This window comes from Scomber scombrus, chromosome 6, assembly GCF_963691925.1.
Source record: "Scomber scombrus chromosome 6, fScoSco1.1, whole genome shotgun sequence".
Lineage (NCBI taxonomy): Eukaryota > Metazoa > Chordata > Actinopteri > Scombriformes > Scombridae > Scomber > Scomber scombrus.
The window spans coordinates 33,340,287-33,412,375 of NC_084975.1; the positions used below are offsets into that span (position 1 = coordinate 33,340,287).

Here is a 72,089-nt window from a genome sequence, read left to right on the forward strand (position 1 = left end):
ATAACAAAGGTTTTATTTTGAAAAGCTTAGACCGGAAGCCACAGGAAGCCGCCGCAGCTCCGTTAGTTTGACAGAAGCTGAAACAGCGAAATGTTTTAAATGTAAATAAAAGTGCACATTTTCCAGCTTGCGTCAGACAATGCTGGGTTTACTGAATTATTAAAAACCAGGATGTGTTGTGTGAACTATCGTCATCTTAACCTGCTCAGCACTAATATCCCTGCAGTTCTGCAGTGTGTTGCGTTAAGCGGCAGATAAAAGGCTGCTGCTGGGAGAGAAAATTAATTAAGCCGAAAGGACAAGAAATTTCCAATAAATACAGCATGTTTCTAAAGTTTAAAAACAATAATCGGGATTTCAATTTTGACCCAATTAATCGTGATCATGATTTTTTCCATAATCGAGCAGCCCTATTCCAGTGTCTTTCTGAGTGCATGTGTGTGTAGCCTACGTGTGTGTCCTGCCTGTATGCGCAAAGAAATTTGATAGGTTTGCTTGTTGTACTGCGTCAAGATTGACAACAATTTTGACCAATCATGACTGACTTCAGATCTCAAAAAGCTGAGCGCGTTCTGAGGCCGACCACTCATGGATTTGTTGTGGATAACATATTTTAAGCTTCTTTGCTACTGATGCAGGTTGCAGAGAAACGCTCAAATGCATGCCAATCGAAAGCGGAGGAGCAGCTGGTGGTCACCATCCACATGGCCGTAGCTACCATTGAGAACACTGAGGTCATGTCCTCAGTATTTTTTTCTTGAAAGTTTCGTTTCATTGTGAAGTGAAAAAAGCAGACGAGACAATTATCCTTGCACCAACGGACCGTCACGTGACACGTACTTGCAGATACCGCTGCCATGTCAAAACGAAAGTATCCGGCTATAGCCAGCGGTGGAGTGAAGCCTTGAAATTGCCAGAAATAAGTTGTCTACATTTGTGAATTGGACTTGACCCGATTTTGCAAACTGTTCATTCATTGGATGAGCCATTTTTTTCCCTTTCCCAGCAGGCCGTGATCCATTCCACATTTTAAGAACAAACAAAGAAAATAATATATTGCAGTTATAATTTTTAAATATACGACCATGGAAATAGAATACTGAAATAGGAGTTGATTTAAGTTGCAAAATTGGAAATGATAAGAAAGAACTGGACCACAACAATGACCATGATGGAGAAATGCACAGCAAGAAAGCAGTATAAATACATCATGGATTACACTGAACTGTTATATAAATTGTCATCTTGTTTTTGACCTCGGTATTTGAAAAATCCTGGCTACGGCCTTGACCATCCACCCCCCCCATCACTCCCTGCAGGGTAACATCTCTCTCCTCCTCTTCCTCCTCCGAATTCGCCTGAATAGCTACTTCTCCTTCCTTACTACACTGTTGCACAAGGATGTGTGCCACTCCGACAGCCTGTGCCCTTGTCGACGGCCCTGCCCCCGCTACAGTCGAACTTGTGGTGAACATATCCGTGATTTTGGCACATTTTGTTGCGTCCACCTGTAGGCTTTTCAGCCATTTGTCTCGCAGCTTCTCTGCACCCCCTTTGCGCTTTTGTGTTTTATTAGGCCTACTATCCATTTCCACAGACTGACACTGACTTCTCTCCGTGGTCAGACTCAGCTCCAATGGCAAAATTTGATAACCTTGGGAGGGGAGGGGCGGGCCGAGGAGGGAGGGGAGGGCTGAGAGATTTCATTGGACCAGCCCAATGTCTGTTAAGAAAATCAACCAATGGGCCGCGTTTCGTGTCTCAAATTCCGTCGCGGCTGATAATTTAAAACAATTATTCAATTATGACAGCTCCGGCCCAAAAATGTGCGGTACGCCCGATTGCCTATCCATGCCTGGTGCAACCTGATGGGCTCCATGAAAGAGGACCTGCTCCCTATGAAGATAAAAAGGACTTCTTTTTAGGTGACAAAAACACAATGACTTATTTTTAGATGATTACACACTAATTAAAGCATACATATGAATATTATTTTCCATTTTATAGGTCACTCTTGTGCACAGGCAGGGCTAAAATACTAAGACAAAACAGCAGCTGAACAAGGCCTAAAATAAACAAACAAAAACACACTTCATGTTAATGTAAAAGAACACATCTAAATCATAATCTACTGCCAATTATAATAATTCTCACCTAGATGGACTGGAGATGATTAACACACATCCCTCATGGCAGCCAGGGACAGACAGCAGGCAGGCTAAAACACTTAAAAGCTAACAGAACATTAAAAATGGTTTGACACAACCCTTTAGTATACCTTAAAAATGATCACCAAACTCAGAGTCCGAGAAAAGTACCATGTGGCAACCAGCAGGCAGGAAAAGCAGAGAGAGAAAACCTTGAGGCCACACGTGTTTCAAATACCCTCAGGCTGATAAGGAGGGCTGGACCTAGATCTTTTAGGGTGCGTTCACAACTCATAGGGAGTCAAATACAAGCCTGAACAGTGCTACTACATATGGAATGTAAATCATAAACAGCAGCAATCGAACTTCGGGATGATCAATCAAGACCAGGTTTATTCTGTCAGTAGTTCAGTCCTATTTATGTGGACTGTAAATCCTTAAGATTTCCTTCTTCATAAAAAAGATTGCTGAGCAGCGATTCTTCCTGGTCTCTTGATTTTGAGCAAGAATGTGAAACCTGCTTGATCTGCCAACCGTCCTGGCTGCCATGTAGAACTGACAGTGGCTAAGCAGTAGACCCCAACACAGTGTAGTGACTGCCCACAAGACTTATTCACAGTTAAGGCAAAGCAGGTCCGTACCAGAAACTATGACAGCATGGAATGAGGAGTGTATGCCCAGCATTGGCACCAACCACAGATGTTGCAACTTACAGTTATCAATGATATACCTCAACCTGTTGCAGTGTCCATTGTGTTGGTCAGAGTTTCAAAGTAGTATAATCAGCATTCCCAATTTTACCAGACTGGCAGAGGTTATTTAGAAACTTAGGTGAGAACATGGTGACCCTCAGACCCCACTGTATCCATGCTTCCGCTGGAACCATTTTGGTCATTTACTGTTCAGCTTGTCAATTTCAGAATTGGTCAGGCACACATAGCCACTTGGGGTTGGTAATGTTACTTATACATCCTCATACACCCAACTGGCAATGAACTTATGTTATTCACCTGGAAGAGTGAGTGATTCGTTGAGCTCAATAGCCCCCAATTCACCCTCCTCTGGAACCACAGGAATGTCTTGCCTCATCAAGGTGCAGCACGAATTTGACAAAATCTGATTCATCTTATTGCTCTCCAGCAGCCTGAGTGATCCTAATTTTTTTGGTAAGATAAAGAATCTCAACATTCCTACTATCTCAGTGCGGCTACCATGGTAAATGGTAAAATAACTGTACTTATAAACTGCTTTTCTAGTCTTTAGACCACTGGAATGTCACATACACCTGTTCACACACTGAGGGCAGGGGCTACCATGCAGGGTGCCAACTTGCCGGGAATTGAACTACCAGTCTTCTGATTGGTGGACAATCGCTCTACCTCCTGAGCTACAGTTGCCACAGCTACCCAACAAATGTCAATGTTAGATTCACCTTGAAACCACATTGAAGTGACCTTTTAGACCTTGGAAACAGAAGGCCAAACTATAGGCCAGTTAAAAGGGAAAGGCAGAATCACAAAAGATCAGAGGAAAGAAGAGACAGATAGAGCATTGGAGAACCTAAAGTGTCAGAAAGAAACAGAACCAGTAATACTCATTGACTACAGCAGTGGGATGTCTCCAATAACTGAGCTGTCAACCACAACCTGGCCTATCTGGAAGTAGGGAAATTATCGTATGTTCTGTTCAAATAAAGTGGTGATCATGAGGGCAATTATGCAATTATGAATAATAATGAAGGATGTCCAAGTAGGGAGAGCAGAAGGAGTATAAAAACTTACCATTTTAGAGGAACAGCACGCACACACTTTAACTGCTTTAAGACCCTGCCACACTTCAATCAATAATGCCAATATGCCCTTCTTGCAAGCTCTGAAAGGCATCCCCTGAAGGGTAGAAGGCCTCAACAATGGAGGTGAAGCAAAGGGCATCAATCCTCTTTTAATTGTCTGCACCATCTGCAAGTGCTGAGGAGAATGCTCCAGCAGTTTCTTGGACTTTTTACTTTTCCTGCACCTGCCTTACCATCCCAACTCTAAAGAGGCTGTGAGTAGAGCTGCAAATCCGATAAGATAGGGACAGGTTCATTTGATTGTTGAAATTGTATTTTGTACTGATGACTGTTACGTTTTTACTGGTCGCTCCTGTTAGCTTTTGTTAGTGAGGTCATCGTCTGCATTTATAGTAGAAATTTCCTAGATTTATTGTTACTGGTGCAATTTGTGCAAATAACCTCTCCTCTAGTACAGAAGTATGTGTGACTAAGGCAGGTCCATGAGCTGGTCCATGAGCAATCAGTTGGTCAACACAATTATATGTATATGCATATGTAATTTCTTTTGAGCCAACATGCAAGATATTTCATTACATTATTATAGTACAAACATTAACCTGCCAGTGTAGCAGATAGTCTTCTGAGGTTTACATTTGGCACTCAGTGGGTGTTAATTTTTAGTGCTGGAAGCATTTCGCATAAATTTTGTTGCACCACTTTTTTGGTGAGTATTTATTTATGTAACTTTGATAATCCACACATAACTGCCATGTGACCTTGACAAGTTCAACAAACTCAACTAGGGTCATATGACAGAATACTTTGAATGACCCATAAAGTTTTAAATGCCAGAGACGTCTCACCTCTGCTCACTAAAAGTCAACTTTCTGGAGTGGTGTAGCAGCCTTAAGACTAAAAGCAAAAATCCACTTACATTCTATTATGTGTCCAAAGATCTAATAAAATATTCATATTGTACATTTTTTATCACATTCAGGTGCATTAGGGACAATACAGCAAATGAAAAATGTAATTATAACAATTATATCAAATATAACAAGGATTATAATTGAAATAACTTTATTATTGAAACTCTCCCAGATCACTGGAGAAGACAAATACTTTACACTTTGAAATAAGAAACACATTTATACCCAAGAAACAATCTAATGTTCACTTCCAGTTTTTCAAAAAGTTGGTTTATTGTAAAACTTCTGGACATGATAATAATAATGTATTGTTATTGTTATTATTATTATTATTTCTACTAATAATAATACTAATAACTACTATTGTTTATTATTATTAATAATACAATAATAATAATAACAATAATCATCATTTTTAAAAACAGGAATCCCCCCCCCCCCCCCCCCCCCCCCCCAGTTGCAGATCAGAATCCATGCCAGTGAGCGGTTCAAACCAAGTCATGATTTTTACAATACCAAACACATCACCATATTCTGAAGTTCTGTACATGTTGTAGGATTTTGGAATCTGCTGATGAAACACATTTACAGCAGGCAATTCACTTCAAGTTATTCCTTTTACATTTCAGTCAGTATCTTGTTTTTGCTACAAATACACCATGATGATATAAATAAGGAACTGAAAGTGGAGGTAATATGTCTTCTCACAAAATGTCCAAATGGACATGAAGTAGTTAGTTTCTGTTTGGAGTTTATTGTGAACAAAGGACAGTCCAGCTTCCAGAACTCATGAGCACAGATGATGTGGAGAGACCTTTGATCCACTTAGCTTAAGTTGTACTGGTTTATAGAAACCAGTAAATACTGTAGAAGACCCTCACTAGGAATTGTATCCAAACTCCGTCCATCTGGTTTGTCTCAAGATTTTGTTTGAAAGTTCTCTGTCAAGCAGTCATTTCACCTAATTATTTTTGCTGTGGTACAGTCTGCTTCAGTGACAATAACAGGTCCTTTTATGACATTCAATCTGTGAAGTACGCATGGGTCTTACGTTGATGACCCATACAGTCCTGCTACTGCAGTTACTCTTGATGATTACCGCAGGCAAGAACCACTGCCATGAGAGATTAAATCACTGCAGACGTGGCCAGTACTGTGACATGTCCGCTTCACTTCCTGGAACTTGCACTGGAACTGAGACACCAGGGGAAATCAGACCTTGTGAAAGAAATACAAAGAAGCCATTAGAATACAGTTTAAGACAGCTATGGCAAGACAAACATGTTTTCTTGCAAGTTTTCTAAAACATTAAGGTAAAGACACAAGGCAATGCAAGTCATTCCATACTGGAGAGTCCACAAAAGAAACTTTGCAGTTGTGATGGACAGAGCAAAAGGTTCAAGAGGATAGACGATGGGCTGCACCAACAATTAATGAATTTAACCCAGTTTAAGTGTAAGGTTTGTGAGTCCAGGCTGAATTTTATATACTGTTTTAAAGTTGTCTTTGTTTATATTTTAGTTTTAAATCTTACCAGCTCTGCCAAACCTTTCATTTTTACAACCTCATGTGGTACCTCTAAGTGTTGTCCACAGAACTTTATTTAACATTCTAGTGACAATGCATACATGTTTTGTGCTGATAACCTAAAAAGTGACAGATCCACAGAAATTCATTTTTGTTGTTGAGCTCCAGTGAATGAACAGTTTTGTTTTGTTTTGTTAGTAATTTGTCTTTCATGCTCCATTCACGGAAGGTTTGCTGCTGCTGTGATGCTGTAGATTGTAACCCCTGTTTAAATCTTACCCAGTTTAAGATTTTTGGTAGGGCTCAAGTGTTTAAGTGTTTAACCTCTTGACCTCTAATGTTCTCAGTTTCTCCTTGACAGCAGTTGCTGTGGCGTGACTATGGTGGAGAGGGTCATCCACTAATCTGAAGTTGAAGTGTCGATGGCAAGGGCGGAGCCAATGTGGAAGCCAGGAGTGGCACCGACCCCCCCCCGAACCACCAATCTTCCAATTGGTGGACGACCGCACTACATCGTGAGCCACAGCCGAAAACATTGCAGCAGATTTACAAACAGGTGTTATTTTGATAAACTGACCACATATTGGGAATCTACATAGTTACTTTCTCGCCTGAAAAAATCTAAAATCTTAACCTGGAGACTACTTGATTTCCTCTTCATCACACATATATTATAAATCCATTATAATTGTATTATCCTGGTCAATGCTGTATTTTGTAAATTGTGTTCTATTATATACACACATCTATTGTATGTATGTCCATCCTGGGAGAGTGACCCTTCCTTAGTTGCCCTTCCTGAACTGTCCTCCACTTTGTCCCTGTTAAAGGTGTTTTAGGTAGTTTTTCCTTATTTGAATCAAGGATATAAGGAGAGTGTGTGCTGTAAAGAGGTTGTTATACAGACTATAAAGCCGCCTGAAAATTGTGATTTGTGATCAAATCTGCTCATTAAAAAAATTGCCTAAATTAACACAGTTGTTACATTCTTCTAGACAGCATGTTGAAATGGCTACATCACTGATCATCATTGTGTTTGTGTGTAACAAATTACAAACTATACAAACATTTCTTACACAAATATCAGTATTAATTCCTGAAAAGAGGAGGGGTTGAAGAGTATCAAACGGTATGCAATGAACTTCCTACCTGTTGACGATGTTGCAGAGGTCATTGACTGGCTGTTGATGTGTGGTTGCATGTGTGGAGGGGTATATGTCTCATAACTTCTTCCATTTACAGTTGGGCTGGTGGGCAGCATGCAGGAATAAGAGGTCTGATTGGATGCCTGAAAATATAAATGGATACAAACCATTAAAACACACAAAAAAACATTTTTCTGAAGTCACTTTAATTGGATCAATGAAGTCAATTCACATGAATCAATGACCATTGCCATGTCCATTTTTTCCATACAGGACGGGTTGTGTAAACAATGTATATAAGGGTTAGAAGGCATTTTATTCCGATTTTTAAAACAATTTACTCAAGCTGCAACTAGCACAGCTGAGTGAAGTCAGTGAAAAATAGGTTTAATCTGCATTTCCTCAAATGGTACTGGCAACAACAAATTGTAAAGAGTGCTTTAAATCAGTCCCAAAAACTCTCTCTAAATTCAAAGTGAATATTTATCCTAAAAGACATTCAGCTCTCACTCTTTGCAATCAGCCATGCTAGTTGTCTCAGATCCTTCCAGAAATTCCCACATGTGATAATGTAGATTTTCTGGTTGCAGTTGAAAGGTTTTCAGATAAAAAATAATTCAGCAGTATAATCATACAAGGTGATGCTTTGCTATGGGCCCTTACTTACAGCTACAGGTGAGATAATAAAATACAATCCAGAAAGTTTACTGTGAAAAATATTGTACGTCTGCAAGTTTGAAAGCTTACCCGACACCAAAACACTTTGCAGCTGTTTATAATACTATGAAGTTTGATGGTACAACTGGAAAGGTATCATGTCAGGACTACTTTTATCCTCCAACATGACAATCATAAGGTAAAGAGTCAAACATGCACACATCACAAGGTAACCTATTAAGAATTTGCACTTGCTTATATTTGATTGGTCACTGCATTCCATATAGTCACACGTCTCAAAAATTGAGACAATTCTGTGTTATTTTGCAGAGCCTGTGGTGGGGCTACATGTGCCTTTTTTACTGTCAGAGGTGGTGGTTCAGGTTCCTGTGTAGCTCAAAGGGAGAAGCAAGCCACTAACACTGCCAAAGACTTTCACCTATGCCATGACAAACCTCCAAACACAAATGTTCTAAGCAACTGTAGTCTATGCACCAACGATTATTCACACATCTTTCAGCCAACCAGAGCTGGACACATGATGTCATCTCTAACCTCAGGTATTGCAGAGCTCAGTGCTGAGACAACACCCTTGTATGCATTATGTGGATTAGTTGTTTCTTGTACTGTAAAATAATCTTACTTGCATGGGCAAGCTGGCAGCCATACTGAAGCTTGGCATGGCCGGGAGGCTGTAGCTGTTAGACAGAACTGGATCTGACCTTCCCAACATGGATCCTGATGAAAAGGACACTAGAAATACAGGGATTAAGAAATGGAGAGAATTAAGAAAATTACAAATAGCTGCATTCATCCAAAGCGCATTCACCCATTCATTCACACATCGAAACACTGATGGCAGCAAGCTACCTTGCAAAGTCGTCAGGAACAATCTGGGGTTCAGTATCTTGTCCAAGGACACTGTGACATGACTACAGGAGGAGTTTGGGATTGAAACACATCTCCACCTGCCCACTTGTCCAAGTATGCTTGAACAAAATCAAATCCCCCAAATAGTATAAGTCAGCAGCTATGAGAGAAGGTTACAGATTCCTTAATCTTACTGGAATTCAGTAGTAATAGTTTGTATGAATCTATTATTAAGTGCCTCTTGGCCCTTTGGTTTCCTTTTGGATGATTGACAAAGGGAATAACTAAGCAATATACTCTTCATTATGTGTAAACATGATTTCAAACTGTCCCAAGAATGTTTCTCAGTGTCACAGACTACTTAATATGGTTTAAAGTCACCAAAATATGTTTATATTCACAGTTAACATTTGTGGATGAGACAACTTTAGCAAACAATGGCAATTGAGATGCATGTGTACTGTATTTAGCAAAATCATGGCATATTTTGGTTTTCTTGGAACATATGGAGCTTATGGCAGGGTTATAAGGCAAGACTGGTCTGAGAAGTTTCTGTTAACTTCTGTTTTTCAATGTGGAACTGGGTCACACTATTAAGGTATTGTTTGAAAAGTTCTGATACTATTGATTATGATACCTACGTGTACTGATAAACAAGATACTTTTTGATACCTGACTTTGAAAAATATAAACATATTTCTCTACAAAACCTGTTTTTCATTGAGAAAAGAAACCAAAGTTTTCAGATGTTAAACGTTGTCTATGTAGGAGCAGCCATACATTACCTTTGTGTCAAACCTTGATTTAAATTCCAAGAATCATTGAGGTTGCCCTCATTTACAATGATATTGAGTAACAAACACATTCAAATTAAGACACACACAAAAAATAGAAAGAAGAAAGAAAGAAAGGAAGGAAGGAAGGAAGGAAGGAAGGAAGGAAGGAAGGAAGGAAGGAAGGAAGGAAGGAAGAAAGAAAAAGAAAGAAAGAAAGACAGAAAGAAAGAAAGAAAGAAAGAAAGAAAGAAAGAAAGAAAGAAAGAAAGACAGAAAGAAAGAAAGAAAGAAAGAATGAAAGAAAGAAAGAAAGAAAGAAAGAAAGAAAGAAAGAAAGAAAGAAAGAAAGAAAGAAAGACAGAAAGAAAGAAAGAAAGAAAGAAAGAAAGAAAGAAAGAAAGAAAGAAAGAGAATGTAACTAAATCAGTTAAAACATTTACAGTGTGAAACAAGGAGGTCAGTGACATATGTTGGGAGGCTATTGATTTTTGTGTGTTGAAGGTCATTCCAAGAATTTGGTAACTGAAGGAAAAGGCACATTTTCCAAATTCAGTCTGTGCTTAGGGGACCTTAAGCATCAGCCAGTGTGCAAGTTTGATACATTCTGAGGTTCCAGTCAGGTCACTGTCCATCCACAGCCATTGCCAACAGGCTTTTCTCACAATGCTTGACATGTCACAGTAGGAAAAGTATATGTGCAAATAATAAAATGAAGGACTCCTGACACTTTGCTACTGTTTAGTAACACATGTGCTTTTTCTAATATGACAAGTCAAAATGTGTTTGGAGTAATAGGCCTGTTAACACATACTAAAAATGATCCTTAAAACAATACTGATGCAGCTTAATGGTCATAAAAAATGTTAGTCAAATGTGTAGTACGCTTATATGTACTTGTCGTATTTGTGTTAATCAGTACCTGGTGTAGTAGGTTGTGGTAGAGGCTGGTAAACACTGGTGTTGAAGCTGCTGCTGATGGGAATATGGTTGGATGAGTTGGACACCTGACGACGTTGATTTCTCAGCTTCTCTTCCCTTCTCCACTTTGCTCTTCTGTTTGAAAACCAAACCTACACATGCAACAGAAAAGGAAAAATATTGGTTATCGCACAGTTAAGTAAACTTAATGTTAACTGTTAATTTACAGACTCACACACACTAATCTATAAGCCCATAAATGATAGAGCCTACCTGTATCCTCGCCTCTGGTAGGTCTATTTTGTTTGCAAGGCGTTCTCGGGCAAACACATCTGGATAATGAGTCCTTTCAAATTCTGGTACCAAAACACATTGTGTCATTATATGATTTATTAATTGGGCTGTGTCTAATTCATAGTTATCAGGACACTAAGGTTAGAGTGATGTGAAGATAGTGAAGTATTGATATCCATCATCAGCAGCAATGAAGTGATGTGAATGGCTGTTACTCTTAAACAGATATTTCACAGAATAATTTCTCACTGTCAGTATTCCCATTAACTTTCTGTCTGGATAAATGCACAGCTCATGTTATGATCAAAGCAATATAAGCCTGTACTGAACTGTAATATTTGCACTCCTTTTCAAAGTGTGGCCATCTTCACAAAACCATTTCACATTATATTCTGAAAATTTTTATCTCCAAATTGTACTTTGCTGTCAGCTGTTGCAACAGATAGCAGAAGCAGTATACATGATATACCACTCATCACATACTTTTTTGTTATCTTTTTTTGCAGTACAGGTATTCCCCTGCCATGTTTATATGAATCTGAGTGTGTGCACTGTCCTTCTATGACTTTACATGATACCCTCTTGTTTTTTCAATCAATTCAGCTAATTCGGACAATAAGGAAATCTGCTGTTACAAAAGGAACTTTACAAAAACATTTTTGGGTGTTTACTGAAGGGAGGGTGGTTTGGGGGAAAGTACAAGAGGGTTTTTTATCCCAGAATTATATAGTATATCAGCCATTTTCTTATCACAATCAACTAGGTAATAGTATCAATATTTCATCAAAAGAATAAGAAACTGAGGATGCAATGAATCTTTATGGATATTTGATATGTGCTGAGAGTTAGATGAACACACCCACCCCCCCAAGTGACAATCATTCAGCCCAGTCACACCAGACCAAACCTTAAATGTTAACATGTTAAAAGCTGCAAACATCAAGTATAACAAGCAATGGATGACCGTGACAGTGAACATGAACACAATGATATACATGTGTAGTGTATGACAGTTAACTAAGCCTAAACATGCCACCACATGTATTGTATGACAGCAGAACGGGTATGATAGACAGGTCACTTCTTCACTCAGACATTACATCTACCACTCCTGATTGTATACAGTCAAATCTGTTGCTGAGCTGTCACTTGTCTTTGTGTCAGTGTGGGAGCTGTTCTGGAAATATCTAATGTTTTCCCTTTGTACATTGTAAATACATAAAAAAATAAAATACATAATAATAACTATACATCTGTCAGTGAGCACACATTGCTAACTAATTGCTAATGAGAAATACAAAATAATCTACTGATCAACACCTTTCTCCAGTGCGTCTATCTGGTCCTGTGTGAATGATGTTCTGTTTCTCTGCAGTTTCCTCTTCAGCTGAAGCCTCATCTGAGTCTCCTCTGAATCCTCACCATTGGAATTTACTGATAATGTGTTCTCCCCTCCTTCTGCCTGTGGACACTCTGGAACAAGGAAGGGAAAAATAAAAGACAGAATTAAAAATAAGATCTGCAAGACCATAAAATAGAGAATAGAGCAACACATTTCATTTTGGAAGGTTTATGAAGTGTAAATGCTCCAGTAAACTTTGCTTTAGAACAGTACTTGAGTTTATGTTTGCATTTGTTGTTGTGCATTATATGGCTTTGAGAGGGTTTGCAGGAGTGTGTGTGTGTGTGTGTGTGTGTGTGTGTGTGTGTGTGCGTGCGTGCGTGCGTGCGTGCGTGCGTGCGTGCGTGCGTGCGTGCGTGCGTGCGTGCGTGCGTGTGTGTGTGTGTGTGTGTGTGTGTGTGTGTGTTTGTAAATAATAGTGTAATTTTGACTGGGAAATTTAAATTTGATTTGACAACTTACAATTTGACAGTAACTTATCAAGCAGGCAGATCAGCAACAACAGCTCCAGCAATGATTACAGCATATACTTAAAAGCTCTGGCCTTGATCAGAGTAGGCAGTGCAAAATGTAAAACTCATATCCATGATGTTCTGCTTCATTTGCTATCAAACCATGCAGTGAAGGATGAGTAAAGGTACAGGACTCTTCAGAGAGGAGCTCTCCAACATGTGATCTCTAAACAGAGGGGAACCTGACTCCAGCTCTCTGTGGAACACATGTTATTTGTGGTGCTAGCCTAATTATTCATTATCCCCAGCAGACACAGATTGCAAACAGAATGAAGCTATTGCTCAGTGTCACACTCAGTCAGGCAGAAAGAAACACAAATGAGACCAGACGCCGCCTCTCTTCTCCCTTCCCCTGCACGCACGCAAGCACGCACACATGCACGCATGCACACACACAAACACATACACACACAGGGAGGCAGCAGCCGTTATAGAATAGCATGGCTTTGTCTCAGTGTTGTAATGCCCAGGGAGTTGCTAGACGAGCAACAGCATATGAGCCCCATCCCAGAGCAAAATGGGCCAACAGCCCACACTTTGAAGGAAAAGGGAAGGAAGATGGCAACTCTATACAGTATTTTCTCTGTGCAATATAATTATAATGATTTTTTAGTACATTTTTCTGAAGCAATCATAATTACAGTTTTTAGTATTGCAACCTTAATAGCTATTATTTGAGGCCTTCATTTTGTGCTGTGGATGCCTCTGAATGTCTGAATTGTGTGCTCAGATACTTTTTAAAAAGTTTAAAATGTGTAAAATCTTTGAAGGCAGGAACAGGAAAAGTGACACTAATATACCTGTGGGACACGCAACATGAGGGTGATCGTGCACTGCAATGAATAGGCACCACTAAATAGGTATTGGGAAACTGCGTGCAGTGCATTAGTATCATCATAATCCATGGCCTTCAAAAAAAGGTGCCTCTGATACCATCAATTTCAGTTTGTTTGGAGTTCACAACAGAAGAGGTTCAATTCATATTATACTGTCCAATAGTTTCAGTCATGAAAACACCTTTCACCAAACAACTGGATGTGGCTATTTTCTTCTCAGAAAATGTCTTTTTTTTCTTTCAACATCAGATTGTGGGTATAAGAAAAAAAATAAAACTAAAAATTTAAATTAAAAATGAACTGAATGTCCATCAGTGGATGGATTTGGCTTAGTTATCATCCTGAGACCCCAATGTTGCGTCATATCATAAAAGTTTTTTGCATGGTCTACGATGGTGATCACAATCGAGCCAACTCATGTGCAATTGTGCCTTATCTAATGCCTAATCTTATAAAAAAAAGGGGACCCTTAAGGCCCTGTTTTCTTGAAATGAGATATAGGTGTAGACGCAAGTCTTAGTTCCTGGTGCATGGTGCATATGGGTGTGACCAACACATCTTTGCAGCTTTTCTAACCATTAGGGTTGGCACAAACCCAGTGCAGTAAGACACAACTTAAAGGAGAGAATGAATACATTATTAGTGGGAGGAATACAGAATCAGAAGGTGGAGTCGGGGCAAGCCTCAGTAATGACCAATCAAATGAGAACCTCTCATCCGCTTTAAATGCAGTAACAGGTGAAAAGGGAGAGAGAGGCTGGGCTCTCCAGTTCTAAAACAAAAATTCCATATACATCCATTCAAATATGCTGACAATGGTAGAAAAATAAAAAAGCTGATATGCTGCTGCATTTTTTGTGCAAAAAATTGATATAACTATAATTTAACATATGTAAACTCCACAGTTCTACTCCACTGCATATTTGAAAGTCCTCATCTATACTTTTAAGTCAAGTAAAAATAAAGTCCAAAGTCAAAATATCAGTCCTTATTTATCCTACAGGAAAAAAACAGCCCTGATACAGTATGCCAAACAAATATGAAATTGGGATTGAAAACTTGCTGGTTAGTGTTTGTTCTATTACGCACTACATCCATGCTCTGCCAACTGTGCATACGGTAAACAGGATTTTTGGAGGTGTGTGTGATCCTCTACCTCCAAGTTGGGTGGATTATGAGAAAACAAAAGGGACAAAAATCTGTATAAAATATGTGTGGTACTTCTGCCTCTACAATCTCTCAACATTTTAGTCATTTAATTAATTTATTGTGCGCTGTCACAATATCTCATACACCAAACCTTTGCCAGTACTTCCCAGTAGCAACCTTGAGCTTGTATTGGCAGAACATGGAACATTATTACTGTCAATTCCTGACAAATCTAGCATTAATTATGTTAATGCTGTTGCCACGTGCGTAAATGTGCACAGCCTCTCTCTCAGTTTGGAGACACACTTATAATTTCAGCTGCTGCATGATGCTGCAGCCTGGTGTGACACACAGCCAGCTGTGGACAACAAACAGAAGATCTATACTGATGTGTCTATGAAAACACAGATACATTCAGTGACAACTGAACAATAATATTGTAAGATTATGGTCCCCATCCTGTGGTCGGCTCACAGTGGATGGCGGGTGTGGTGCACGTGTCTTTGTTAGTTTCCCCCGGCGCAGTTGTCATTTTCTCTCCCTGCACCCACGTTGTCTAAAAAGCAAATGCACTTGCACCAGTCTGTGCGCCTATGGGCGTGTTGATCTCAAAATGAGGTGTGGTCAGGCACATTGGTGGTGCGTTGCTATTTTGAGGCAGAGGAAAGTGATTGCACTACTGACCAAAAAAACCCAGGTCTGAAGTCACTGGAGCATATTTCACTGTTATTAAAGGTGCATCATCAAGAGTCCAATATGATCCTAGATAGGCGGGACACTGTGCAGCAGCACACAAACATGCAAAACATCACAAATAAAAGGACCACAATGTGAATTCATATTATGATGTACATCAACATATTAAAAAAAAAGTCCCAATGACGTGCCACTATGTGGCAGTAATGATCAATGAAACTGTCAATGTAGACATGTGACCGATCCTGGTAAATCAGCCATCAAACTACAGTAACAATCCGGCAAAGTGACAGCACGCCTGGACATTAAAGGGAATGGGAGATGACACTTTGATTGGTTTACCGCCTGTTATGCCCAAAACACGCCTATGATTAATGAGGGGACTTAAGTCCGACCATTTTAAACCGTGCGCCTGGCGCGGTAACAATTTTTCTGCCGTTAAAATAGCAAAAGTGGATTTGGACACGCCCCAAAGGCACTTGCGCCACGCGCTTCACGCCATGCGCTATAGATCGTTAAAATAGGGCCCTATACATTTCAGACCTGCGTGAGTCACATTAATAGCTGTATTTTGACATTTCAGTAGAGTATGCTATAGTAAAAGAAGCAAAGTTTGTTTGTGATTGTGCGCTGTGTGTCCATCTCTGCCAATTAAACACATGTGATTTCATTGTAGACCAATATGTGTGCTGAAATGTGGAAAAAAGCCTGAAACACTGGAAACTGCTCCACTTACAGACACAAAACAAGGAGAAATTGCAGTCAGCTGCAGATCTTTATGGGCATGTTTGCGTCAGCATATCATTAGCACAAAATCTTTTGTGGATAGGACTTTAGAACAGAGCAGATGACCTTAAAATAGCAAATGCTGTGCAATTCATGGTCCTATTAGCAGGCACAATCCAGAGCCTTAGATGCACCTCTTCTCTCACATAGGCACAGGTGCCAGGAAATGAACACACACAAATAACAGATTTGTGCCTAATGAAGATTGCAAGACTGCATTGTGCCAGTAGTGTCTTACCAATGGTAGTGAGAGTTGCCCTAGTATTGTGGTAGTAGTAAAGTAGCAATGGTACTATTGTTCTTTGTAGTACGAGTTAGTATCTTACCAGTGGTAGTGAGTGTAGTCCCAGCATACCACCCTGAACGTCCTCCCCAGCTAGTTTGTCCATTGAGCATCTTGAGTTTGTCAAACATCCCTTCAGGTCCCACTGTGCCCATTTGCTGTTTGTCACTGGCCAAATTCCTGAGCACTCGATTTATTGATGAAACCTGGTAACGAACACAGCAACATGATTATTAAACAAACCACAACTATTTTGTTAGATATAGATATTTGCTAGACAGGACTTGAGGAACCAAGCAGTATCAAATAGGAAAGCACTGATGGCCCTCTTAACCTTCAGCCAACCTCATTGGGTCCATTAAAGGAAACACTAGAGAGATTTAATGAAATCTGTTATTTCCACATCATTGGGTAATGTTAAAGGTTTTGTGTACTGTAGAAGTTACACCTATCATGTCTAGTGTCTCAGCAATTCCATTTCTACGCGACATAATTCATTTTACATTACACTATTATTCAGAAGAGCCTACAATGAGTTAACACAATTACCTCTAACACATGGATCAGCTGTAGTTCAAAACTTCATTGACCTTTTAAACTGGGCTCATATAATCATCTAAGTATTTGATGTAGTAGATTTAACTCAGTTAAAAATGCAGTGGATGAAAACATTTATCAACCACCAGATTTCAGCCATAAGCATATTTCCAACAATATCCTGCTGTGGAGGTTGAAGTAGTCTTTGCTTTTGATCAAAGAGTCTCAGATGGTGAGACTGTTGTGAGGCATGTTTGATGCAGTTTGTTTTACTGTTTTTCTTTTTTGATGTATCCATGTATTCATTTATGTAGCTAGTACAGTTAAGATTTGTGTCATGTTTCACAGTCCTTTTGCATTCACTAAGCCTGACAGTTGTATCTGTGCTGTCACTCCAATCACTACATGGCCCAGGACACAATTTAAAAAGGTCCCCACATATGCACATATACAGTAGTGTTATATCTGAACGTCAAATGCATACAGTGCTCCTTGAAAGTATGTGAACCCCTTGAGCAGTTTAGAGTTTTCTGTTGTTTGTCATGATTTTCTTATTTTATCAACAGTTTTTATTTATATATGTGATGTCAGGTTTATGTTTATCAATTGCATGCACTAGTTTACAGGGAATTGTGTGAGTGGCCAAAAGAAATCATGAAACATGGAATTAGTCTATGTGTAAAAGTAAGTGAACCCCCAGCAGCATTGGTGAAGTCAAGTAGGAAATAGATTCAGGTGAAACACATTGGGGTGCTAACTTAACCAGTTAAGCAGACCAATCAAATGAGACATCCTTTGGAAAGGGTTTGTCAGCACTGCTTAAAAGAGAGAGGAAACCAACCAAACCCCTGTAGTGCCAAGGCATACTGACACAGATCAACAATGGCGAGAGGAAAAGAGCTATCTGAGGATGTAAGGAAGAGAGTAGTGACAGGCCATCAGTGTGGGGAAAGCTACAAGACCCTCTCTAAAAGATTCCAGCCCCATCCGTCAACAGTAAGACTAATTATTTACAAATGGAGGGCATTTAACATCACCGCAACATAGCCTAGAAGTGGATGCCCATCAAAATGATCAACAAGAAGAACCAGAAGAATAATAAATCAGGTACAGGCCAACCCACACATCACATCTAGAGAGTTGCAGACCTCTCTGGCAGCATCTGGGGTAAAGGTACATGCGTCTACAATCAGACCTCAGTGGAACAGAAATGGCATTCATGGGAGGTTTGCTAGAAAGAAGCCTCTGCTCTCAAGAAAAAACTAAATTGCCCGTTTGAACTTTGCTAGAGAGCACTTGGACAAACCAGAGGCCTCCTGGAAGCCCATTCTCTGGACAGATGAGTCCAAAGTAGAATTATTTGGTCACAATCAAAACCGCCATGTTTGGAGGAAAGTCAACACTGCATATCAAGAAATGAACCTCCTCTCAGCAGTGAAGCATGGGGGGGTGGAAATGTGAAGGTGTGGGCTTTACTTATCTGCTTCTGGACCTGAACGGCTTCATTTCATCCAGGGACCCATGAATTCTCAGGCCTATCAACAAATACTTGATCAGAACTTAATGCCATCAGTCAGGGAGTCAAAGCTGGGTCGAAAATGGATTATGCAACAGGACAACCCCAAAGCATTCAAGCAAAACTACAAAGGAATGGCTTAACAGAAAGCGGATTCGTAGTCTGGACTGGCCGAGTCAAAGTCTGGACCTAAATCCAAAAGAAATGTTGTGGCAAGACCTGAAGCAGGCAGTACATGCCAGATGTCCGTCCAGCCTCTCTTAACTGGCTGAGTTCTGCAAGGAGGAGTGGGCAAAAATCCCCAAAACCAGATGTGAGAGACTAGTTAGTGGTTACAGAAGACGTTGGGTAAGTAATGGCTGCAAAGGGAGGTTCCACGAGCTATTAACTGAAAGGGTTCACATACTTTTGCACATGAGAACCATTTTTGTTGAATAGATAATTAAAATATATCTATTTATTTTGTTTGTGTCTATTATTTGGAATGTCACTTTCACTGATTTTGGGTTTTGATGTATAATTAATAAGGTTATTTTTTTATTATTTATTTTATTTTTAGACTTCTTTTCTCACTGACAAATAGAAAGCTGCTCTTCTCCAGAAAGACAATCTTAAGCAGCATTACTGCACAGAGCGGCAAGAGTTTTTTGACAAGTGTGAAATAAATAATTTATATGGCAGTTACCTCAGAAGAATTGTACTGTGTATAAGTGGTGTCCATTCAACTGTATCCATTAGCCTTAGTTTTAACATTACATTTGTACTTTTATAGCAGCAATCACTATTTTGGTTTGACCAGCTGCAACCTGCAAAAAATAATTATTAGCCCAACTAATATTTGTGAAGACTTCTAACTGAAATGAACAACAGAAGATGTGAAAAAACCTTACACTGGGTATGTTGTCATTGGTGCAGACTCCCTCTGCCAGCAGTCGGTCTCTGATCTCCCAGGCAAAGATGGACGGACACTCTCTCTTGTAGTGAGCGATCTTGCCGACCACATCTGGAGTAGCAACCCTGGGTTTACTTCCTCCAATTGCACGAGGACGGATCGAACCTGTCTCGTAATACCGGCCCAAGATCTTACTCACACAGCCATTAGACACCTGGACACAAAAACAGCACACGCATTATTTATAACTGGGGTTGGGTAGATGTTATTGAAATCTAGGGGACAATGGTGGCAATGGTTTAAAGAGCAATTAGTTGACTAATGGTAAGAACCAGCAATGGTCTCCCATGTCAAAGTAGCTTTGTCAATCCAATCACCCACCCTGACCTTCTGGGAGTGGATGACATAGTGGCTTTCTATAAATGTCACACCAATTTCTCATTTGTTCCTGACAGACAGTCATAATTTAAACCAGAGTTTGACAGTTAAATGTAAACATATGTCACATTTAGGCATTTGAGCAAATAGCTGATGTCAAATGTTTTCTTCTGTTCAGACAGTCTTGATGTACAGTGACTTACTCAGGGTAAGTGGATGCAGAACACCTAACCCCTAATTCTGTCCAGGAAAAACTGTGTGTATTTCTATGTGACCTACAGTATGACACATAGAAGTGGTTCTGCAACCAGCTGATCATAACGGACATACAGTATCCACAACCACTGTTGGTGAAGTGCAAAGAGTTTATGAGTTTACCTGTAGTATTCTGGATATGTCACAGGGTCGAGCTCCACTGTGTGCCAGCTCCACTATCTTCTGCCTGGTCGTGTCAGGTAAAGGTCTGCCATTCACAAACACACCTCCCAGCTGGTTTACTCCACTGTGACCTACGCACAGACGCACGCACGCACACACACACACACAAAGCAAAACAAAAAAAGATTTTCAGGTTGGTTTACCTCTGATTTAGAAATGATTGCACTCACAGCAGGGATATGTGAGTGGTAATGAAGACAAAAGTCTAACTACAATGAGCTGATTAGCTACAGTGATCAGGCACATGCATTAGAAGAGGAGTGAGGACAGTAAGAAACAGTATAATGAAGAGAACAAAGGATAAAAACATGTTGTCGCGTGTTTTATGGAAGAATTTTTGTGTCTTTATGCACAAGACTTTAGAATCTTAACATGTTATATTCTGGCTTGTTAAGATGTCAAGAGTGTGTTATAGTAATATAATACACTGGTTTTACAACAATGTTGACTGATGCTTTGATGCCATTGACTCACATCCTTTAAATGTAAGTACAGATGTTTCTGACTACACTGAAGTCTACAAGCATATATACATAGTATCTTTACTCAAATAAAGCAATGATCTACGTTTTCATTTGTATACATACAGGATGTATATACCTAAAAACTCATTACTCAAGTAATGTCAACCTCACACATAGTGAAGCTCTCTTTTTCAGATGACAGATTATTATGTTAATTCATTACCACAACTGAAAAACACAGCACTGAATCAATAGTTGTTTTGTTTTATTTTTTGCTGTAATATATAGTTTGTATTGTATTGAACTAATATTGTTTTGGAATAATCAGGAAATTACAGATCCACACCACAGATATTATAATTACATACACTCATACAGCCCCCAACATGATCCACCCATCAAACAGTTGTCATCAGAAGTGCAACAGTGTTGGTAGTATTGTCAGTCATACCTGAGGAGTTTAGGGATTTGTGCACAGCCTGAGAGGAAGTGTGACCTGAGAGACCTAACTAGGGCCAAAACACTCCAAAGCCTGGTGACATCAGATGAGTGGGTTTAAATAATAATTTCAGTGCATTTGGTCATCTAAACTTTTGGAAGCTGAGCAGTGAAGAGCACACTGTTCAGTTTAAGCACTTAAGCCAAACTCCAGCTTTGACAGGGAGGGGGACAAAAGCTGTAAATGGAAAGGATCAAGCTGCAGACAAGCACTTCTGTAGGTTTTTGTATGAGGCTTAAAATTCTCTGTCTGTTGATCAACATGTTGCAGATCTAACAAGTTCCCCTCAGGAGCAGCGGTCTCTGCTGTGACACCGTGCAGGTTAAGTAGGGATTTACACACTGAATCAATTGTCTATTGTCTGTTAATGGCTCTGCGGGGGAAAGCATATTGCAGATTTATAAACCTCTCAACGGGGCATTAATAAATCATACAACAAGCCAACACACACACACACACACAGAGGAGGTTGGAGAAAGAGGTTTCATTAGATGCTCCATTCAGCAGAAGGATTAATTGCAATGTTTCTTGCACAGTAAATGTATAGGCAGGGTGGCAAACACACTGCAAACAATCCTATTTTATTCAAGAGACTTAAGAGTCTTAAAAATCTGTTTCAAATAGACACTAGTATTTTCTAGGGATGAATGTTTCTCAAGACACTGTGCTAGAATCCAAAACAAAATGAATGTCATTAAATTCAAGTACTCAAGCAGGGGATACTCATTTTACTTATTATTCTTATTACTTATTATTATTGTTCACTTGTTTTACAAAAATAAGGCTTTATTACATATGGGAATTACTTGAGAAGAAGTAAGTTTTGTAGTGTAAGCAGTGGTGAAACAAGAGATGGGTGGTATACATTAGGAGGATCTCTGCCCCATACAGCCACTGTTTGCACCAGTTCATGTACACTCTCATGTGTATATTACCTTCAATAAAGGTTTAAACCTATCAAATGTTTATTCTGTAGTCAATTAAATAACCTGCACTTCTGATGCTGGTGCTGCCGACAATCATACTGGAGTTGAGGTGAAACCTCGTTGGGCAGAAGTTGGAGTGGATGGTGGCATCAACAAAGTGTGTGATGGACATAGGTTTCCTATTTTCCATCAAAGGTCAACATTGGTTTCTTTTAAGCAAGACCATGATGGTTCCCTAACATAGTTAAGCATAGTTAAACCCTAAATCTGTGCTCAAAAAAGGTGGACCGTGGTCAATCCTGGTCCCAGATGCTGTCCTGTCCAGACCTGGACTTACAATCAATAAATATATAGAGAAATATTTCACTTCTATTTCAACTGGTACAGCTTCTCCAACCTTTCTACCATTGGTAACCAGCATAATTAACTAACAGACCAATTGCATATGCCCCATGAACAGAAAAATAGATAGTGAAAACAGAGCTTGTAGTCAAGAATGGACACAATTAGATACTCATTCTTCCCACAGGCAGTTCAAAACCGGTATATCTCATATGTTCTGAAACTGTGGCAAGAATCTTAAAACATTTCAGATTTAAAATCCTGGCAGGACAATCTAAAGCTCACGTCTCTCTGAACAAGAAAAAGTACTACGACGACACTTCAAAGAACTAGCCTACTTCAATATGGCACTGAATCATAATGCATGTGAGACATTAAGTTGTTCTTGACCTTTACTTGAGGACATTTCCTTTAACTGGACCTCTTTAAATTGGAATTAATTACCCCTGGCCTAAACCATAGAGACAGCATATTGAAAACTGCCATGGAAATCACATTTTGCAGCAGCCAATAGGATTAATTCATTTTGCAAACCTTTTTTATCTTAAGCATGATACAATCCATTTTTACTGAGAACTGACAAGGATTTGAACCCTTGATGTAAAAAAGAAAAAAAATGACATAGCAATAAATATATAAATAAATAAATACACGTATAAATATATAAATGCATAAATAAATAAATAAATAAGAAAAGGCTAATTGTACATTTCTACGTGTATTTAGTATTTATATATTTTCTACATGTATTTATTTATATATTTATTTATTTTTACATTTATTTATTTATATATTTATTTATTTCTACATTTATTTATGTCTACATTTATTTATTTATTTATGTCTACATTTATTTATTTATTCATTTCTGTATTTCTACATTTATTTATTTCTTCCTACATTTCTGTCTGTATTTCTACATTTCCACATTTATTTATTTCTGTATTTCTGTCTCTGTATGTTAATGAGGTGGGCGGTTCTAACATTAGTGAATCAGACAAAAGCAAACGATTCCTCCAGACTGCCCAACACTACCGGGTTGTTGTTACACTTGGTGTCGGTCCGGGGAAGGGGTGCCAACGGTATGGGTCCCGGGGGGGTGCGATCAGTGTTGGTCTAATAAGCAGCAACACAGAGCTATAAGGACGCTTTGCTCTCACACGCGCTGCATTTATAGTCACACAAACACACGCGCGCGCAGACACTCTATAGTGTGCGCTCTGCTCGCTCACTCCAGATTTCGGGAGATTACGTCTCATTTGCGGGCGTCAGGGAGCCGCTATCAATATGCGAGAGACTCCCGGAACTTCCGGCAGAGTTGGGATGTCTGCATTTAGGTCTACAGTGAAAAGTTTTGTGTAGCTATCACTCCAGTCCAGGCAGTAGTAGTAGATAATATCACACACACCATTCAAACCAATCGTGCTTAAGACTGATGTTAGAACCGCCCACCTCATTAACATAAGGAGACCGAAATACAGAAATAAATACATGTGGAAATGTAGAAATACAGAAATAAATGTAGGAAGAAATAAATAAATGTAGAAATAAATAAATGAATAAATAAAAAAATAAATGTAGAAATAAATAAATACACAAATAAATAAATAAATACATATAGAAATGTAAAATTAGCCTTTTTCACGACTAAAAAAATGTGTATTTATTTATTTATGCATTTATATATTTATATGTGTATTTATTTATTTATTGTTATGTCATTTTTTTGTCCTTCATAGTATGGAGTCTAAAGCGGTTAGTACGTATGTAATGTGTAGTAACCAGTTTAGCCATGTGTGGCACTGTTGAGTTACTTACTTGCTGAAAGACATGTACCTGAAGAAGAAGCTTGAGTAAACAAGTGAGCTAGAAACACACAACCTAGTCTGTCTCCGTTCATATAAACTTCCACATACATCGACGTTTTAGAGGCTGTGATCTGTATGTGTTGTCATAATGGTGAATGTACTCATTTGTGTGTTTCATTTAATTCTACTGTTTTTCATCAAAAGCTACATAAGTTGTCAAAGTGTTGACAAAAGACTCAGACAATAGAGGACATATTCTGAAAATATATAAAGAAAAGAAGTGAACATAGTACAGTAACAAAGAGAATGTTCATACACAAAAGTAGACACTTGGCAGCATTAGCAGCAGTAATATAACAGCAGTGAAATGGAGCTTAAGGTAAATGGTAAATTATTTTATGCCTAATCTTATCTTTAATTAGTGATTAATGAAATAATTAGTTATTCAATTAATAAAATAAGACAGACCTGTTCTGGGTCTCCTTTTCTTTCAATTGTATGCATAGAGAGGACAGAAGGTGAGGGGCTGACTATGCCTCTATCCCCCTCCCCCTTTACAGTGGAACTACTCCCCTGGAAAAACCAATGGATGACCTGGACAACAGAGGGTTTACCTTCCAATATGCCTCACACTGTAAGGGCTTTGAACTTTTCTTCTGGTTAATTACATTTTAGAAAACTCATTCTGGCCCCTGAAGAAACTGCTGTTGACTGTCAGTGTGACAGTGGATTATTTCACCCTCTAACGCTCCTTCATGATGCCTCCCATCATGTTCACTTTGTGTTTTAGGCTCAATCATTTTGCTGTACAAAATGTTCATCACAGTGTCATTTCCCAGAGGAGAACACCCGGGTTTTCCTCTGCTGACACACAATTAATAGAGAGACATATGGAGTCAATTTGGCTGTGGTCTCTCTGCAACACACACACGCACACACACACACACACACACACACACGCGCACACACACACACATGTATGCACAAAGAGAGAGAGAGAAACAGCATAAGAGCCCCAGGGAGCAGCTCAGTAGCTTTCATGTTAAATCAGCGCATTCAAACTGAACTTGACTTAAATTAATTTTCACCTCAATTTCCTTCAACCATGTAGTCTACTATTATACTGTACCACATTTGATATTATTATAGATATTCATTATATTTATATAAATATTATGTATATATGTCCAGTTTAAATCACACAATTAGCTAACAACACTTAACCCTGAAATTAAATATAATATTAAATTATCTTAGTTTTGTCCAGTGATATAATTTTAATTATGCAACTTTTGGAACATTTAAACTATATTTACTAACCGCTTTAGACTCCTAACCACACTGACTCCACAACTGATGCTGCTGTTGCTAATCAACGATGTGTAGTTACTGCTTGAAGTTGATCATCAGGTCGAGCATCCTCCATACCCTGCTCTTTCACTCTTTATCATAATAGTGCACTTTTTTGCAGAAAATACACAAACCTGGCAACTCTGCAGAGATCTTATCGTTAACATTACGTGGAGTTAAAGGGGATAGATTGTTTGGTATCTGTAAAAAATATTGGTTAGGACAATGTAGCAACACCTTGATACTGGCAGAAACATGTCCCTACTGCTCATACCAAAATCTAGGCCCATTGAAGTTTGTAACAAAGGACTTTCTTCCTGTTGCCACTAAACGGTGCTGGGTTATTGTTGAAGCAATACATTTACTGGAGGTCACCTGACATGTAGAAATCTTCAAGCCTGGGCTCTTATCAAACATGTCATGTTTACTGCATATTGGGTAACATTACGAATCATCTTACTGTTTATAATGTGTTCACTGCACCATGTTATTTTCATGTAAATCGAGTATGTTTGGGTTGACTTCATGATGTCAGTGTGTGGCAGTAGGACTATGACCCCATATGGGCCTGAACTCTTATCCAGCAAGTGAAATTTGCTTCAGATTGGACAATGTAAAGTCCGGTTTCCTCTTGATCACAAAAAAATCCAAGTCTTCGGCATTGCCTCAACAACAGTGTTCCATGAAACCTCAAAAGCTTCACAAGGCATTGTGAAGGTCCTGATATTTGGCAGTATATTCTTGCATTATTCATGGTTTCTGGTGCATGCTCCCAAGTTTTTTGATTTTTTTTGAACACACGGAAAACATGCAAAAACAGCTTACTGTTTTACAGTGAATAATGAGTTGCCATGGCAATAGTGTTTGATGAATTCATCATCAAGGTTTTACAACTTAGCTGACCAAATTGCTGGTTAACCTGCTTCAAGTGGTTTGGTAATAGTATAGGGCCTGTAACTTCCTGTTGCCTGTAGATGGTGAATGTAAATGATTCAGTGCTGACCTGTACATGTCTTCAGAATGGAACTCTTATGATACGTGAAATCTGTTATAGATATGACAATGTGGAGTCCAGTTTTTGGATTCATGCACTCTTCTTCTTTTCAGTTGTGAAAAAGTCTGGTTTAGTGTGATGTTAGCCCATAATGGAGATGAATAGATGTGTTTTCAAGTTAATTTAAACATGGCCTGCAAAACAGCTGAGAGTGTGACCTGCTGAGCTGTTAGAAACCTCCATAAAAACTTCTCTTTTCTCTCTTAGCTATTAGTCTCTTATCAACAGTCGTGTTTAGCCAAGCTCCAGCCAGATATACACTCTGTTACTCTTGTTACAAAAACTAGTCTGCTATTATAGATCACCTACACACCACCTATCTCTCTTACTCACACATACTGTACACCCACATATACACACATGCGCACGCACACACACACACACACACACACACACACACACACACACACACACACACACACACAACAAGAGAGGGCAAGTTAGATGAAGCACACTTTAATTTCAGTCAGTTCTAATATAACTTGTGCATCATTCACTAATGATCTTAGTAAATGAATATTAGTGTTCACCTTCAGGTACTCCTCTACAACCTCCAGCTGCCCAGCTGCCCCACTTTCACTATTTGGAATTAGAAGTGATTAAAAGCTGGAGCTGATGTGATAATAGCACTCTATCTGTCCTTTACCCAATGCTACTGTCCAACACGAACCAAAAACTGATGAAAGTGTGTGCCTCTATGCTTCACCAGCACGTTGCAAGGTCAACCCACCACTGTCTTTCATATCAAAAGAAAAATGAGTCATTCAATCATTCAGATCAGCTCAAAGTTTTTCATCCAACAACATCCAGTAAGGTGAGCACAGGAGGTAGAAGCAATGCAGTGTGGGATTGATATTGGTCTGAGGAGAGATGCAGGACAAAGAATCAAGCAAAGACACAGAGAGAGAAGAAATCCACACACCTTCACTGCAGACAGCATGGACCTCTTGTCCCGCAGTAAGAAAAAAGAAATTAGGTGGAGTTCATTGTCAGTCCCACCCAACAGTCCATACATGGTTTGTACCATTTAAACAGACGAGCAATTTGATTTAACACATCATAAATTACAATAATATTTAAAGGCCCAATAAGTAAATTTGATGATTATTACATTTGAGGTATATGTATACACATAATTGAATATTTGGGGGGGGGGCTTTTTGAATGTTTCAACAGATCTTAATTAAATGAATTGATCACATTAAATGACAATAAGGCTTAGTAGAAATTGGGTCTTAACGTTACAGTTTTGTCCACAATTCTTATCAGTAATGAAATTGTACTCACCATGTTACCATGAAAATGGTGAGTACATTCTCAGTATGTTATTGTTGCTGATAAGAATGATGGACTGCACAGCTGGTCCAATCTGAAATTACGATATGAAAATATGAAAAATTCTAAAAAGGCCTAAGTCACACAGGAACAACGCAAGCAAAGTCAGAGACAAAAGTGATTCAGGTTCATGTTGTATTTTCTTTTTTTTCACACATCTACTTAGCAATGTTTCATGCTGAAGTAGTGGTAATGATATGTTGCTTCTCCTGGAGGATGGTGAGCAACTTTTTTTTAAATATTGGTTACAAATGAAAATAAGAGTCTCTCCTGCTACTGTCATTCAGACTTCATTGGACAGCTTTTGTTGCTGATTCAGACTCAGATTAGTAAATAGTGGGCGATGCCTCTCAATCAGTCTTGTAATGTCATTACATAGACATGGTTTCCATTACAGAAGAAACAACCAATCTCTGAAAGTGTGCTTCCACCACACAATGTTAGGACTTATGTGGCATTTAAAAAAGAGCTAACACAAACACAAAAATATTGCATGTAAATTAGAATTCTTGGCATTGTGATAAATTAGAATAATTCATTAATGCCAATACTTTTTTTTTCTTTCTTAATTTCATTTTCACAGGGGGCTAAAGGACAGTGATATCAGAACAATATTAGGTTGTAGTCTTGTTGCTATTGTTTTTGTTCAATTTTTTTAAATTTCCGGATTATAGTAAGACAAAGAATTTAGGGTTGGTTGACCCCTGTGGACCAATCAAGGCACACATCACTCACTGAATCAAGCATTATGCATAATCATAGCATGGCACAATATGCTGACAATATAAAGAGACACAAATATACAGAATGCATATTACATGTAGTTTTCCAGATTAGCGAGATGTTGTTTGTAGAGTGATGATCATACTGTGACAGTTTCAGTGAGTGTCAAAAAGATCTTAAAATATTTTATTCCACTATTTTCTTAGGTAAATTTGACATGGTTTGTTTGCTCTAAAATCAGTCCGTCAGGTTGGTGTTTACCTCCAGGTTTAATTTAATCTATGCACAACTATTCCACAAGTCTATTTTGAGAAGGCCAAACAATCTCCATTAAATGGTCATTGTGAGTTTTCAGGTTTCAGATTATACAGATTAGTAGAATGTTAGAAATGGTTTGTTAGTGTGTGTTGGGCTTGTTGGAGGCTATATACAGCCTGGGAGTGAGTTTGTTTAATTTCATTTGACCTGGGAGTTCTCAGCTGTAGTATTTTTATGTGGATTGGTGTGAGATGTTGATGGGTTGTCTACAGATGTATTTATTATTAAAACACTTTTGACCTAAATCTTTTTGTTTACTGAGCTGTTGATGATATATGAAATATGTATTCATGGCACTTACAGGTGTAGATCCAGTAATAAACCATACATGACAGTAACAATATATAATGTTGAGATTGAACTCACTGTTTTGCATCATGGAGGCCACTCCGGTCTCCCAGCTGGTTTGACTTCTATAATCTGTACAAACAAAAGAAAGTGTTATAATAGACATGCATAGACAAGACATTGGTGTCTCCCAGTCTGCTCTTAGTCGCCTCCAACTTGAGCAAAATGCTGCTGACACCAACAGACGAGAGCACATCACTCCGGTTCTTAAATCCATCCATTGGCTTCCAGTTAATTTTAGAATTGATTTTAAAATATTAATATTTGTTTTTAAAGCTCTTAATGGCTTAGCCCCATCATATTTGTCTGAGTTTTTAGCCGAGCTTTAAGGTCCTCTAACCAACTTTTGTTGGAAGTGCCCAGGTCAAACTACAAACACTGGGGTGACCGAGCCTTCTCTGATAGATAGATAGATAGATAGATAGATAGATAGATAGATAGATAGATAGATAGATAGATAGATAGATAGATAGATAGATAGATAGATAGATAGATAGATAGATAGATAGATAGATATACTTTATTGATCCCAAGCTGGGAAATGACAGTGTAGCAGCAGCATTAAATGGACACATAGTGGCGATACATATACTACGATATACTAAATACGGTAACTATACATACTCCTACATACTCATAAACTCCCCGCCGTAATGCGTCTCATCTCTGACCTGGGTCTTTTTAAATCAAAACTGAAAATGTATTTATTTAGGATGGCTTTTAATACCCAGTCGTATGGTGGCACTTATATTCTATTTTATTTGAATCTATTTTATTACTTTATTATTATAATCTATTTTAATACTTTATTACTTTAATCTATTTTATTACTTTATTATTATAATTTATTTTAATAATTTATTACTTTAAACTATTTTATTACTTTATTATTTTAATCTTTATGTTATTGTTTTTACTTGTTGTTTTGTTTACTGCTATTTGCTATTGCTATCTATTGTGAAGCACTTTGGTTCACCTGCGCGTGGTTATAAAGAGCTGTATAAATATGATTTTTATTACACACACAATATTACACGTCTATGCCCAGGCATGGTCATTTACAACTTGTAAATAAGTTAAATGTGGAACCCAGGAGCGCCCTGGTGGTTGAGTGGTTAGAGCACATGCCATATAATCGCAGCATCCCATATACACGGTCGCCAATAGAGTTGGAATAAAATGTTTTTTACCTCTTTCCATGAAATGATTGTGACAATGTGATGTATTCATGATAGATAAAGTGTATATATTCTCAAAATTGTATTGATCAATATCATTATACCTGGTCAAAGGTGATTACTGATGTGTATAAACAGAAAAAAACAGAGAAATGTGTCTGAAAACATGTATTCCAACTTTATGGTCGACCGTGTATTTCCCATACAGTATATACCTTCGCTTTAAGAAGTATTTGGTGTTTGTTTATTTTTTACTGAAATGTGAAGTTAAGAGAAAGTATCCTTCTGAATCTCTGAACAGTGAGAAATAAATAACATAAATTCTCTTTTATGTGTGTTTATGTGTTTATGGAGCAAATAGTGAAACTATAGAAAAACATGTTGAGACATTGTCTGGACAGAATGGCTGAATGAAGCAGCCATCCTCTGATTAATTCATATGCTAATGTATGCTAATGCACATAAAGTTAAGATTGCAAAGTGGGAGTCCAGTTTTCAGACTTTCAGACTCAAAATCAAAAGCAGTACAGCTTCACATCCAACATAGTGGAGGACTTTGAGCTTCAGAGATCATTGAGAAACTCAATCACAACCGCACCAATTATTGAGAAGCACAGAGTTCAGAATGGAATATAAATCATATGAATATAAAGATAACATTTACTTTATACTTTTATGCAATATAACCATACATTTGTGAATTCAGATATATGGATGAGATACAGAACACATTAAAGGTGAGTAGCCTACAGAGGGAGCTAGCCTTTACTTTAAACTGTGATTTTTCCAGATAGAGATTAGCAATAAATAGAGGAGCTAAATGTGCTGAATGCTTTTTAGGTTTTGCAAAGTTCTGCCAGTTCTAGTTTCTTCTCAGTCCAAAATGGCAGAGCTGAATTATTTCTGAGTACACTAACTACTAAAACTGCACTACCCACATAACCTAAAAACTCAGTTATTGCAAGAATAACATTGCATTAACTCCAGGTGAAAGAGGGAGAGATTTTCAAAGTTGTTGCTGTTTTTCTCTACAATACTTAATAGAGCAGATTTACTTGTATGACATGTAATGCGACTCCAGTTGCTATATATGTGAACATGTGAAGAGTAGGCTATCCTTGAATGGGAAATGCTGCCAGTCCGAGTTGTGAGGCATTGTTATTGCTTGCTCTGTGGCATTTCATGGGCTATGTTGCTGTTCTCAGCTGAAATAATACAAACTGGAAGATGCAGTTTTGCAGAGAAACATTCCCAAGAATGAGGAGGAGGAGGCTGAAGAAATTACTTCAATCATACTAAACTGTAAACTCTTTGTGCTGTGCATAATGCAGATGAGATAAATCCAGATACACTGTGATTCATCCATTTCCACTTTTAGTTTTTCCTCACACTTAAAGACGCACTCTAACGGCAATCTTGACCTCTGACCCTAATCTTATTCATCTTTGAGCTAAACCTCCGATTGGCAGAGCTAGAAACATAGGTGTAGCCAAAGTTTGATGGAACTGTTCAGAGCCAAATTAATCGCTTACATGTGTCTTTGATTGTTTTTTAAAAATAGTAACATGTGCAGTCATATCTTTTTCTAAGATGTAAAGTAAATAAATTGTTAGGCAGTTAAAATTCTTCAAAATCTTTTAATCTACACGTACAACATTACAACATTTAAGTCTTGGAGATATATATATATCTCCAAGACTTAAATGTTGTTTATATATATATATATATGATGTAGTAGTTGTAGTTGTCTTAATGTAGTTCTATGCTTTAACACAGCATTCCATCCTATAAGACTACCGCACTGCATATCATTATACAAGTCATTTTGTATGTTATCAATTACATATTTTATATGTGATTGATAATAATAATAAGCCAAATTCCCAAGTGTTCAAAAACAGAACTTTTCAGTGTATTGTTGTGGAGAGATTATTAAGCATTTCAAGATGACCAGTTTAACTGTGTTGTCAGTAATGTAGAACACGACTCTCAGTTATGTATAGACATATTATCATTCTGACAACACCAATATTACTCTTGTACATAATGTTACTATTTTTTATTTTATTTACTTTAATTGTTTAATTAATTGTTTATTCATTTTATTAACGCTCTTCTATTTTTGCTGTCCACTTGCTGCTGTAACACCGTACATTCCCCCATAGTGGGACTAATAAAGGAAGATCTTATCTTGGCTATATCTTTTCTCACTTCATCCCAATTCTCAAAACCAAGGCCGTTTTTGGTTATTTTAAAAGCAGTTAACCAAAAAGACTTCAAAGTTCTCCCTCTTGGTGAAGCTCTTGTCATTAACAACCTGCATAATGAAAATGAAGCAGCTTCACACAGGAACAAACACACACCCAGGCCGGTTATAGGCACCTTGTCCCCCGCTATAACTCAGCGCTTTTCTCCGTTTGAAAGGAGACAAAGAGCCGGAGGAGCGGAGCAACAAGCTCTGCTCGGTAAATACCCGCCAGCTTTTGTGTGTCGGCGGGATTTTGGTGTCGTTGCCTCGTTAGTTGCGGCTCGTTAAAAAACCAGCAATACAAAACCGCGGCGGGGAGCCCAATTTGACCAGTACAACTGACATAAAGGACTTCTGTTGAACACACTGATGACAATATAAAAGTTTCATTCAGCCGCCTTCAGCGCGCTGATATGAAGAGAAAAGAGTCCAGAGGAGCGCTGCTGCCGCAAGAACTCCAGCTAGTGCTGCTGAGTTATTCTATTTTTTAAGACTGTATTTTCCAATAGTAATATTATCAATAGTAAAATTATTATTATTGTTGTTGTTGTTGTTGTTTTCGTCATTATTATTATTATTATTATTATTATTATTATTATTATTATTATTATTATTATTATTATTATTATTATTGTTGTAGTAATAGTAGTAGTATCATCACCGTCATTGAAGTCATATGTTATATGAGATATTGATAGTTATTATGAAGTATCCTTAATAAATATTTAACAGGGATTTGGAAAATCTGACAGCTGTTTAATAAATGTGTCATGTCTTCATATCTCAGGCCAAAGAGAATATTTAGAGGCAGTTAGCCAACAATATTTTATACAGGTACTACTAAATTACTATGAACGTTTCGGTAGAATGAACGGTCAACATGGCACTTTAAGTTTACTATTTTACTGCTCAGACTGTTTATTAGAGTAGCTTATTTGTGTTGTTTTGTATGGCCTGTATCAGTATGCTGTATCAGCCTTCTCTGCAACAATACTTTACATAAAGGTAGCCTAAAAGCTGACTCCGCTATTTGGACCCTCAGAAGTTCAAAGTCAACAAAGTAAGAAAAAAATAACCAAGAAATTGAGCAATTTTATGAGCTCAAAGTCTGCAAGTAATAAAGTGTATGTTTAGATGAAGTCAACTTTACAGTGTTGATTTTCCACATTGTGACATGCTTTTACCAAGAAACCCCACCCCTCCCAAAAATAAATAAATAAATAAATAAAATCCCTATTTATGGAATACAGCTCCTAATAATACCAAATGAATTAAAAATAAATAAATCTAAAAGGAAAGAAAATAATTAATGTTCCTGTTTATTAAAATAATAATAATAATAATATGACCTAAATGGTAGGCTACTGCTTCTCCACACCGCTTGCTCACAGTAGGATTTACACGTGTGTGTGTGTGTGTGTGTGTGTGTGTGTGTGTGTGTGTGTGTGTGTGTGTGTGTGTGTGTGTGTGTGTGTGTGTGTGTGTGTGTGTGTGTTTGTGTGTGTGTGTGTGTGTGTGTGTTTTTGATGATTGGGGGGGCTCGGGTGCACAGAGGCGTTAGTGAAAGAACATCTCAGCAGCCCGCTTCTATCGGCCCCATCACTCTGACACACATAAAATGAAATGTTCCAAATTCACATGTTTCATAGATTCAGTCTGATTAATCAAGCGATTAATTGGCTTCGATTTAATTACGACGTTAATTAACGTCAGGCTTAATTAGACAATCAATTTAGACGAATTTATTGTCTTGTACATAGTTTGGATTTGGAATTTAAAAAGCCCCCACACCAAAGAGCATGTCTGATGAGGGATTTATGAATGTGATTCAATATCAAAATGACTTTGTGTGTTTTCCCACTAAAGTCAGTGAATGTATGCAGGCCTTTGGAGCATTCGCTTATTTTTAGTCTAGGCTTCCTTTAAGTTTAATTAAAAAACGATAAAGGAAGGCCTTCACTGGACTAACCAGATCATTTAATCGGTTTAAAAGACTGATGAGGGTAAGTCAGTTGATTTATAGACACTGACCGTCGTTATGTTCTGTTTAAATGCCAACTAAAGAGACACAAATATATCTCTATAGAATGAAGTGTGTGTATGCAACCAACGCAATGCTGGCTTTAATTAATGACCTGTTTGATCCTCTAATTTTAACAAAGAAAATCTGATTTTTTTTTTGTTATTGTTATTTTTTTAGCACGAAACCTGACGATATGTAAAATAAAAATGTCCACACCGTTTGGGTAGAAAGTCACAGGCTGGAGAATATTTGAAAACGAATTGAAGAACATTGTACACTTGAAGTTTATGATCATTAGGGCTGAGCCTGCACATATTACATGCACAATTTTGTCATTTAAGAATTTTGTCATGAGAATGAGTTGTGCAGGTGTGAATGGATCATTAGATCGAAAGATTCTCGGAGTAGATTACAGAGATAGTCAATAAACTTTAAGTAAAAGAAAGCTGTTCAATAAGTCAATAAGCTTATTTTTTGTTAGCTTATTGAATCGAAGGACACTCTAAATACTCGTCTTCCTGCCCGATGTTATGAACCAGCAGCTCCGAGTTGATAATAATCCGAAACACTCACAGCTGATGAGATCAATGAGCGGCAGCAGCGCAGCATCACTTTTTGTTTGTTTTGTGTTTTTTTGGCTTGTTTGTTTGTTTGTTTGTTTGTTTTTTTGTGGTGTTTTTAGCTCTGAGCTGAGTCAGCGCGTTTGTTGGAACATAACCTGAGCTAAGCTCTACTACCCTGAAGTGGGCTGCGGTCTTTGACTTTGAAAAAGTCACGGAATGATGAAGGATATGGAAACTGAACGATGAAGGAAGGATTACTGAAAGGATATGAAAAAATGACTATATTTTGATTCACAATTTGTTATTGTAACACTAAAAAGACTTGATAAATGTAACAGATGTTGTTGTTCAGGCATAAAAAGGCGTCTTTACAGCTCCTCTATAAATGCTACATTTGTTGAGCTTGAGGTTGAAAATACAAAACAAAACAGGAGAATTATTATATTCAGAATGTTAACAAAATAATTGTAATTTCATTTTAGGCTGTCAATATTATGGAAAGGTGATGAGGCAAAGCATTTTATTTAGGCTTTCATACATGCATGTATATTATTTTTACTTTTTCCCCAAGGTGGGCCTTGTGATTCAATCTAACATTTCTCAGAAAATAAATACAAACTTCTGTTAATCTTATATTTTAATAGCAGGAAACTCCAGTTTCATTGGTCAATAATACAGTCGTAAGGCATTTACAGCATTTTGGCACATTGCATTGAAATAAATTCACGTTAAATCCAAACGTTTACTCATTTTGCTCTCTTTGTTTTTTGGAACTACAAGAAACCTCTCTTACACCAGAGAGGCAGAGAAAGTGATGAGAAAACTTTCTTCCTTCTTTGTTCCTGTCATTCTGTCCCTCAAACCTGTCAGCTGTACCTTCTCTCCTTCTTTCCTTTAGTTTCTCTGTTCTTAAATCAACTATGTTGTTGAATTTCTATAGCCTATTTTTTTTAAACAAAACTGTTCTTCAACAAAACTGTTAGTAGTACAGCTTCCACACACTACCAACTTGGCCTTAACTGCTAAACAAACAGTAACTTTTTTAACTCCATCATCAGACTGATAGAGAGAGAGAGAGAGAGAAGACAGAGATGGAAAGGGAGGAAGAGAGAGAGAAAAAAGAGAGCGCAAGCTTACCTTTTTGTGGCATGCTGTAGAGAGTAAAGTAAAGTTTTGGTTCGTTAAGTTTTCCAACAGCTCCTTTCTTCTATTCTTTCCTCCAATTAATTTCTCCTTGACTGAAGAGACAAGTGTAGAGAGAGACAGAGCTGGTCCTCAGAGGAGGGAGGGAGACCAAGTGGGAGGGCCGAGAGACTGTTAGCGAGAGAGGGGGGGGAGGGAAGTGAAGTTTTGAGTTAGAATGAATGTGGGAAGAGTGTGAGAAAAGTGTGTGTGTGTGTGTGTGTGTCTGTCTGTCTGTCTGTCTGTGCGTGTGTGCGTGCGTGCGTGCGTGCGTGCGTGCGTGCGTGTGTCTGTCTCTGTGTGTGTGTGTGTGTGTGTGTGTGTGTGTGTGTGTGTGTGTGTGTTCTTGTTTTCCTGTCTTTGTGGGTCAAAAAACTTGTGTAGACCAAAATGCTGGTAGCTTCCCTGATGTGCTCATTGGCTCTTGGCTGTCACTAAAAATGCTCACTATGATAGAAAAATCTGTTTCTTTATAAGTGTGTGTGTGTGTGTGTGTGTGTGTCAATTTTGCACTCTGCTGCCATCAACAGGATTTAACAAGTGTTGCATTGTGAATATTTAGGGCCTGTGCATGCTAGGCATGCTTTTAAATAAATGAAACACAGAAGTATATGCAGACCTATTTGAGTCCTCCCCATATTTGTGGAAAATGAATAAAATGAAAAGTAAATGGACTGTACTTATATAGCACTTTTCTAGTCTTTCAGCCACTCAAAATGCTTTAACATTACATGTCACATTCACACACACATTCACACTCACCGATGACAGGGGCTACCACACAGGGGACCACCTTTTGCGTAGCCATCTGGAGCAAATTGGGATTAAGTATCTTGCCCAAGGACACATCGACATGCAGTCTAAAGGAGTTGGGAATCAAACTGCTGCCACCCATTTTAAAATGAATTAAACATGTAACTGCAGCCTAATAGCTTAAGAGTAAACATGAAAAAAAATAGGCTAGTTTGTACTTAATTATGACTAAAGTCCATTTTGGTCTATTGATATTTGTATATCAAGTATCCTTTATTTGCTCTTCACAGCTCTCTGCAGCAAAATCACTCTTTTTCGCTCTTATTCAGCTTCACACTTTTCAACAAATGCTGTGTGCTTGTTCAGCATTGAGTGGAAGTGTGTGGGGGTGTATTTATTTGTGCTTTTGAACATAACAGCTGTGAAACAATCAGAAAATAACGTTATACTGATCTGATTCACCGGCTTTCTAGCTGCCAGCGCTCCCTCTCTTCATTCACTCTCTGGCACAGCTGCTAACAACAGTGTCAGTTGGTCTATATAAATAATAAATAAACGATGGGAAACTTTTGGGAGATTGGGAGTGTCGCTCCTAGTCGGGCTGATCCCCTCCTGGATGGTCTGGGGGTGGCCCAAAAGAGGATGAGGCAATGTGGTGGACCAGAGGGCCTGGGCACGGCTCACTACAAGAGATCCCTCCAACCAAAAGAGGGGAAAAAAAGAATAAAGAAAAAAAGTAAAATAAAATAATTCATTAATGGAAAATAAAATAAAATAATGGGGGGTGGGCTTCGCCGATCGGGCCTGTCTGCCTCCTGCTGGGGGTCCGGACTGAGTTCCTCGGGGGCCGGAGCTGGGGGGCCCTGCGTGCCTGCTCATCTTACCATATGATTGTGGTTATTATTATATTATGTGTGTGTACATGGGTGTTTTTTTGTGGGGGTTTTTAAGTATGTGTGTGTGTATATATGTATATATATATATGTGTATATTCTTTATATTACTATTATATTTCGACATATTTTATATATTACATGCTTATTACCACGAATTCAACACTACAATGTATTCCACGCTCAAATTTGTGTTACAATTCCCATATATTTTATTTTGTTTATTTATTAATTAATTAATTTAAAAAAAATTGTATGCATGTTGTGTGTATGTATGTATGTGTTTATATATATATATATATATATATAATTTTTTTTTTTTTTCCTTCCATGCTTTATTCTTGTCTTATTTCTGTGTTTTCTCTCCACAAAGGACTTACTGTTTGTTTCCCCTCTTGTTTCGGTCTTATTCTCTTATAAGTGTTGTTCTCCCCGCTGTCCTGTGCTGTGTCTTATGGTCTGTTTGTATGTTTAGTTGGTGAACACTTGTATTACACCATAAAATTCAATAAAAAAAATTTAAATAAAAAAATGTAAAAAACAGTGTCAGTTGGTCCAGCTCTTTGACTACCTCTGTTGCTGCTTACTAGTGAAGCAACTCTGTCCTTCCATTCAGTGTCCAGACCTTTTATACAGAACAGCGAGGTGGAATAAAGTAACAGCATAAATCATAAATGATCATAAACGACAGCAAAATGCGGCAGAGACTAGCTGCTGCTCTCACCCTCTCTTCTCTTTCTCAGCAGGGGCTGAGATGGACAGACTTCAAATGATGAAAAATACAGCCGTAAAGATTTGATTTGAAGATATAAATGGGGGGGGGGGGGGGCTAAAGAGCCAAATGCACCTCCAGAGCCATAGTCGGCCATTTTGAGTTAACTTTTAGAATTAAAATTTCCTCAGTTTTTGCCATTTGCAGGCATTGTATTTTAACAATCTCTGTCAGATTGCCATTATGAATGTACCTCATACAGATACCAGTTAGTTGCTCTTCTTTAGAGAAAATTGCATACTAGTTGTCAGTCTGTGTATGCAGTTACACTTAGATTTTGTGGAGAAGAAGCTTTGCTGCAGTTTTTAGGAGGTGGTTTTGAAAAATGAAAATGTCAGTGACAACTCTCACATGCCCAGTTTCTTTTAATCAAGTCAGTGAATCACACCTACAGTATTTGTCTGATGCACAACGCCACCTTTTCCAGCCTTTTAATGTCCTTGAAAGCTTTGTGTCTGGCCACAGCAGCAATAAGGCCTTTACTAGCATCATGTTTTTATTCTAAACTGACCAAGATGCCCTCAGTCTCTTAGTCCTTCTTTTCTAAATCTGTTATCTTTGACATCAGTGTTGTTGAAGTGGTGGCAAAGTTGGTAAAATACAGTGTCCAGTTTAATGCTATATTTAGCCGACTGTACAGGCTATACCATTATACGAAAAAGTCCTGCTAATTCCACTGAGTGCTTGGCTGACTGGGAAAGCACACAATTTAGGTTGGCATACAGGTTTGTCTACAGCTGAAAGATCTTCTATGCAATTAGTTATTTCTTCGTCCTCTGCTGATGTAGTCTCCACAGGCGCCAGTGAGTCAGCTGCTTCCTCTGTTTTTACACTGTCCGCAGGCAACAGTGAAGGAGTCGCAATCCTACCAGTTGAGGTGGAGAAACATCTTCCTCGTGTGTTGCAGGCCTTGTGTCTGGTTGATCATCAATGCAACATGTTTTGAAAAAGCTGAACAGTGAGCTGATAAACTTTAAGTGGTGGCTTCTCGCATTAGCTGCTGCAGGCATTGTATTGTTTAGCTACTAATAACCACTAGTCTGCCTTGATGCTAACTGTGTCACAGGTCAATGAATGCATGTGATTGGTAGGCAGGCTTGTAGAACCTGATAATGTAATAACTCCCAATAGTGTTATAAAAAACCCTTATAACTCAATAAAAAATGTAATAAAACCTGATAATGTAATAACTTCCTGATAATGTAAGAAGGTGTATCTCCCAATAATGTAATAATCTTTGAGCCAATTATGTAATAAATTATTACATTAATGGGAAGTTATTTACATTATTGGGTTAACCTTATTTTTTGCAGAACCTAATAATGTAATAATCTCCCAAAATTATAATAACTTTGGTCAATAGTAGTAGCAGGCCGACAGTTATTTGGGGCCAAGTGGTAAAGCTGTGTAGGAGACCACTCACTGTTTTGCTGCCCTTCTTTCACCTATCCCCTTCTGCTTTGTTACTTGCAGCTATATTATTTAATTATATTATTGTTAATGCATTGTTTTTATAAAGATGTTGTTATATACTAGACTATTCATTACAAGCTTGACACTTTTTATTCATTTATGTATTTAATATTACGCTGTGCTGCACTGACATTACTCTATTGTAAATGAAAATGAAGAGAGATTAATCAGCAAATAAAACAATCTTAATAATATAATACTGTATTACCAAATGACATTACATGTCTTACTACATATTCTTATTCTTTATAGAGTATAACACCAAGCACCATACAAGTACCAAAGAACTTAGTTGTTTAAAGTTTAAAAAGTCAATCATGTGATGATGCAGAGGATGGAGAGGGCCACTCTGCTGACCTCCAATGCACTTTACCCACAAGGAGACAAAGACAATCATTTAACAGGAAAAGATCAATGATTCAACAAAAAGCACAATGTGCAAATGAGGAAAACGTGAGGAAAGTTGCCATACAAGCCACCAAATCCACACCAGGCTTTGGTGAAGATAAAGCACACTAATAACCATGTTACCAAAAAGTATTGTGTTGTGCTAGGGGTCATTACTAATAGAAATCTGAAACTCTCCAAATACAAGGTCGAATACCGAATGTCTAAATCTGCTGTCCCTGAGGAGAAATGGTTTTCAGTGGCTTATATAATCAGTGTCACATGTAGTAAAGAAAAAATACGAAAATCTTCTAATCAGTCAGCAAATGTGAAAAGAAAGTCCTTTCCCACTGCCGATAGTCACTCAGATTTTATCATTTGTTTCTTCTGAAATGACAGTAGCTTTTGATCCTCTCCCAGATGACAACTGTCAGTTTGCAGCTATGGCTGACCAGCTTGGGAATTTTTCAGTCATCTACAACTCTTAGGAAATTGTATCAGAATTTTCCGAGTTCAGTTTTGATTGTTTCAACTCTTGGTGTGGATGTTTCCTTAGTCCTTTCACCAACTGGAGGATATAATGAGGACTTGCCCACTTTAGTGCTTGGTCATATAGCTGAGGGTCATGGGGATCATTATGTCAGCCTAAGTGGCCCAATTAGTCTCTACATTAACAGTATTCAGGAGGAGGAGTCTCACAGGATTACATCAAGAAGACACATTGAATCAAGTCGATGGTCTGGTTCTGACCATCACGTCATTGATTGATATTCCTGAATATCAAGAAAATAGTCACAATCCTGTCACCCCATCACCCCTTGTCATGCTTCTAGATTCATTTTGGAAACTAATTATCAAACACACCATTGAAATGGATATGAGCATGTTGGGAACAATTAACAGAGTTTGGTTGGGACCAGGTTATTGTCCTAAGCTCTAAGCAGGTTTAATATTAACTAGGGTTTAAGTTTAACACTAGCTAGGAAACTCAAGGCTCAGACATGAATCTCGGTGTAAAGAATACTGTCACCAATAAATGTGCCCAGTTTCCAAACCTTTTACAATATGGATCTTGCGGGTGCCATAGACTCCAGTGGCAGAAGAAGTAAAGATGATTAAGGACCATTATAATAGTAACAATAAGAATAACAATAATAATAATGACAGGCAAAAAGATAGTGGTGGTTGCCTATACAGTTTTGACCCCAAATAACTACTGGCCTGCTACTACAGCACTGGCCAAAGTTATTACAATATCGGGTAATTATTACATTATTAGGTTCTGCAAAAAAATAAAGTTAACACGTTAATGTAATAACCTCCCATTAATGTTATAATATATTACATCATTGATACAGAGGTTGTTACATTATTGGGAAATGCACTTTATTACATTATCAGGAAGTTATTACATTATCAGGGTTTATTACATTTTTATTGAGTTATGAGGGGGTTTATTACATTATTGGGAGTTATTACATTATCAGGTTCTACAAGGCTGTACATGACGGTGAATGTTGTCTATGAGAAATAAGTCTCTCCTCTCTAATGTTTTATACCAAGCTATTTGAATATCTGCTTTTATCGGGGGGTTTTATACTTTATTGTATTTATGATGCTCACCAGCAGTATGCATCAACATCTACACAGCAACAAGTTCTTGTAGCACCGGAAAACAACAGACAAAAACAGGAAATGAAAAGTGTGCTACTTTTCACTAATACCACTAGACTTTCACATGACTTGTGGAAAAGCAGCATCACTGTCATCAGAGGGCCTTCAGTAGCCCTGCAATTACTGTTGCAGTCAGAGGTCTACTTCATTTCTGCAAATGAAGGGAGATTAATTCACTGGCAGGCTATGACGGACAGCAGCTGGAAGAAGAGACAGTAGCCGCTTGACCCCCACTGCCACAAACACATGCCAACACTCTTTCTGTACTCAGCTTCTCCTCCACTTCCTCTGCCTCTCCTCCGTCTCCTTCTTATCCCCACTCCCACTACTCTCTCCTCGTTTTCCATCACTTCCACCTCTTTGTCCTCCTCACTCTGTCATCTCTCTCACAACCTCTGTCCCCCTCCAACTTTTCCTCCAATTCTACCTTGCTCCAACACTACGCCCTCCCTGTCCTCCTCCGGGTGTCTAAGGCTGAGTTCCTGTCTGATGCTGACAGCTAACAAGTAATTACAGGTAATCATCTAAATGGACAGTAATTACATGAGGAAGGAGGGGCTGGAATTTGTCTTTACAATATTGTGAGCTGGAGCCTAGCTCTTGACTTGCTTCTGTATGTCCTTAACCCAGCCACAGTGCACACACACACACACACACGCACACGCACACACTCATACACAGACAACCAGACAGACAGTGCCTCAATTATGTCACTTTCAAGAACCTTACTTCAACTTACACACATTTGCTGAATGTTGTGGAAACCAATTTATGTCCGCTTTTACACTTTTACCATTTCACTCCAAAGAGTCTTATATAGGCCTAATACAGAGACCTAAAACTGCTGCTTGTACCCACACCATCCAGACCCAACCCAACTGCACCCATACTGCAAAATCTGAGGCCCAAGCGTAACCCAAGAGCCTATGCAAAATGTGTTACACGTCTTCTTCAATACGTTATATGCTTTCTTTGAAAAAACGTTCTCACACAAAACTAACAACAACCACAAACACAGAATATGGCATGATTTCTGACCAGCACATAAAATACAGTGTTATAACTTCTATTCACTGATCAACTACCAGCATGTGACACTACAGCATTTCAAAATAAATCATCTACCTTAGTGGGTTATTAAATCAGCCTCCCTTTTCTGAATATCAAAAATATGGACACAGAATGTCAAAACTTGACATCAGTCCAGTTATCATCAGCAAAAATAAGGACATCTTATCTGTGTTTAACTGCAGAAAATTATTTGCCATCCAGTTTCTAACTGCATTTGAAAAGTTGTTCAGTACAGAGATCTGATGAATCTCATTAGCATACAAATGGTACTAGATGTTGCCTTTGATAAAAAAAAAACTATTGATGATCTGTCCTAGTGGCAGCATGTATTTCAAGAATAAAATGGGTCCCAAGAGCAATTAAAGACCAAGTTTGGTTACTTCAATATAAGTTGAACAATAGCCTGTTTAAAGTAACTGTGAACACATCCCGATAGAAGAGTGTAGTTCATAATATTGACAGGATATTAGAGTATCTCTTGTTAGAATAATAAGATTAGAGAAGGAAGATTTCTCGGCTTTCACTATATTGTTAAGGGTATCCATTAGATCTTTGAGATGCAGTCTGTGTATGTTACACCCTGAAATATTAATAACTACACGGACACAAGGCTTCCTCTCTGGCAGCTTCATCAGGAGTGAAGCAGAGTGGCCGAGAGCTCCCCCTACTGACCTCGGCAGGCAAAACTAATCAACCTTGGTTAATAGTTCAACAAGTTGATCACAGATCAACTCATCTGTATATTCAACCGTTTAACTTCATTTTTAACCATTTTAACCTCTTTCACATAACTTAAGTATTTTAACCCTTTATGAAATATGAAAAGTATATTTACATTTATAGCTTATCTATTTATAAATGAATTCTCTTTTAACTCTTTCTGGTGACTGATTTTATTACTGTTTTTAATTACTCTTTCACTGACTTATGAATTTGGTACAAACAAACACAACACTTTTTATAAAATCAACCTATCACATGTACGTCAAGGTTTATGGTTTTCCATGTGCTCAGTCTTTTAATATTTATGCCTCAAAGTCCAGATAAAGTCCTTCATCAATCAATCAATCTTTATTTATAGTGACAAATTACAACAAAATTTAACTCAAGGAACCTTTCACAGAGCAGGTGTAGACTGTACTCTTTAATTTAAAATGGGTAGAGAGAAGGAGGAGGAGAGACGAACTCAGTGCATCATGGGAAGTCCCCTGGCAGTCTAAGCCTATAGCAGCATAAGTAGGGGCTGGTCCATGGGCAAGCCTAGCCAGCCCTAACTACTGTATAAGCTTTATCAAAAAGGAATGTTTTAAGCCTACTCTTAAACATATAGCAACATTTTCCATGAATTATATAGACTGTGGTGGCCACTAATTTGTGGTGTCACAGTTTCATAGTGAGCTGAACATGTCTGTACACTCTCCAAACATTACATAGTTGTAGGGCTGGGTGGTTTGTCGAAGATATAGTGATATATTTTAAAACGAGATATAGGACGAGATGTTGTCTCGTATGATGCGGATTACATTGTTAAATTACTGAATTAAGTTGTCAACAACCCTCCACTGCTGTCTGTCTCTGCTGCACATAAGGTTCACCCCCCCCCCCCCCCCCCCCCCCCCCCCCATGAGAACGAGAAGAGAGGAAAGTAGCAGCTAATGTTAGCCTCTGCTGCATTTATGTAATTTATGGTCATGCTGCTGTCCTTTGCTCTAATGATAGCCTGTTCAAGGCGGGGATGCTGCTACCTTATTCAGCCTCGCTGTTCTGTATAAAAGCTCCATCCAATGAATGGAAGGACAGAGTTCTCCACCAGTCAGCAGCTACAGAGGTAGTAACAAAGACAGTTCAACTGACGCTGTTGTGTTAGCTGCATGCTAGAGAGTGAATGAAGAGAGGGGGCGCTGATTGCAGCGATCCTGCAGTGCTCTGCCTCAAACCTCTGAATTTGAAACACCACAGTGCTATGTAAAAGCACATTGCAGCGGTATTAGGCTGGCTTTGGTTGGTTCAGTGTTGAAAAGCAATGGCTTAATGAGAGATCTTCTGTCACGACCAGAAATAACAGGACCCCAGCGCAGACCAGAGACGAGCAAACACACAGGAGGTAACTCAAAGAAGCAGGGTTTTAATAACAGGGAGAGTGGGGGTAGTGAGGGAGCAGTGGCTGGGTCTGGGGTAGGGTTCCAGGGAAGGTTGGTGAGGGAAGGTCCACGGGGGGAAGGCAGTGCACGAGGAAAGGGATCCAGGGGACAGAGGCAGCGCACCAGCAGGTGGGGAAGGCGAAAACTGTGGAAGGGACAGGAGAGAGCGGTTACAAACCAATAATCTTCACTAAGCAAAAGACACAAGAACACACAAGCGATTCGGCCCAGCGTTACCACATGAGTAGCGGAACTATCTGGCAGGGGATGGAAGGGTGAACCAGGTCTATATGCTGCAGCTGTTGATTGAGATTGATTACAGGTGTGCCAAACCTCCATCACTGAGCCCTGCCTCTGCCAAAGGAAACACAGACAAACAGGAGAGGAGACAAGACATGAAATGTGTGGTTCCTAGTATCTCTAAAAGTAGAATGGGAGGCAGAGCCTTCAGTTATCAGGCTCCTCTCTTGTGGAACCTTCTCCCAGATTTGGTACGGGGGCAGACACCCTCTCTACGTTTAAGAGTAGGCTTAAAACTTGGTTCTGCCTGAGGTTTCTTCACGTTAAAATTGAGTTTTTTCTTGCCACTGTTGCCAAGTGCTTGCTCATGTGGGAATGGCGGGATTTGGCGCTATACAAATAAAGATTGATTGATTGACAACTACTTAAAAAAGAAACAACATAATCAATCCCATCTCTTAATTACGGTTAAAAGATGTGCAGCCGAGATTTGTGCAGTAGGCTTTTTAAGATCAAAGCAAGAAAGGGTTTTCCCTTACAATGTTGTCTCCAATTTACACATTCACATATTTATTTTATTCAGTTATTTTATCGCAATGGGCATTAATGTGGCCATATCTTCAGTTTTTTAAATTTCTAGATTGAGTGAAACAGAATCTGTAACTGTTCCTTGTTCATTCATTTCCTTCTTCCATGCTCTGTGCTCTTGACACTGAGAGCCATCATTCATCTTAAGAGCTGTGACATCTCCTGTCTCAGTGTGATGGGTGATCTTTCTTCTCGCTCTAATGACTATCATCTTTAATTCACAGTCTCAATTAACAACTTACTGCAGGTCAGTGATTAACAATTAGCTGATGAAGACCCTGACCAGGAATGTTCAAATGAATGTTTTTTTTTTTTTAATAGAGGATGTTTATAGCAAGAAATCTTCACATCATATCTGTCTATGAACTTTAAAGAAAATATTTATTTTTGCTAAATTGTGTGTATATATAAAAAAAAAAAATTCATAATGTAGGACTGGATTGAAATCCCTTGACTACAATCACCTATTTACTCAGACACTATAGGTAGCTATATTGATTATGGTAATAATGTGAAAAACACAATCTTTTTTTTGATTGAATAGGGGAGGGGCAAAATAGATAATCATTTTAATCTGTTCATGAAACATTTTGGAGCTGCAAGGCATAGTTGCAAAGTTTGGGCATGGAAGCAAAACTTCATCCGAGGCAGGCAATGAACTTCCTCCTACGTTAGAGGTACAAAAGCAAAGATAATAAATCATTATTAGGTTGGATGCAGACTGCTCTATCGTTTTTTTCTTACACATCCCCACCTGATTGAAATTTTAAATGTACTTTTATTATTTCATCTCTAAATAGTGACATGCTGATCTACCATGAGTTAAATGTACAATGTATAATGTTTATCAAATGTGGACCCGTTCGGGGCCTACTAACTTCAATGCTGGTGGCTGCCCACTTAAAGCCTGGTTCTACCTGAGATTTCTTCCTGTTAAAAGGGAGTTTTTTCTTGCCACTGTCGCTAAGTGCTGCTCATGTGGGAATGTTGGGTCTCTTTAAATTAGATTACGGTCTTGACCTGCTCTACTGTATGTGTAAAGTGCCTTGAGATGACTTTTGTTGTGATTTGGCGCTATATAAATACAAATTGATTAAAGATTGATTGATTGACCTGTTATCTTGCACATTTATACTGTATTTGAGTTGTTACCCATGCAACTTACAAATTTAAACCCCTCAAGTATAGTAAATGATGGCCAGTGAACTTGATAGCATCTGAAGAATTGAAACACATACACATACAAATAAATACAGACAAATAAATACATACAACAGAGCATAAAATGAACCCCTCCATCCTCCCCACCCCCACACACTCCCACACACAGTAAATAGCAGCTAAGAAATCACATTTGGTAAATTGCGTAGTGGCACTAACCTTTTCGCGAGTAATTAAATGAGTGAGGAGAGGAGGCCAGTCTTAATGAAGTCAACAATTTACATGAATACATGTACACGCACACACACATTTACTAACAGACAGAGTTAGCTAGAGAGGATCAGCTTATAACATCTTTAAAATGTACATTCTATTTTGTTGTTGATAATAAAACTGGCATTTCAACTGGTGTTTCATATCCTGCCTGTATACTTATGCCTCTGTGCTAGTGACAGCTGTGGCAAGGGGCATTATGTTTTTTCAAGTTGTCCATCTGTATATCCAGTCATGTGAAAAAATTAGGACACCCCATTAAATATTCAGTTCTTTATTAAGAAATGTTCACATATCGATGTATAATCTCATTGTTATTTATCTCTGGAAAAGAAAGTGATTCAATTGCAGGTAAACAACACAAATTTACCTTGTTTTACTCATTAAACAAAAGATATCAACAAAAATGTATATTCTAATTGAGGAAAAAGTTAGGACACCCTACCCCCTAATAGCTAGTGTTACCCCCTTTGGCTGAAAGAACTTCAGTGAGACGCTTCTTGTAGCCATCTACCAGTCTCTGACATCGATCTGAGGAAGTTTTGTCCCACTCAACGCAGAATTCTTTCAGCTGTGAGATGTTTGAGGGGTTCTTGCATGTACAGCCCGTTCCCCACCCCCCACAGCATCTCAATGGGATTAAGATTTGGGCTTTGACTCGGCCATTCCAGGACTCTCCATTTCTTAGTTTTCAGCCATTCCTTGGTGGATTTACTGGTATGTTTTGGGTCATTTGGCGCTTTTCCACTACACAGTTCCAGCACGACTCGCCTCGACTCGCCAACATTGTCATGTTGCAGGGTCCAGTTCCGCTTCAGCTTTAATTATTTTACCGATGGTCTCACATGTTCCTCAAGCCCCCTCTGATACACAGTAGAATTCATGGTGGATTCTATGATGGTGAGCTGGCCAGGTCCTGCTGCAGCAAAGCATCCCCAAACCATGACACTTCCACCTCCGTGCTTCACAGTTGGTATGAGGTTATTTTCCTGGAATGCTGTATTTGGTTTACGCCAAACATGTCCTCTGTTCTGGTGTCCAAATAATTCAATTTTAGACTCATTTGTCCAAAGAACATTATTCCAGGAGTCCTGGTCTTTGTCTATGTTCTCTCTGGCAAACTTCAGTCTGGCCTTCACGTTTTTCTTACAGAGCAAAGGTTTCCTCCTTGCACACCTCCCATGAAAAAACTTGTGTAGTCTCTTTCTGATTGTAGAGGCATGCACTTTCACATCAACAGTAGCAAGAGTCTGCTGTAGGTCCCGTGATGACATTTTAGGGTTTTTGGTGATTTCTTTTAGCATCTTGCGGTCTGCTCTTGGGGTGAACTTGCTTGGACAGCCAGACATGGGCATGTTGGACGTTGTTTTGAATGTCCTGCACTTGTAGACTATTTTCCGGACAGTGGAATGGCTGATTTGAAATTCTTTTGAGATCTTTTTAAATCCCTTACCAGATTCATAAGCTGCTACAATCTTCTTTCTGAAGGCCTCAGACAGTTTTTTCGATCTCACCATGGGGCTCACTCTCATTTCAAGAGTCAGGGGCACACCAAACTAAATGTCTGAGGTTTAAATAGGGCATGCCTCCTTCGAAATACTGAATAACAATGTTCTGATCATTTTCACCTGATGTGATACACCTCTGTGTGATTTTAGCCATTTTAAGTGGGAATAAATATGGGGGTGTCCTAATTTATTCCTCACCAGAAATTGCATTTTTTTAAAATTACATTTTACAGAAAGTTTTAAAAAGTATTTTCTTCAGTTTTAATTGTTTAGTTATATTACTTGAATGTGTCAGTATTGTTAAAATTGATATTAAATATCCATATGTCCAAATATGTTAAAAAACACACAGACTTTCATAGGGTGTCCTAATTTTTTCACATGACTGTATGTCCATCCGTTCCATTCTCCTGAACATGAATTCCCAGAAATGCCTTGAGTGAATTTCTTCAAATTTGGCACTAACATCTACTTGGACTCAAGATAGAAGAGATTAAATTTTTGTGGTCAAAGTTTCAAGCAGGGGCGCTTGCTCTGAGACAACAAGGGAAGCTCACCTTCCCCTAAAATTTCATCAAATAAATTGTCACAACTGTCATATTAAATTCAAACTAAAATTGTAATTTACATCACATCAAATCTTCACTTGAATGCATTCGATTTTACAACTATGTCATCCTGTAACCAGCTGTTTATTGCTGACGCTGTTATTTTCCGACGTGATTTCCCTATCATACACTGGCAGTCTGCCACAGACTCAAGGCTTCAACAGTGTTCAATAAGGCTTCTCCCAACAGCTGTTTTGGGCCAGGGCGGGACAAGCCAGGATAAGATGCTCATTGGATAATGCGATAAACTCGTCCCACCCCTGGACGGTGAGTGTCTCTGGCGGTCAATGGAGCAGTGGGCGGGTCGGACGCTCTGCTGCTGTATGATGATTGGAGGAAATGTTTGGAGGGCTCAAAGCCCTTGATAGACAGCTTTGGGAAGGCTGACTCTTCTGAGTGTAGTTTTGCCAATGTGGCTTGACTTTCTCGCTAAATCTGGCGACTTTCCAACTCGTCTTAGCAACTTTTTTTCTCAAAAGCGACTATTGTCTATTTTGAAAATCTTTTTCAGGTGTGTGTTGCTGTGGTTCTATGGCATAGATGAAGCATACAACAGCCTCAATTAAACACTTTTATTTGTAACTGCCTCGCTTCGATATGACAAGTTTTATGATGAAGATGTAAAGTGAGCTTCCCCTGTTTAAAACACCAGCCGCCGCCACTGGTTTCAAGGTCACTGTCAATGGCGATTCTGGGGGGTGGCCTGGGTTGGCCTGGGCAGGCTGGCCTGAAAACTCATTGACCACCCCTGTGGCCACCCCAGATCTGATAGGTAGTTGGTCAAGTTCGTCAACACAAGAAACAAGAGAAATGCTGTCAATCAATGATGACAGTTGATCAACTGATTTAGGGCCAGTTTTACATTTTGAACTAACACAGTAATGGTCGTACTGAGGCTGTAAGAGCTGATTTCTGCTCAGCGGACGTTTGGCCATGCAGGTCTGATAGGTGAGCCATGAGATGAACAAGCTGCATCTGCTGCTGCTGGTCCGGTCGTTAATCAAACAGGAGGACGGTCACAGTGACAACGTCAACTGCTGGATAAAAACACTGAAATCTGTCGATTGAGAGCAATGGTAATTTAATGTTTAGTTATGTCGTAGTAGTTCCCTCTGAATGTGTAGGAGAACTTTATCTAGCACTAAGTAGCAGCTAAAAGACGAACTACACTGCACTAGCTAGCTTAGCAGCTTGCAAACCAAGTTAAGCATTTAACGTTAATAAAATGACTTGACCTTTCAATTGGACTATAGCACTGATCAGTCAATTACTGTTGTCTTATTTCTCTGGAATATACACACATGGAGGTTTTTTAGCAAATTAGGCAGCTACAATGATAGATCAGTGTACTGGTTGCAAAATAAGAAATGTGTTTTTTCCCGTCAGAACAAAAAAAGTGTACAAAGTGTCATTTTGAAGTGAGGAGTGAAGAGAGAGCATTACCATTCTCTAAAGCAGCATCCTCCTCGGTGCCATGTCTTTAAAGATTCTGATGACCTCACTATGATTTATCTGGATGTCTTTCTCTATGGCAAGCAGGAGAAGGTCAGAGAGCCCTTCTTCTCCAAACAGACATCTTAGTTTGTTTTTGATCATTTTCAGCTAATTCTTACCCTCTCCTTTCTCGGCATTATGCTGCAATTAGTAAATAAAAAGAGACCACAAGTATGAATAAGACTGCTTGGTGACATCACAACAAGGCAGAAGGCTACTTTTTCTGCAGGTAATTGGTAATTGCCTGTTTGTAATTTAGCAAATAAATTACTGCAAGTGTAAATGATGTAGCCTAATGTAAACCTACACAAGACTAAATATTCAGCTTAAGTATACTGATAGATTCACATGCTGTACCAATGGCAAACTCTACCAACATTAGTTGTGTGGTGGTCATCACGTCATATCTATTATTGATTTGGGCTAGCGTCGCTATAGCTAATGGCAACTGAGGCTTAGGGGACAAACAATACACTCGACTCGATTCATTTATGTGTTACCTGGCTGGTGGGGCAGGGGAAGAGGTGTGTGTGGGCTGCAGCTGTGTACTGCTGCTGCAACGCGCCTCCGTTTGTGTCTGCTCTGCGCGTTCACGTTGACAAAGGAAGAGAGGTGTGTGCGTAGGAGGAGGGAGGGGGGGGGGGCATATTGGGGCATTATTATCACACGCTTTTAATCGTCGAGCATTTATAGATGATCATGTCAACATGGGCCAAAAACGAACTTTCAAAAGGACACTTGGCTTGGTCCAGAGGGCAAAGGGCAGGTGCTACAGCACAACCTAGTGTCTATCTGTGCACGCCACTGATTGTTACCTATGTTTGCTTTACTAATTTAGGTTAAATAAAAACACACCTGGCAAAGAACAAACCAAAAAAACCTAAAAAATTATTATCTAAGCTTAATAATAACATAAACCAATATTTCAGTTTTTTCTTTACAAGCTTAGTTTATCTTTTGCTTACAGATAAACTTTTTAATAAGGCCTATCTTTAAGTATTAAGCTTTGATTTGAATTTTTTGGTTTGTTCTATTGCCTGGATTGATGTGTTTGTAACCACAAGATGGCACCTCAATTAGTAAAGCAAACACAGATAACAATACAGGTGACACATATAATGAGCTGATGACTGGTTAATGTTATTCTATAGGAGTTTAGAGCAGTTGAATTTTGCTACCCTAGTCTAACTTGCGAAGACATGAGGACTTTAATCCTCATGTTTAAGAAAATGTGTACCCTATCCTGAACATGATTACTGATTAAAAATAGACATGTTAAAATAACCAGAGATTCCTGATCATAGATGCAAAACTGACATCCCCAAACCAGACACTCTGGCCAGGCTAGAGTCAAATTTATTTTGAGAATGTGCTTGACATACTTGTAAAAATGTTATCACTTGCATTGGTTAAAACAGGGTGACATGTAGCATTGGCCCTGCTACCTCAAGGTGTTGGGTCAGTTCTGTTTAGTTAATGTCTCAGTGTCTTAGTAGATAGATAGATAGATAGATAGATAGATAGATAGATAGATAGATAGATAGATAGATAGATAGATAGATAGATAGATAGATAGATACTTTATTAATCCCAAAGGAAATTAAGGCATTCAGTAAACCATATTAAGTCAGGTGGTACAGTCAGCCAAATAAAAAAGAAGAAAAGTCAGTCATTCTTCTCCTACAGTCTAGAGTTATGAAGCTGGATGGCCCTGGGGACGAAGGACCTCCTCAACCTGTCTGTTGAGCATGACAGCGACAGAAATCTGCCGCTGAACATATTCCTCTGTCCAGTTAAAGTGCTGTGCAGCGGGTGGCGGTTACAGTCGATTATTCATAGCAGCTTGCTCAGGGTCCTCAGGGACTCCAGCTCAACGGATCCAGCCTTCCTCATCAGCATGTCCAGTCACCCAGCATCCCTCTTCCTAGTGCTGCCTCCCCAGCACACCACAGCATAGAAGACACTGGCCATGACAGACTGGTAAAACATCAGGAGAAGTTTGCTACAGATGTTAAAGGACCCAAGCCTCCTGAGGAAATTGAGCCAGCCCTGCCCCTTCCTGTAGACTGCATCTATGTTTGCTGACCAGTCCAGTTTATTGTCCAGATGCAGCCCCAGCTATTTGTAGGTCCTGACTACCTCCACATTAATCCCCTCAACGGAGACTGGTAGCAGAGGGGGACTGGACCTCCTGAAGTCCACAACCATCTCCTTGGTCTTGGTGGCATTCAGCTGCAGGTGGTTTGTTCTGCACCATTTCCCAAAGTCCTCCACCAGGCTCCTGTACTCACCTTCCTGTCCATCCTTAATACACCCCACTATTGCAGTATCATTAGAAAACTTCTGCATGTGGCATGACTCAGAGTTGTACTTAAAGTCTGCAGTGTAGAGGGTGAACAGTAGAGGGGAGAGCACAGTTCCCTGTGGCACATGTGCTGCTGATCACAGTTTCAGATGTGCAGTCCCACAGTCTGACAAACTGAGGTCTTCCTGTGAGATAGTCTGTAATCCAGGACATCAGGTGTGGATCCACTCTCATCTGCAAGTTTGTCTCTCAGAAGAAGGGGTTGGATGATGTGGAAAGGCACTGGAAAAATCAAAGAACATAATTCTCACAGCACTGCTCCCTTTACCCAGGTGAGAGTATGCCCTGTGTAGCAGATCGAGGATGGCATTCCACGCCCGAATTCTCCTGGTAGGCAAACTGCAGTGGGTCAAGAGCATGGCGGACCTGGGGTCTTAAGAGATGGAGCAGCAGCCGTTCCAAGGTCTTAATTAGATGTGAAGTCGATGAGCTCTCTGGGGTGTGTTTTCTTTGGGACTGGTATGAGGCATGATGTCTTCCGCAGTGTAGGTACCCTCCCCAGTCGCAGACTCAATTTGAAGACGTGGCTCCCCCAGTTCCACAGCACAGGCCTTGATGCTTTCCTGGGGCACAGTCTCCTCAACTCTCCTCTGACCTGGTCTGTGGTGATGGTTGGGGTTGGGGAGGCCCCAGCTGTGTCTGATGACTGAGGTGAGGAGGAGGAGGGGCATGTGCAAAGCGGACAGTCACCAGCGGCTGGCAGTGGAGATGTGGGGGTAATAATAACTGTGCAGGCAGCAGTGGCAGAAGCTGGTGGAGGAGGTGTTGGGGGTTTTGCTGCAGTGGTGGTGGTGGCAGAGACAGCAGTAGCAGGGCTATAAGCTATCAGGTTCAGCTGGTTTGCTCTCACCACATCGCCATCTACTGTGCAGCTGCTCCTCCCCCAGCCAGTAATAGTCTTCATGCCATCCCAGTCCTCTCTCAGGTTATTTTCCTGCAGCTTTTTTTCCTTCTGTACGACTCCTTGGCCTCTTCCAGCCTGACCCTGAGTTCCCCCTGTACACGATTCAACTCCGTCTTGTCTCCATCCTTGAACGCCTTCTTCTTATTATTGAGGTCCTTGACATCACTAGTAATGAAAGGTTTGTTATTTGAAAGAAGCGTACAGTTTTTGTGGGAACCACAATATCCATAGAGAAGTTGAGGTATTCAGTAATGCAGTGTGTGACTCCCTCAGTGTCTTCATCATGTGGATCCTGCAGTCCACTTCCTGAGGGTGTGTGTGTTATGTCTCGTCAAATTTGTTAATGTCTTGTCTTGTGTCATGTGTTGGTCCTTTATGTTTTAATTTAGTCAAGTCACTCATGTCCCGTCCTGTCATGCACTTCCTGTTTTATTTTGTACTCACCTTTTCCCTCGTTTCAGATCCTGACTTCCTCCCTTTGTGTGCCTTCCCTCCGCTGTGATTGTCAACCCCGCCCCTGATTGGTTCCACTTGTGTCCCCTTACCTCATGTTCAAATAGTCTTTGGCTGTGTCTCAATTCAGGGGCTGCATCCTTGTAAGGACGCATTTTAAGGGCGGTTACGTCACAGCGCCGCGCCAAGGCCTGTCCCAATTCGAAGACTCCTCAAACGAATGCTCAAACGCAGCCTCAAAATGCGTCCTTGTTTTCCCTGTTTTTGAGGATGCATCGCTACTATCCTTAGCGGCCTTAAATATCCCAAGATCCTTTGCGCGCCGCTGTTCAGTCCCATAGATATCTATAGAACATGACGCATATATATCTATGTGCAGTCCCGCGAAAATAACAATGGTTGTTATTGTTAATAAATGTTTATGTTTTTATATGTTATTGTTATAAAATAAAAAATATTGTTAATTGTTACACGTTGTCTTTTCCATTTAGTATTTACAATTTAAGTACAATTTATAACAGGATTAGCAAATGGCATAAAGTGCTACTGTTCAGGAACAACAAGGGATTTCATATTTTCTTTTATTAGCAAAGGATGAAACTTAACTCTACAAGGGGGCAGTCTTAACATTTAACTATTTACAAAAAATACATCACAAATAAATATTTACAGATTATTATTAGAAAATGATGTACAATTATGAACACACTATTAACAAAATATGTATTATTAAATACAACACTACTAAAATTCCAAATGATTTACAATAATAATAAAAAAAAATTAATAAATAATAACAAATTAATAAAAAAAAAAATGAAAAAAAAATGTAATAGGCTGAGCAGGAGTCCCTGGCAGTGCTGCTGGGCTGGATGGGATGCCACAATAAAGACCCTGGTGTCTTCTGTAGTCAGTGGGACATCATCTGGGCTGGTATTCAGGGTGTTTGGGGGTCTGGTCTCCACTGTCCACTGGGGTTGGTCCGATGGACGATGCCGCCCCCCCCCCCCCCCCCCCCCCCCCCCCCGTGCAAAGCGAATTATATAAAATGATCTTAACCAAGGTCTTAAACGAAAGAAACGAATTATACTAAAAACAATAAAATTCAAAATCATTTAGATTAATAATTAATTAAATACTCAAAAATGTGCTGTGCAAAAGACATTCACATGTTGCTTCTGCTGCCGCCGTCATCTCCGCTAACAGTTCTGCTTTTATATCACTTAGCTCAGGTGGCTTCATGTGGTCCCCTCGGTATCTTGGGTCAAGCAGTGTTGCTTTGCGCATCATCCACTGGGTGGAAATGATAAATATCCGTTTCCTTTTCTTTTTTTTCTTTAAAAAAAAAAAAAACATGACTAGTATTTGAAATATTTGTTATAATAATGAAATTATATGATACTATAATAACTAAAAAATAATAAAATATGTAACATCTCCAACCACCACCACCACCACCTCTTCTTTCTTCTGTTTGTCTTATTCTTATATTTTTTTTCTTCTTTCTGCTGTTTGTCTTATCCTTCTGTGTGTTTTTTCTTCTGTGTGTGCCTTTCGTGTCTTATGGGCGGGAACAGCTGGTGACGCAGCTGGTGACGCAACCAGGAAATGCTTCGAAGGCTAGACCGTCCCATTTCACAACGGTTGATGCGTCCTTCTGAGGTTCCTCGGTAGCATGCGATCTTCGAAGACCGCGAGGCCGCGTCCTTACAAGGATGCAGCCCCTGAATTGAGACACAGCCCTTGTCTCCCTTGTCTTGTGTCAGTTCGTTTTGTCCTGTCAGCGTCACCGTCATGCAGCCCGAGAAGCCTTGTTTCATTCAGTCCTCCAAGTGAGCGTTTTTGGTTCCCCTTTATCATCCTCCTTGAGAGCGTTTTTTGTTTAATAAATTCCCTTCGAGTTAAGCGTTTGAGTCCTCCTTCCTGTCTGAGGTCGTTACAGTGTGTGGTTGTGGGTTGCTTTTGCACTCATGGCTTTTACTTTGGCTGGAGAAAGATTAGATTGTGGTCTGATTTCCCCAGCGGGGGCAGGGGGGTGGCACTGTATGCATCTCCCATGTTTGCATACATCAGATCTAATGTCCTGTTTTTCCTTGAAGGGCAGTCCACAAATTGGTGAAAGTCAGAGTCCAGTGTGACATGATTGAAATCACCAGAGATTGCAATAGAAGCCTCAGGATGTTGAGCGCTCGTGGTGGGATGTAAACACACACAACAATAGCATATATTCTTCCTTAACTGTGACATATGGTAGCGTAACATCATGGTGAAAGGCCCCGGTGCAAATATTTTTTTTGTGCCCCCGCCCTAAACACAAGCCCACGCACACACACAGGCTTGGACACACACACGCACAGCCACTCGAGATAACTGCTATTGTCACCATGTAGGCTAATGTTACAGGTGACTGGCCACACACTCATCCTGCAAGCCATCCTTTCAGCACCACGGACAGCGGCCGAAGCTCCATATCAACACTTATCTAACAGCCTGCCCTGACCTGGGCTCAAACTACCACAGCCTGATGATGTCTCCAAACTATCAAACGTTCAAATATAGCCGACACTAACAAAGCTACACAAATTCCACTTCATAACAAAGAGAAGCTGTACTCACTCATTCGAAGCTCATCTTACGGGCCTTGCGCTCAGCAAAGTCATTTACGACGCTGCTCAGGTCCAAAGTCCTCGCTCTGCTGTTCTCAATACAGAGTATAGCCAGTCCACTGAGTCTTTCTTGTCCCATGCTGCTCCTTAAATAAGTCTTTATCAACTTGAGTTTGGAGAATGAGCGCTCTGCAGTTGCGACAGTGACAGGTATGGTGAGATATAACAGTAATGCAGTGCAAACGTCAGTAAATGATGCTGCCATGGTGCTGTTTTCCATAATTAGCATCTTAGCCAGATCCTTCACAGTTGGCTCTTTTGCTATTTCAGACTTAAAGCAGGCTCTGAATGCAAGGAGTTGGTTGGGGAAACTTGAGGATAAATCCCTGCTGTAGTGGTCCGCGAGGCTCCGTGCGTCCTTGTGAAGTGCGTCATCCTGCGCTTTGCTACCCGGGTGGATAGCGTGGAACACCTCGTTAGTTTCAAGCTCTGTGAAAGCTGGCTGATAATGATGTCCAGGCTGGAGTTGAAGACATTTATTCTGAAATAGCTTTTGCCATCACTAAGCCTTTCATCTTCACAGAGTTCATCGAAGTGGCGTTTCACGCTTCTTTGGCGCATTTCTGAGCGGTTTGATTTTGAGCGGTGCGCTTGACCTGGTCAAAGTCATGTCGGTATGCAGAGAGGGTCTGAATTATGTTTTCGAGGACACCGACTGCTTTTTGGATGTCAAAATCTTTTGCCTGCAACATCTTTGACACTGCATTCACGTTTTCCAGTATTTTTGTTTGCTGTACGACTAGGAAAATAAAGCAAACATTTTTCATTTGTTTTTTTAGGGCTGTAGCTTCATCCCGTTCCTCTCTTTTTTCGATCACGAGGGTTATTTTAGTTAAAGCTTTCATTACATCTGCATAATGGTACCTCAGGGCAGCAAGGGCATCATACCTTGAGGACCACCTGGTGGGGCAGAGACGTTTTAGAGTAACGTTACCATGCTCTGAGAGTTCAGAGGAAATTATACCAGAACGGAGCGACCATCTCTTAATACTTTGGCCGAAAAAAGAATAAAGACCCTCAACAGTGTCAGAAAATCAACGCATCTCTGCTATATTTTTTACGGAGTCATTCATTGTCAGATTCAGGTTGTGTGCAGCACAGTGCACATATTTGGCAAGCGGCTCTATCTCCATGATCCTGGCCTGCACACCTGAATATACTCCACTCATGTTAGCCGCGCCGTCATATCCTTGCCCCCGACACTTGCTCAGGTCAAATCTGGTACTCTGTATGCTGTCCAGAATTTTCCTCTGCAGCTCACGGGCTGATGTGTCCACTGTTTCCTCGAAACCTAGGACAGCCTTGTTTAGTATGATATCTTTTGCGTTGTTGTTTTCATCCCTCTGGATAGTCACATACCTATAAACCTGGCTCAGCTGGTCTCTTTTGGAAATATCGGAGCACTGTTTATTTCCTCTTGAATGTCGCACTGCACCCGTTTTGCAATAATGTAGATGATTTCGTTTTGAATAGCAGGACTCAAGTATTTAACAGAAACCTTGTGGTCACTCAAGAAGTTATTTCAGAACCTGATCATAACGTGCTAAGAGCTGTATTTTACTGAGAAAGTTCCCGCTGTTAGACTGTCCAATGATCTCCCCTCTAAAAGACAAGTTACAAGTGGCCAGAGTGATTGTAACATTGATAATACGCTCAAGTACCTGTCTCCAGTAATTGGTGGCATTTCTTGTGTCTCTCTCCATGTTTGCGTCAAATGCATGTGAGTCAATCCTCGCAGATAAATGTTGCCAGTCTCGTACTCCTTTGACCCACGCATCACTGTAAAAAGGTGCACTTCGGTCTGAAAACAGCCAGCACGGCTCACAATAAGCACAGTCCAGTGTGGGCGAATAGCACAGCCATGGTCGCGGGAGTTTGATACCTGCCTTGGTAGTGGTGGTGTAGTATTTGTCAGAGAAACACCTGTTTCCTTGCATTTTGTCTCTGGGGAATGGTCCGGTAGGCCTACATGAACCAGTTGCTATTAAATAGCTTTTTGTCTCGGCGTCGGGAGGCAGAGTAATGTAGAGTCCTCGATCTGTGGGCAGAATAGTCCTTGCAACAGGTCCACTGGTGGGCACAGCCGAGTCCGCCGACTCCAACCTCTGAGGCTTCGGTGGCGGGGAAATCTCCTTCCGCTGACCGGAGAGGCGGGAAGCTGCGGTAGGGTGCCGCTTCATTTGAACTAGCTGGCAAGCTACCACTAGCCTCCGGCGGGACGCTAGCTTTTGCCTGGGTCTGAGTGAAAAACGTATCTAATTTGGCTATCTTAGTTTTACCCTCATCCTGCTTCTTTCTTTCCTTCCTCTTTTGCGTGCCGCTTTTTTGTTTAGGCTTGCTAAACATGATGATGCTAGCTTTTCTAGTCAACTTGCTTTTCTTTCCTGCTGAAAGGAGAAACAACTCATGTCACGTCATCGCGACTCATCATGACTGACAGCTATCAAGGTGATTGGCATCTGGGCCCCGGTGCAGCTGCACAGGTTGCACCGTCAATATTTACGCCATTGAGGACCACAAGGGTCACTACAATTAAAAAGAGGAATTATAAAAAGGGATTTCAAAAAGCAACTTTAAAATAGTCATTTAAAACACCATTTAGAAAATGCATTAATGAATTCCCAAATGAATAACTGAATTTCAAAATCAATTTCAAAATGCAGTTTTAAAAACAGAAACAAATAAATGAATTTAATTTTACAAACCAATCCAATTAGAAAATGGATTTGCTGAGTCATCCCCGATTTTCATTTTCACATTCAGTGTTTCCTCTGGTACTCCACGCACGCTTGGAAACTGCAATGCAAATTAGGTCTGAGCGGAGATGTAAGAAGCTCTTTCTTAGGTGTTTAGAGCCAAGCACAACAATGTAAGTTTTCAGAGTTTATTGCAGGTCATCCCGGTGTTTATGTCCTTAAAGCGATGGTTCGGCGTAATTTCGACCTAGCGTCATATGCACCATGACGTCTATCTAACCACCCCATTTTGTCGTAAACTGGTGTAGTTAGAGCCATCAGTACAGGCGCTAATGGACCCACCAGTGTATCTCGTAAATTACCCCACTAATAATGCCTGGATTGTTATCAAACTTCTACAGTAGTACAAATAGGGTCTTTACTCATAAATCGATGCATTGGAAAGTTTGTAAGTACACCAGGAGTTTATTAAAATAAACACTTACCTGCTGCTACTGCTAAAGCTGTAAACATCGTTGAAATCCTGTGTGGTCGCGTGGGATTCTAGTGAGACCACACAGGATTTCAGTGAGACCACAGAGGATTTCAGCTAGATCTCGCGCGACCACACTACTTACACACCACTTACATCAAGTGGTTGGACCTCCTTTGCTGAGTTGTGGTAAAAGTTGTGCATGATTTAACTTCTTATTCATTGTTTATTGAAAGTTTATTAATAATGAACATGTCATGTGTTCACGCTGAGTGAAATTCGACACTGCGTATTCTTGGGTCCCCAGCAATACACCTGCGTGTATTGCTGGTCAATGTGAAGTCAATTAGATTAACTGTTCTGGAGATCAATGAGAAAGTGTGTCCAAACTTTTGACTGGTACTGTACATACAGACAAAAGTCTTGGTTAGACTGCGTTCAGACAGACAAGACTCTACATAAAGCAAGGAAGTTGGAGTTGCCTAAACAGAATTATTTAATTTAAAGATTTCTGCAGAGCCACCTGCTACACTTTTCCATTTTGAGCAAATCTCCCTGTCTTCCCTTGGAAAAAACACCACTCACATGAAATCCTCCCCCTGCTCCATATACATCCTTCCTACTTTGTTTTTAAAAGATGTACTCCATAGCATTGGTCCACACATTCCTTAAGTTGTGAACAGCTCTCTGTCTTCTGGCTCAGTCCCCTCATGTTGTAAACACACAGTAGTCCAACTTCTACTAAAAAAGCTCTCTCTGGATCCTCTTGTTTTAAACAATTGTAGGCCTATTTCAAAACTTTATTTTTTATCCAAGATTTTAGAAAAAAAATGTTTTCATGCAACTGACATCATTCCTGAATCACAACACCATTTTTGAACATTTCCAGTCCGGCTTTCATTCATGGCACAGCACTGAAACAGCTCCTTTAAAGTCACTAATGATCTTTTACTACGTATGTCCGCTACAGCTAGACAGATAGTTAACAATAATGGACACACCCCGGAAGTCTTGTTGAGGATGGTTTGATCTTTTGTTGCTCTTTTTCATGTTTTATTTCCTCCCATTAGTTTTTGTAAGACTGTCAGCAAACAGAAAATAAATGTTACAAAATGTAACGTCTGTTGTCTTTTTACAACAATAAAATATAAAGTTACACACATTCTCTACACAAACTGCAAATGTCAAATGAAACAAACATCTTAAATGTAATCAAACTCAAATGCTACATTCATTCATGTACATCAACATATGTAAAGGGATCAACTGATCAATTTCAGGCGTAGCGCCAAGGCCCCCTCCTGGGCAAATTCGATACTACCTCGGCATAACAAAAAGCATTCACCGCAAGTTCAACTCGTACAAACAGACACAGTCATAAACATAATACACTGTATTACTTAAAGTAATAAACACACCACACAATAACCATACTACAGTCGTGTAATTACTGACAGACAAAGATTTTACCAGCGCTGTTTTGAAGCAGACTTGTGTTGATTTCCTTGCTGTTGCTTGAGTCGGTCCGTCCCTCAAACGGGTCTGACTAGAAACTAACTTAAACGCCGAAGGGCGAAACATATATGGACCAAATAACGATGATCCTGAATTTTTTAGAAAAGGTTTTAAATCAGATTCCAGATATTTCTAGTACTAATCAAATAATTGGTGGGGATTTTAATCTAGTATTAGACACTTATTTGGATAGGTCTTCTACACAGAGGGTGGAACCTTCCAAGGCATGCAACCTTCTGAAATCCTATATTGAAAATATGAATGTCTTTGATGTGTGGCAGATTTCTAATGCTACTGGTAGAGAATATTCCTTTCATTCTAAAATGCATATATCTATACTAGGATAGATTTTTTCTTAGTTGATGGCAAACTATTGCCACTTTCCTACAACGCAAAATACCACAATATTATTATTTCTGATCACAGCCCAATATCATTTTTCATTAAAGCTTGGCGAAAATGTGCCTGTCCAGAGAAATTGGAGATTTTTTTTTTTTAAACTTATTTTTATTTTGTTTTCACATCAGTCATACAGTGCATCAAAACAATTCTTATATGGCATAGAGATGAATACCAATTATGTCAGTCTTAGGGGTTCAGGCGGGTAGTCCATGGATTGAAGGCAAAGCACACAAGGGTCAAACACTTAAAAGACTGATCTACATCCTTCAATAGGTTAATACATTGTTATTTCTAGACCTGTCTTCCGGTTCCAGCAGAGAAGACACACAAACATAAACAAAGATAAAGGTATTTATAAATATATACATTTATATATATATATATATATATATATATATATATATATATATATATATATATATATATATATATATATATTAAAAAAAAAGGTTATATCAAGTGGAGATGTAACACAATAGAGGTCCAGTTATTGAGGAATGCTTCTGACTTTAGCTGTAAAACTGCAGTGGTATATTCCATGTGATTCACCTCTTGGAATCTATTCCTCCATTGGACTATCGTGGGGGGCTTTGGCTTCAACCAGGAGACCGTTATGACTTTATTTGCAATTAGCAGAAGTGTCCTTAACAGTTTTGTATGGCTATCCTCCAGAAAGTCCTCAGGTACTATGCCCAATAAAAAATGTATTGGATCCATTGGTAGGTCTATAGATAAGCATTGCTTTATTTCTCTTTGTATATTTTTCAATATTCTAATACTTTTGGACAATCCCAGAATATATGTGTGTGGTCCCCCAGTAAGCCACAACCCCTCCAACACTCAGGTGAAGTATTACTCCACTTTGATGTAACCAGAGGTGTTCTAAAATATCTCATTCTCAGCTTCCAACCATATTCCCTCCAACTGAGGCTATTTGTTACCTTATGCCCCTGTTCAAATGAAGTTTCCCACTGTTTGTCAGATATTATTGTATTCATCTCCAATTCCCATTTTCCTTTAATATCCAGGTTATTTTCTCCCAGATCTTCTTGTAGTGCCTTATATAGATGTGATATACATTTTTTTGTCACTGATCCCTGTATAGTTGAAATGAAAATATACTCTATTTTAGATGGTAGGGAACAAAGCTCTTCCCATTCTTTATGTTTCTTTAGATAGTCTCTTATCTGTAAGAACCTGAAAAAGTCTTCAGTTGCTAAATCATACTTTTCTTTAATTTGTTCAAATGACTTTAATACAGTTCGCTCAAATAATTGGTCCAAGACCCTCAAACCCTTGTCTTTCCATCTTTCAAAACCCTTATCTAGTCTTGCTGGAGTGAATTCTATATTTTTAGCTATGCTAATGGCTCTGGATATGGTCATAGGTGATTGTATTTTTTTTCTTACAGTAGACCAAACTCTCAGAGTATTTTTAACCCATATGTTTGTAAGCTTTTTCATCCTAACAGTGTCTAAGTTAAGGAATGGAAGGGAGTTCAATGGAACATCTAGACATTCGGACTGTTCCATTCCTACCCAAACAGTATCTTTTTCTTGAGATACCCAGGAAACCATGGATCGTAATTGGGCTGCCCAGTAGTAATGTTTCAAATTAGGTAAATTCAGGCCTCCGTTGATTTTTGTACATAGTAATCTTCTGAGTTTAAGTCTAGGGGGTTTGCTTTGCCATATGAATTTGGAAAAAACCATCTCTCTATAGTGATGAAAGTAGCTGAGGGGACAGGAATAGGCAAATATTGGAAAAGAAAAAGCAGTCTGGGGAGGATATTCATTCGAATAGTCTCCACTCTTCCATCAAAGAGAGTGGTAATATTTCCCATCTAATAAGATCTGCTTGTATACAATACATCAACTTCCCATAATTGACTGTGAACATTTTTGATAGATCAGTAGTTAGAAATATTCCCAAGTATCTGAATCTTTGTGACCAGCGAAAATTAAGTCTTCCTGTTAATTGTGTGGGCCACTGCCCCTTTAACATCATAGCTTCAGACTTGGACTCGTTAATCTGATATCCAGAGAGTTCACCATACTCTTTAAGAGTGTTCATTAGAGCAGGTACAGAAACAATAGCATCACTTATGCAGGTTAAAATGTCATCCGCATATAATAATATTTTATGTTCTGTATTTCCCATATCCATTATCCCTTTTATATTCTTATTCTGTCTTATAGATGCTGCCAAGGGTTCAATGTTTATGGCAAAAAGCAGGGAGCTAAGACAATCTCCCTGTCTCACCCCTCGCTGCAGGTCAAAGAACTTCGAGCAGCATCCATTCACTCTGACTCTTGCTTTTGGCTGTTTATAAATAGTTGTTACCCACCTTATAAATTTTGAATGAAAGCCCATCCCAGACAATGTCTCAAACAAAAACTCCCAATTCACAGTGTCAAATGCCTTCTGTGCATCAAAGCTTATAAGCATTGACGTCTGTTTATTTTTCTTTGCACAGGTAATTATGTTTAAAGTTCTCCTTATATTATAAGCACCCTGTCTGCATGGAATAAACCCTGTTTGGTCTGACTTAATAAGTGATCCAATATGTCTCTGAACTCTTTGTGCTAAGATACTTGTCAACAATTTCTGGTCATTACATAACAGGCTAATTGGTCTATATCCTTCACATAGTGTTGGATCTTTTCCTTCCTTGTTTATCACCGATATGATGGCCTGTGACCAGGTCTCAGGAGGGTTACCCTCAGAGAGAGCATAACTAAACACCTCAGTTAACACTGGTGTTAGGTCGTTAATTAAGCACTTATAATATTCTCCAGGGAGGCCGCCAACTCCTGGGGATTTATTATTTTTTAATCTCTTTATTGCATGTCTTATTTCTGCATCTGTTATGGGTGATATCATTTGTAATGATGCTTCCTCTGATAATGTGGGGAGCTTTAAATTTTTAAGGAAGACGTTGGTGTTATCGGTTGTCATTTGTGACCTGGGTTCCTTATATAAATTGTGATAGAATGTTGCAAATGCCTCTACCACTTCTTTGGGGTGTGATACTGTTGTACCCTTTGTTGGATGAACTACTTCGGCGACAGTTCGGTTAGCTTGGGCTTTGTGAAGTTGAAAAGCTAAAAGACGGCTAGCTCTGTTCCCACTCTCATAATACCTCTGTTTAGTAAATCTTAGAGCTCCTTCTGCCTTCAGTGATAACAGTTTATCTAAGGTTTTTCTTGCTTCTTTAAGTTCAGTTATAACATTGCTTGAACCTGTGCCCTTGTGTTGCCTCTCTAACAACTTTATTTTATTTTCTAGCCTCAGCTGTTCCTCCAGTCGCTTTCTCTTCAGTTTGGATGAAACCTGTATGATTTTCCCTCTCATAACTACTTTTGCTCCCTCCCATAGTATTGTAGGGTTGACTTCTCCATTATCATTTGTTTCAAGATATTCATTTAAATGTTGCCTCAACTCCTCAACAATGTCAGTGTTATTCAGTATTGATAAATTCATTCTCCAGTACTTGAAGAAAGGGTGCGTTCCTAAGTGTAGTTTCAGCATGACTGGAGCATGGTCACTTAAGGTTATAGGTTCAATATGACAATCAATTACCTTATACATATATTGTGGGGGAATACAGAAAAAGTCAATTCTAGAATAACTGTTATGCACATTGGAGAAAAAACTGAAGTCTTTCCCCTTGGGGTTTTTAACTCTCCATGGGTCTACAAGACCTAATTCAGAAATGAAATTATTTAACGTATGTGTTTTAGGGCTTGGAGGTCCCTTTTCCATTGGCGTCCTATCCATCTTTCCATCTTGTACTGCATTAAAGTCTCCTCCTATTATCAACATTCCTTTGGAACTGTCTGTTATTGTATTTGCTAGCTCTTTGAAAACACTTGGGTCGTGTTCATAAACATTTAGAATCGAGAATTCAAGCTCCCCCACACTTCCCACCACCATTACAAATCTTCCTAATTTGTCCTGTACCACCTTTTCAGTACTGAAAGCCAAAGATCTATTTATTTAAATGGCCACCCCCTCTTTTCTTTCCATGGGAAGCACTGTACACTAGACTAACCCATTCTCTTCTTAGTTTCACATGTTCATTTTCATTTAAATGAGTGTCTTGCAGCAGAGCAATAGAACAATGTGTTTTTTTCAACTGATTGAATATTTTTTTCCGCTTTTGAATTACTTGACGCACCACAAAATATGAATGTAGTTTAACTACCAGCAAGTTACAGCAAATTGTAGTTAAGCTATGTAGTTCAACTACATGTAGTTTAAGTCTCCCCAACACTGCCTCTCCTCTGCTCTTCCTACTCCTACTCTATCAGACTCGGTCATTTTAGTTGGCCATAATGCAGGATCGCTGAAATTAAATATCTGATCTGTCTCTGATCCATCCTGCTCTGACTCTCTGACGGGGCAGTGAGCCCCTCCCGCTCCACTGTGACTCTCTCTCTCTTCTCTCTCACCGGTAGCCTGACTCTGTCCCTTCGTTGCGGGGCAGCTCTCCCGCATCACTCTCTCTGTCACCTGACTGCAGCTGGATCTCTCTCCTCTCTGACGGAGCTACCAAACTCAACTGTTTCTGTCAAAGATAACGTGTTGTGTCAGGCTTTTATACAAGCTAATGGACGTTAACATTAGAGCTGACCTGTTAGGTTACGTTACAAGGCTGCCGGTAAACGTTGGCTGCGCTGTTTCTTACCTTGCTCTACGTTGACTTTACTAGTTCCAGCTTCACCGTCACCAGCTTTTTTTAAATATTTGTTTAGAAAATCTCTGAGGCCTCTATTTTCTTCTTCTTCTCTTCTTCTCTTTTCTTTACTTTTCTGAGCACCGGACTTGTGCTGACTGGACATTTTTAGCGTACTGAACTTCAAATGACAACATCAAATTTTGATCAGTGGCCAAACCATTTTTGTGTTGGGGGTGGGGGGGGTTCTTGACCACTATTTCAAGAGCGATTAGGAAGAAAACAATTAAAAGCTTTTATGTAACTCAAATATTACACATTTTTTCCACAAATAGGCCTTTTTTGAAAAAATGATTCCATAATTTAATGTGGGCCCAGTTCTGGGAGGGGGAGGTGGAAGACTGCTTTGGTAGCATATGATTTTCCTGTAGGCATAGGGACCTGAGACTGTTAAAATAACAATAATGATATTATTATATAATATTATATTAAATTGATTAATAATAAGTCAATGGTTGATAGTTGTGTGTGTTAGGCTGCTGTATTTTGTGTCGGGCTGTGTGGGTAACCAATGACTATAGTAGTTATAAATGCAGACCATTAGATTAGCTGATGCCCTGAGTCACTGTTTTATATGTCACTGTTTTTAGTAAAGGTATAATAAAGAAATAAAGAAGTAAACAACAGAGTGAATCTAAGGAGAGAAGAAAGAAGGGTGAAGAAAAGAAAAAAGCATTGAAGGAGAAGAGAACAGACGAGAGGCAAAAAGAGTAGTGGAGAAGATGGATCTTTAAAAGAAGCGCAAATGCCATTTTACCGAAAAAAATCAAGCAAGAATTTCCATTTACCCTGTCGCCCAGGCCAAGACGACACAGTGGTCCACTGCACTCTTTGCCAGTCTTCTTTTTCAATTGCCAGTGGGGGAGATATTCTATGGTGGAGCATCAGCAGACAAAAAAACATAAAAAAAGTCTGACTGCCAATGCTGTTACGCCCTCTTTCACCACATTCTATAAGAAGACAGAGCCTTCCCAAAAGGAGTTCGAGTTAGCTGTGCATGAGGGCATCTTGGCGTACCACACTATGAAACACAATCATAGTTACCGATCTATGGACTGTACAGCACAACTGACAAAGAAGCTTTATGAGCCAAAGTTTTCATGTGCCCGGACCAAAGGTGAAGCCATAGTGAATAACGTCTTCGCACCATGGGCAACCAATATGGTAAGACAGGACCTAGAGCAGGTTGAATTTGTTTCCCTGTCCATTGATTCATCCAATCATGGACATTTGAAGCTGCTGCCATTAATGGTCAGGTATTGCAAAGCAAATGATGGCAGCATGTCCATAGAAACAAAATTGCTTGATTTTGTTGAACTTAAAGGACAAAAGGCAGAGGAACTTGCAGCTGAGATCATGGTGGTGATTCAAAAATTCTCCCTGGAAAATAAAGTAGTGGCATTCTCTGCCGACAATACAAACACCAACTTTGGCGGGCTGAATAGGGTGGGGAGAGTCAACGTCCACACCAAAGTGAAAAATGCACTGCAGCGGGAGGTGATTGGCCTGGGTTGTCCTGCCCACATCATCCATAATGCAACCAGAACAGCTATGGATACCCTTCCCATTGATGTAGAGTACCTGCTCACAAAGATATTCGGGTATTTTCATATTTACACTGTTAGAGTGGAAAGATTGAAGAGCTTTTGTGAATTTGTTGGCCAAGAGTATCAGAACATCTTGGGACACAGCAACGTTCGCTGGCTGTCCATGCTCCCTGCTCTAGAAAGAGTGCTTAAAATATATGCACCACTTAAAGCCTTTTTTCTTTCTGAAGAGAAATGCCCTGTTGTCTTGCGAAGAATGTTTTAAGATCCACTGACTGAAAAAAAAAGTGCCCCAATGTGAAAATCAAAGAAGATGATTTGTTTGATGAGGTTTCTGCCCTGCAAGAGTTCCTTAAGGGGGAATCACTCTTGAAATGGAGAGAATTTGAAACACCACTCAGTCAGAGATGGAGCACAGTATTTACTCACTTCAAAGAAAATGACATCCCACACACTAACCTGGCAAGATTAGTGTCTGTTGTCATGTGCTTACCCGGCAGTAATGCACCAGTAGAGAGGGTGTTCTCTCAAATGAATGATATATGGACAGACAGCAGAAATAGGTTCACTGTTCCTTCCATCAAGGCCATTCTTATTGTAAAGACAAACATCAACCTCCCTTGTGATAAGTTTATGGAGATTCTGGCCAAAGACAGAGCCATCCAGAAGAAAATACATTCTTCTGAGAAATATGCAAATCAGGTAAGGAGAGGGAGGGAGAGAGAGAAAGCGTGAATGAGGGAGAGTGAGAGACAGAGAGACAAAGTGAGAGAGGAGTGGAGATAGAAGAAGAAACAGATAATATATGTGCCCAATTTCTATACTGGAACTGTCCCCCTGATGAGTTACTTTTGTGGGTGCACTTTATAAATGTAGGTTTTGATTTTAATACAGTAGTAAATTATTACTATTGGCTCTGTTCTTGCAGTTTTTCTCATGTTCTCCTCTGCTGTTATTCTACCCAGGCTCCTGAGGCGGAGGTGGATGAATGAGGGGATCACGGTAATGTCACCCATTTTTTTGATTGCCACCTTTTGTGTCATAAATATCAGTTCAGTATTCAGTTGTGAGTAGAAACTTTTGACCAAAAAATCCATCATAACTCAAGCTAGCAAGACTAAGAAATGTTTGTCTTCCTCATTGGATGGATGGCTGGTGATGTCACCCATTTGTTCTTTGTTTGATTGCAACCTTTTGTGTACAGCCTTCTTACTAGAGACTTTTTTGTACTATTTGGGACAGGCCCAGAGTTTCCAGTGGCACACATTATGTGATCCACTTACATCTTTTTATATGTCTTGACTTGGTAATTATTATTAATTACATCTTGATGATATTTACTAGCTACTGGTCTGGCAGCTGTCTTTGCACATGACACTTAACTTTGGAAGAGAGATGTTTTTTCTCATGTATTATTCTATATTTGTGTTTTTGACACTGCTGTGCACTACTGATACATGATATTTGTGGGTGCTGATATTTTGATTTATTAACATTTTGCAGGGGCGCCACCAGGGATGTTGGGCCCCATGAAAAGATATCACACTGGGTCCCACCATCACACACAGGCAACGCCAACCATGTGCAGTTTCTGTAACCACACCTCTACCTGTGAAGGCTTCAATTATCTTATAGTCCGATACTAACTTTACAATATCTACTGACACTGAGCTGTGATAATATAACACTGTGAAGACATGCAGGAAACATTCTGCATACTGATAGTGTTTGTTTAATTATAAATTAGATTTTCTATTAAAATCCATAAATGATGTTTTTTTATTAACATAACTAATGTTCTAATATTTTTTCAGTGCCCCTGTCAGTCACGGGCCCTCAGAATTGTCCTAACTTTTCGCCCCCTAATGGCGCATCTGACCTTTTGTGTAATAAAAGCTGGTTAAAATACATGAAACTTTTAAATACAGATTTAATTTCAGACTCAATAAAATTTGGAACAGGTTAAAATCTAGGATTTATTACCAAAATATTTATAATTCACTTAAATAGATGCCATGCCAGGAAAATGATTACCAGTGGGGGGGGGGGGGGGGGGTGTCACCACCACCAACACCAACAGTAGGTACGGGAAGAAGAAGTCACACTGCTAAACAAAAAGGCACACGGTTAAAATACACAGCAACTTAAGCATGCACATAGAACCCAGACAGGGGGAAACCCTCCACCCAGTGACCCACCACCTATAATCGTATGACAGCCCACCTGCACTAACACTAAAAAGAGCCCTACTATCATTAACTCACAAGATTGGTTTATAAAAGAATAAATAAATCAGACAAGCTATCAAATTAACAATCTACACAGTAAAACCAGGTAACCAAATACAATAAATACATTTGTAAAAGGGCAAAAACAGCAGTAGCCAGAGGAACTAAGACATGGGAGCAGACATCATTTTCCAGTTCCTGTTGTAAAAAAAAAACACAACCCCCCCATTATACAAAAGTATAG

At 39.3% G+C, this 72,089-nt stretch overlaps 1 protein-coding gene across 6 annotated transcripts; it reads right to left on the reverse strand.

Annotated features, from left to right (window-relative positions):
• Positions 1 to 5,982: 5,982 nt before the first annotated feature.
• On the reverse strand, positions 5,983 to 36,791 carry LOC133981557 (paired box protein Pax-6-like). 6 transcript variants are annotated; one of them, XM_062420314.1, is made up of 11 exons: positions 36,779 to 36,791; positions 29,648 to 29,701; positions 20,403 to 20,533; positions 19,645 to 19,860; positions 16,745 to 16,907; positions 12,358 to 12,510; positions 11,017 to 11,099; positions 10,745 to 10,895; positions 8,823 to 8,932; positions 7,527 to 7,665; positions 5,983 to 6,068 (listed from the first exon to the last, which is right to left on the reverse strand). In XM_062420314.1, exons 1-11 carry the CDS (start codon positions 36,789 to 36,791, stop codon positions 5,983 to 5,985), a joined length of 1,299 nt encoding a protein of 432 aa, XP_062276298.1. The 6 variants fall into 6 exon arrangements, with proteins under 6 accessions (XP_062276298.1, XP_062276302.1, XP_062276300.1 ...); XM_062420318.1 differs by lacking the exon at positions 36,779 to 36,791 and adding an exon at positions 15,514 to 15,527 and having other exon boundaries at positions 12,358 to 12,508; positions 19,846 to 19,860; positions 29,648 to 29,657; XM_062420316.1 differs by lacking the exon at positions 36,779 to 36,791 and adding an exon at positions 15,514 to 15,527 and having other exon boundaries at positions 12,358 to 12,508; positions 29,648 to 29,657.
• Between the last annotated feature and the right edge of the window lie 35,298 nt (positions 36,792 to 72,089).

Coding starts and splice junctions, on each gene's coding strand:
- LOC133981557 (XM_062420314.1), bottom strand. Junction 19,861..20,402: donor ACATATCCAGAATACTACAG/GTAAACTCATAA, acceptor TTTTGTGTCCAG/GTGTCTAATGGCTGTGTGAG. Junction 6,069..7,526: donor CTCTGCAACATCGTCAACAG/GTAGGAAGTTCA, acceptor TTCTTTCACAAG/GTCTGATTTCCCCTGGTGTC.